The 72,089-nt window shown below is 43.0% G+C and overlaps 1 protein-coding gene across 3 annotated transcripts; it reads right to left on the bottom strand.

Annotated features, from left to right (window-relative positions):
* Positions 1–48,169: 48,169 nt before the first annotated feature.
* GPBP1 (GC-rich promoter binding protein 1) lies at positions 48,170–71,820 on the bottom strand. 3 transcript variants are annotated; one of them, XM_082242076.1, is made up of 14 exons: positions 71,661–71,820; positions 69,482–70,497; positions 66,097–66,166; positions 61,645–61,678; positions 61,272–61,392; positions 55,922–56,045; positions 54,968–55,191; positions 54,198–54,264; positions 53,160–53,344; positions 52,650–52,787; positions 52,301–52,450; positions 51,424–51,611; positions 50,037–50,139; positions 48,170–49,050 (listed from the first exon to the last, which is right to left on the bottom strand). In XM_082242076.1, the coding sequence occupies exons 5-14, from the start codon at positions 61,332–61,334 to the stop codon at positions 48,892–48,894; spliced, it is 1,401 nt and encodes a 466-aa protein (XP_082098202.1). In that variant the 5' UTR covers positions 61,335–61,392; positions 61,645–61,678; positions 66,097–66,166; positions 69,482–70,497; positions 71,661–71,820; the 3' UTR covers positions 48,170–48,891. The 3 variants fall into 3 exon arrangements, with proteins under 3 accessions (XP_082098202.1, XP_082098201.1, XP_082098203.1); XM_082242075.1 differs by lacking the exon at positions 61,645–61,678; XM_082242077.1 differs by lacking the exons at positions 61,645–61,678; positions 66,097–66,166; positions 69,482–70,497; positions 71,661–71,820 and adding an exon at positions 65,614–65,855.
* Positions 71,821–72,089: the final 269 nt, after the last annotated feature.

Below are 72,089 nucleotides of genomic sequence, written 5' to 3'. Positions count from 1 at the left end.
TGGAAGCACAGGAGGGACCGTCCTTGCTCCCCAAATAAATATTTGAAATGAACATTAAACATTTGATGTAACAAGGGAACTAAGAACAAAATTTAAAGCAATCAACCTGGTATCATCACCACCACTGATTTATTAATCGCCTTCAAAACCACTGTCTCGAGGTAATTCGCATATCATTTATTCATTTTATTTATTTGTTTCATAAAAATTGCACACTGCTTGATTGTGGAAAAACAACAACAACCCTCAACACAGTTTGGTTTTTTTATTTAAAAAAACACAATAATATCAGTTTACAACCATGCTTTAAAACTTACAAAAGTTAGAACGGTAAAACAGATTAAGATAATTAAAACAGTTTAAAACACAAAAGCAACGAATATATTTAAAACAAGACTAAAACCCTAATAAGTGGACGCTCGTGGTAAACACACATTTAACCAGGTGGAGAAAAGGCAACCAGAACAAAAATGTCATCAGTTGTTTCTGAAAAGTTTAGGAAGTGAGCGCCTCTCGTGTCTTGACAGGAACGCTCTTCCACAGAATGGGGACAGCCACACCAAAAGCCCTGCTCCGAGTAACTGCAGAAGATCTTTGGAACTTGCAGGAGAGACCTTCCGGCAGGCTGCAGTGATCTACTGGATGTGTAAAGCATAAAGTGGTACCCTCAGTCAGTATTGCTCATGGTCGGGGTGAGGCAAGTTGTAGTCGTAAACTTCTAGGGGGCAACAGGTTGGAGAAGGCTGCTTTAACATTCTCTGGCAGTAGCCAGCTTAAGTTTTCCACTTAAAAACAAAACACTGTCCTAATGAGAGTTACTAGACAGCCTGACACCAGTGCCTTACAAAAATGGCTTCCAGCATTTGGTCAGAATGGTCTTAGCCAGGACACTGGGAATTTTGTCCTGGCGACGGTAGTCATTCATTTTCTCTAGCAATTTAGAGCAAGAACAGACCAATGTATTGTGATGCCAGCTGTGTGATGCTCAAGCATTATGGAGGGAAAGTCAGTTTACCTCCCTAGTCTGTAGGGGTTCAGGGCCTTGGCCTTCTGAAGAGCATGTTCCAGGTTGGCAAGGGAAATCCAGGGAGTACATGACCTCGGAGAAGCAATATTTTCTACCAGCAAATCTGAGGTTCACCATAAGTAGTTTCACAGTTCTCTTCCCTATACAGTGGTACCTCGGGTTAAGTACTTAATTTGTTCCGGAGGTCTGCACTTAACCTGAAACAGTTCTTAACCTGAAGCACCACTTTAGCTAATGGGGCCTCCCGCTGCCGCCACGCCACCGGAGCACGATTTCTGTTCTCATCCTGAAGCAAAGTTCTTAACCCAAGGTACTATTTCTGGGTTAGTGGAGTCTGTAACCTGAAGCGTATGTAACCTGAAGCATATGTAACCCGAGGTACCACTGTACCTTTTACAGAAATGTGTGTTCCATTTCAGGGTGAATCATCAACAAATTAATTACCTGTGAAGGAAATGGAGACATCACCTTTAAACTCTTGTCAAAATCATTACATGGTGCTTGCTTGAGAAACAAAAAGAGAACAAAATAGCCATGGGGATAGAAATCAGTATGGGAGAGAAGGCAAAGTATTTCCTAAGGTAGCAAGAGGAAGCAGATACCCATGGCAGTTTCAAGGGAACTCGCAAGTAAATTACATGGCTTGTACATCCAGCACAGCAACAGTTTCCTAAAGCTAGGTTGCAATTCCTGGAGATGCTAAAAGATGTCCAACTTCACCAGAACTTCACCAGAATTTCACCAGAACCCTGAAGGCTTGGATTCTCATTGTTGTCAAGCAATTCAATCCTGGCTTCCTCCAAAGAATCCTGGGAACTGTAGTTTGCTAAGGGTGCTGGGAATTGTACCTCTTTGAGGCGTAGACTACAGTTTTGAGGATTTTTCAGAAGGAGCGTATGGTAAGTCTGTAGCCAAAATGAAGTAATTTTATGCAAGGGAGAAGAGGGTGGTTACAGGATGAGTGAATGAATTTGCTAAGCTAATATCTCAAAGAAAATGGATTGAGGGGGGGAATAAGAATTCTGTATTAGAAGCTTGTTAACACTTTGACAGTCCCTGAAAGGTTTACTATTGATAAATTTAGTCAACAGTTAAACATTTGTGTTAAAGTGGTGTTCCTGGGTTGTGTTTTGTTCTTCCTGTGAGATTACCATTGGTTTGTGCTTTGCTTTTTAAAAGAATCTGTGTCCATTTTATTCACTTCAGGTAGTCAATTGCGGCTATCCTTCTTTTTCAGGTCTATTTCCATCCTGTTCATGCTATGGGGTTAATTACTGCAATTTTCCATGACCTGCCTCTTTGACAATTGTCCCTTATTACAAACACAGGTGTCTCATTGAAGCTGGCAGCCTGTGACTGAACACATTTAATGATCAGGCACCTGAATGGAGGGTTATTGCTTCTCTGAAATCAGAATTGATGAGGATCCAGCCCAGACGCCTTTCTGGTCTCCACAATGGATCCGTGAGAGGACGGATTGTTTTGTCTATGGCTGCCTATTACATTAAACTATCAGACTTGTATGCAACACTCCCAGGTGGGTGAGGCACCTCAAAGCCCCTAGCGTCAATTAGATTCAAGCACAACATGTAAAGATTCAGCAGAAAGTATTCATTCCTCCAAGCAGAAACCATCGCTTCTCAATCTTTGGGCTAATAAAACAAACAAACCACACAATGTAAATACAGTATAAAAGTAGATGGTGTTTGCTGCCTTAAAACACTCTGTTTTGCTCTGTCGTCAGTCATACGACACAGAAAACAAGGTCTTAAACTAGTGAATATCATCCATGCCCTTTCATCAGCTTGGGATTCCAATGGATTCCAAGCTCTGTTACTTTTCAGGTATTTGCGCCTCATGTTTTTCCTCCAATATCTTCAACATCAGCAGTCAAGGATCCTGCAGATGCGTAGTACCTTCATTTAAAGCCCTAAACAGCCTCAGCCCAGTATACCTGAAGGAGCATCTCCACCTCCATTGTTCTACCCAAACACTGAGGTCCAGCACCGAGGGACTTCTGGCAGTTCCCTCACTGCAAGAAGTGAAGTTACAGGGAACCAGGCAGAGGGCCTTCCTGGTAGTGGCGCCCGCCTTGTGGAACATCCTCCCATGAGGTGTCAAAGAAATATACAACTATCTGACTTTTAGATGACATCTGAAGGCAGCCCTGTTTAGGGAAGCTTTTAATATTTGATGAATTATTGTATTATAATCTTTTGTTGGAAGCTGCCCAGAGTGGCTGGGGAAACCCAGCCAGATGGGCGGGGTATAAATAAATTGTTGTTGTTGTTGTTGCATTAAAGTTACCCCTTTAGAGCAGGGTCTGTGGAGTGACAATGCTCAGCAAACCCATAAGCTTTTGCTCTCTTTTTTCAGGAGCTATTCTCTCCTAGGCCGTTATTACAGCCATTCTCACACACAAGATTGTTGGGAATGGATGGGAGGCTTTTAAGAACTGGCCTGTACATGCCACAAGCTAAGGCATGAATGGTGGGACAGAATGGAATGTCCAACTTTACTTAGCAGGTAGGATTTCTCCTTGGATTTTTAAAGGAGAAAAAAAAGGTCCCTGGAAGAAGAAAGCTATGAAGCATTTAGAAATGTTAACCAGAGTCCTGTTTACAACTTTGCAGGGGTGGCCTGATGGCAACAGGCTGCAATGCTCTTTCGGGTGGTGAACGTTTGACCTGCACTTGCTAGCTAGACTGTGTTGTAATAGGCAATCCCTCCACAAAATTTGGATATGTTTACATTTCAGTGAAAATTCACACCCAATTCTCAAACCAATACATGAACCAAAGTGGAGCTACCCTTCGAAAATCGCCCTTCTCCACATTTTGTGGTGCTACTCTCACTGCTGTTTTGTGATGCAGTGTGAACACAAAAATGCACATATTAATGAAAATAACATACAAAAATGTGTAGGGGACTTGCTTATGGAAATCTGTGTATTAGACAAACCTGCATGCGCAATGGGTATAGTATTAGAGCTCTGTACTAAAGTTCTAATGATTTTTTATGAGATTTTTTTTTAAAGTCACAAATTGCTGCACAAATATGGAGAACTGAGTTTAAGACTGGAAAAGGAGAGCTCAAAAGCTGCCAGATTCATCCACCCCTCCTGAGACTGGGCACAAGCGTATGAATATTTATGTATTTTACATTTATCTCTAAAATTTATCAAGCTCCTTTCCAGAGAGCCACTCAAAATATCAGTCTCCTTTCCACTAGAATTCTGTGGGAGAAGTACAATCTGAACAGGCCTTAGGCTATGATTAAATTTAAGACAAGGGATACCATTACATTCTTCAATAAACACTGTGGAATTACTTAGAAAAATATTTCATCCATATATTTCATCCAAATATTTCATCCAAACCCCAAACCACAGAGTGACTACAATTCATTTGTTTTGCTCAAAAGGTTCTTTTTGGAACCTTGTTCTTTGTGGAATAAGAACAGGGTCTTCTGCTGCTTAGAACAGAAAATCACACAGAGTTAGACCAGATTCTAACCCTGAACTATAATGTAGGGTCGAAGTCGACTGGCACATTCACTCTGGCATCTAAAATCAGCGCAAGCTCAGTGCTTTGCTCTTGAGGAAATATGGAAACACTAGACATTTGGGGGCAGTGGGAGAAAACACCCTTGAAAGCATTCTCATCCAGATGCCCTCTTTTCTTCATTATGCATTTGTGTCAACAGCCTGTTCATTCTTCAATTGGACCAGATAAGGCTTGCCTTCACATCCCACAAGGCTGGCAGCTTGAACAGATTCGGTGGAAATTCAGGACCATACTTTTGAAGTGGATATATAAATGGGAGGGTGGCGGTGGCTGTTGCTCCACATTCAAAGGGGTAGAAAAGGACTCTGTAAGATTAAAAGCAGAAATGCGAGAGGTCAGAACTTTAGAAGGAAGTGAATGTCTATCTTCTGAGGAGTTCTGAGGAGAGATTCTGCTTACAAATCCCCTCACAAGAAATTGAACCAAGTGGTAATTATTGCGGGAGAATTATTCAGCACTGAATCTAGGAAGATAAAGATAAAACCATTCTTCATGTACCCATCTGGGCCTTGTGGAACAAAGTGTAAATAAACTTTATTTTCAAGTGCTTCGGATCCAAACTTTTTATTTTTCTACTCTATTATGAGCTGCTGCTGTGAAAAAGAAATCAAAGACCTTCCCTTAGGAAGAAAACCATGTTTAAAATAAGTTATACTATTGACTCCGCTGTCTGGATCTGAGGAACACAATGTTCTTAAAAAGGATTCAAGTGCAAATCTTATAGCTTCTGGTCTAATGGCATATATTACTGTTACAATATGTGCATCTAGGGTGAGTGTGGGAAATCACATAACCATCAAAATAAGGCATTTTTTGAAAATGATGGCTGCTATGTTTCTTTTTAGTTCTGTCCTCTACATCACCAGGGAACTGGGTGTTTTGCTTAAGGTGTGTGAGAGAGCTGCAAAGCAGTTGGGTTTTATGTTTTCGAAATTGTGAATCAAAAACAGGTGTAGCCCAATAACTGCAAGTACATACCAGAGATAATTTAGTCTGCAGTATCCATCTTGAAGCTAAGGGCTCATCCAGACTTACCTTTTACCGCCAGACTTTCTAGGCACAGGTTTGTGTTTTCCTGGTCTGTGTCTGAGTGCTTTTCCCTGCCTGGCCACTTTCCCCAGGAAAAACCTCTCTTTAACGCTGAGAAGGAACAAACGGAAATTCAGGTTTCCCACAGAACTGCTTTCAGTGGTACAGAGCAGGTTTCCAAAGTGCCAGGAGAAAAAAACAAAATAAAATAAGTTTAGACATACAATGCAGACCAGTGCCTAGAAATGTGTCACTAAAGAAAATCTGGATGAGCCCTAAGTCTAAATGTGGCAATAGCAACTGGAGGGGAGGCAGTGGTGCTTCCTTGACCTCCCATCGCCAGTGTCACTATGCCATACCCACCAACATTTCTCTGATGAAAATAGAGATGCCCTATTCAATAATAATAATAATAATAATAATAATAATAATAATAATAATAATTTTATTATTTATACCCCACCCATCTGAGTAGGTTGTCCCAGCCACTCCTTATTATAAAAACATAATAAAACATTGAACGTTTCTTTTAAAAGCTCCCCTATGCAGGGCTGCTTTCAGATGGCTCGGGAGGTCGCATAGCTCCATCCCCTCCAATATTTCTCTGATGAAAATAGGAGCGTCCTAAGGAAAAGGAAATTCTTAAGGAAATCAGCGCTGAGTGCTCACTGGAAGGACAGATCCTGAAGCTGAGGCTCCAATACTTTGGCCACCTCATGAGAAGAGAAGACTCTCTGGAAAAGACCCTGATGTTGGGAAAGATTGAGGGCACAAGGAGAAGGGGACGACAAAGGACGAGATGGTTGGACAGTGTTCTCGAAGCTACCAGCATGAGTTTGACAAAACTGCGGGAAGGAGTGCCTGGTGTGCTCTGGTCCATGGGGTCACGAAGAGTCGGACACAACTAAATGACTAAACAACAATAAAAGGAAAAGAAGGACATTGCAAGATTAAATCAGATGGCTTCTGTAAATCTGGGACTGTCCCTGGAAAAAAGGGGGCAATTGAAGGGTCTGCTGTGCTTAGCAGGAGGGCGAGGGGGAATGGGGAAGATGGGTATCTTCCCTTATATAAAGCATGCATGTTGTTTTCACTATGCACACTTTAACATATGCACAATGTTGCACGGCTAGAAACTACACTGCAAAAATTAGGATGGCAATGCCCCAGTCTGCGCTGTGTTTCAGAAAGTGCAAATTAGGTGGTTCCCCTTTAAATGTGAACTGAATCAAATTCCTCCCCGTTCCTAATCTCGCAAATGAAGGTTGTAGCCATCAAAGGCTTGCAGCTACCACCAACAGGCCTTCCTCCCTTGTATAAAGTTCTAAATAATTTGTACACACAGTCACTTGGCAATATATCTCTGGAACTGGATTTTAGTTTTGTTCGTGTTCCATGTGTTTCCTTGAATTGCTGCACTCGCTGGCAGCTCTTTTACCTGAACAAAGAATGGGCCAGGAAAAAAATCAATATTGCTAAACATTTGCCTTCCAAAGGGGGAATTCAGTATAACTTCAAATAGGAAATACTCTCTCTAGTTTCTCACTTCCACTAAAAATGACAGTTTCCCCAAGCCTTGCACAGAAACACTGCTTCCATATATCACATTCACAATACTGGAAGGCATTGAGTGGAGGGAACGCCACTGCTACATATTGCATCACTACAAAGCAATTTTAGGGTGGGCTTTTTTTTAACAATCTGAAGAAGAAAAGGCCGCCTGAATGACCTTGGGCAGAAATCAATGATGTGTCTTTTGTCCACTGTATTTTATTTTAAGTTTTACACCTTGCAGGCATTTGGCTGCAAGCTGACAAACAGTGCAAAGGTGCTTTCCATCACTGTCACTCCTTTCCTTTCTGAAATATTGCGGGCCTCGGGATGTATTCAAAGTGGAGCTCAGGAACAGAGAGCCCATCTGGTGTGGGGTTTTTTATTTAAAAAAAAAATCTACGCTCTTTCTTCCTGCTCTCCTAGCAACAGCAAATCTGTGAAGATCCAAGTCTGGCTTTGTAGACGTTGCTAGAATGTGGTCTGAATTAGTGCTGTCAATGGTGTAGGGAAGTCCTTGATCTCCAGTTCTTGGGCTGGATTCAAACTCGTCTCCCCCAGAATGGCCACCTGGGGGGGGGAGCCTGCCTATAAATAGAGGGGCCTCTTTTTATGAAGCCAAACCTTGCTGTTGTCTATGGAAGAGAGACAAGTGAAGGTAACGCAGGTGGTTATGGAAGGCTATATCTAACCACAGAACTGGGAAAACATTGTTTGCATATGTCTGCTATTGGCCACCTGGCGAGTCTAGGGGATCACTTTCCCATTCTTCACCCTTATGGTGGAATTACTTTCATTTTTCAGCTGAAAGGTTGGTGAAACTGGCCTTCCTCAGAGGCACAGGCCAGGGAGCAGGAGGCGGGTGCAAACATCACCCCCAGAAATCTGTCTCTTGTTGTCTGTGTGAGATTGTGAGTTTGGACAAGAGCTGGGAGCTGAACAGTAGGAGAAATGGTGAGGTGGTATGAAGGTAGACTGCCAGAGACTATGGCAGTGAGATCAAATGTGGAGATGTGATTTTTTTTCAGAGGTGGTCAATGATACAGCTTCTTGCCAATGGTGCTCCCCTTCTTCCTCCTCCTCCTCCTCCTTCTCCTCCTCTTCTTCCCACTACAGCTGCTGATGCTACTCCAAAGACCTGGCTGGCTCCCTCCCTCAGTTCCAAGACTCTTCCTTCTCCACCTTCCCTAATTCCTAGAAGCGGAGGCAAAGGAAGTGGTAGACGAGGAGAAGCCAGCCTCAGTTAGCAACTCTCTCTTCCTCCCGCTTCCCTCAACGTGAAGCCATTTCTGGTTAGCATACCTCAACAGAGATGGGAATTTGCATTTCTCTGCATAAGAAAGTCAAAGGTTGCTTAAGGGTTTTCACGATGGTCCCCCCCAATTTCGGGGCAGCTGGAGACTATGAGAGTGCATTGCATTTCCCTCAAGTCCTCCTTCCCTACTCATCTGGTTGGCCACTATGGAAGCAGGATACTACACTAGATGGGCTTTGGGCCTGATCCAGTAGTGTTTTTCTCATGTTCTTATGTCACGCGAGAACCAATGGGTGTGGTATTTTACAAAGTCATGAAAGGCAGGGCTTTCAACAACTCTTGCATAAGAGTTTTCAGTTCTGCTGAGCAAAAACTGACAGGGAGAAGGGAAGGGAGAAGGGAGATTGACCTTTCTTCCCTATGCAGTTTTCTCATTGAAAATTCCCTCCCTCCCCAAAGCAGCTTTTCTTCCTAGTAGGAAAAAATACATGCGCCAGGGAATTGCATGCAGGAGAAAGGGTTAAGTCCCTCTGTGCGTGTGCTGCGGTCCTGAATATTCTATTTGCAAATGTTTAAAGGGGGCCAAGATGCATTAATACATCTCAGTCACCGTGTTTAGTTTGAACCTTAGTTCACCATTAAAGAGCAACACTGTTTATGCATTGTACTTTGAAGCAATCCCAAGCTGCATTGCACTGGGCTTTCTCTCTCCCAGCAGTACACGGAGAGCTGCATTCCTGGTTCATTTCTAGACTGCCAATTAAATGCCAAGGTGTCTATAATTTTCTTCCCCCACCCATTGGTCAAATGTCAACTCCCCACAATGAGGACATATTCTCACTGGGAGTTCTGCCAGCTTCTTGTCAAACATGATTAGTGACAGACGGAGGAAGTAAGTCGGAGCAACCATCGCTGCCTCTTTCTTGTTTCCTTGATGTTAAGGTATAGGTAAAAAAATGGCTGTCGTGCTATGAATACAACATTCCTTTTGACAGGAAGCAGAACGCCTGCTGCATTTAATTTCTTAAAGAGCCCTGTTCACATGAACTGTGTCCCTTGCAGTGCTCAGTGCTAACTTACACATAAAGTGGGCTGTCTGAGAAATGGCCATTTGGAAATGGTGCTGATCTCTTATCAAAAGGAATCATAGAATTGTAGAGTTAGAAGAGACCACAAGGGTCATCTAGTCCAACCCCCTGCAATGCAGGAATCTTTTACCCAACATGGGGCTCAAACCCATGACCCTAAGATTGAGAGCCCTCACCTAGGCCTTCAGGAATAAAGACAAACTAGCCCAGGAGTGGGGAACCTGTGGACCTCCAAGCTGCAACTCTCCTCATTCTTAAGCACTGGCCATGCTGTCTGCGGCTGGTAAGAACTGAAGCCCAACAACACCTGGCAGGTCACAGACTTCCCATCTCTAAATTAGCTCGTGCAGGCTCCAGTCAATCAATCATTTTATTTCTATGCTGCCTTTCCAAAGTCAAAACCATGTTCAAGGTGCCTTACAACTTATTAAAAAATATGCATAACTGCAAACATAACAAAAGCAGACATAAACAATAAGCAAAGCATCAAAAAGCATGCAACCAAATTTAACAATTTCCACATAAAGATCCCCAAAAATAACATCAACATACCATGCATACATTATGCCTCCAATTAAAATCCCAGGGAACCAGGGACTGGGCTGTACGCCAGGCCATTCCTACCATTGGACAGAGTGAAACATCCCCACGGGTGGCAGATGCAGAGGGGCAGGGAACAGACAAGGCTGTGTGTGCCACACAATGTGCCCTGGATGCTCTCCAAGCTAGCCTGTGGACCCCACATACTGTGGAGGATGCTAAATAAAGATTCAGGTGCCAGTGTGATTAGCTTCTGCAGGTGGAACGTGCCTCCTTTCCTTTGCTACATGCACCAAAATGTCTTGGATTGGCTCTGGCCATAGGCCAAGTATGGCCCCTCCTGTGAAGAGTAGAAGTTGGTTGCTCCTTCTACTATAGATCCTGGCCCATATCGCTCCTACTGCTACCACCACCTTCCTTTGTTCTTTCTGCTTTCCTTTCTTCCCCCTCTGCTTCTTCCATTCGTCCGCTCACCCACCATTGGCACCACTTCTGTCCTCTTTCTATGGTGGTCTCATCAAAAACTGCCCACTCTTCACCTGCAGCCTCACTGGAGAAGCCATACTTTCAGCATAACAATCTCTCCAAGATTAGAAAGGGAGGTGTGCTCCCATCACAGACACACATGGAATGCTGCAGATTGGAAAAGGCTTTCGAAAGTCAGCTGTTGGCCCCTGCAACAAAGGAAAGAAAATGAGATGATGTGAGACATTTGTTTCAGAAAATCCCTGCCTTGCTAACGCTGAATACAAGCCTGTTTTGGAGTTCTTCTGTGTCGACTCTTCGGATTTGACAGCTGCAGGTTTGTTTTAATCCACAACCATGAGCATAGCTATTGCCTCTGCTAAAAATGGAAATCTGTTCATCTATTAAGGATTTCGTTTTTCCACCACCCTCTTGTCTTCATTCGCTTTCATAAGTCAAGTCATATAAGATAAGCTGTGGTGCAAATCCACAGCAGAAATCATCGTATTTCTCAACACATTATTAATAACCACCTATTCTGGAAGATAATAGAGAGGTTGCTTTAAGTACAGCTCCAGGCTCCAGTTGCTATTTCACAGATGAGATAGATAGACCATCCCTGGAACTCCGTAATTGTGACCAGGTAGCCTCCTCCATCATTCCAAGACTGGCAACACACATGATGCTGGAGCAAGTCTGATATTGCTACCTGAGAGGACACAGTGATCCACATGCTAATATCTGCCCGAGATTTAATAATAATAATTTTTTATTATTTATTCCCGGCCACTCTGGATGACACATATAAAAACATAATAAAGCGGCAAACATTAAAAACTTCCTAATACAAGGCTGCCTTCAGATGTGTCATAAAGCTATGACAAGGTGCCTCTTTAAGTTTTCTTCATGGTTCAGTGGGAAAGGAAGGTATCAGAAGCTACTCTGCTTCCTTGGGAGAAAATTGCTTTCATTCATAAAGTTTCTCAGGGAGGAGGGGAATGCAAATTACACCATTTCAGGACTACTTCATATCATACTTGTCAAGCCTAATAATTTGTATATTTCTATGTACATAGCTAATGAGTGTAAAGAGTGACCGTGATAAACATTTGGAAACACATGTCATCACGCAGATACATACATAAGAAAGCAACAAAACTTATATTCTTGCCAGGAAGCTTTCTGGGGTTTGCTTCTATGTGTGGTGGCCCTCAGCAATTTGCCATCATCGATAAGTTAGATTGATCTCTTTTTGACTTTTCTGATTCTGAAGCATTTTTTCAGTCAAGTATCAAGAAATATGTCCCTTACCTAAGAGATGTATCTAAATCAGGCATGTTGGATGATGGGAAGTGTCCCTCTACCTGGGGTGTTGCATTTTGTGAGACATACCTCCCTGCGTTAAATGAACTGAGGCTGAGTGTGAAAAAACTGTTGATCAATGAGAAGCACACTTGACAACCAACCTGCAGCAGCAATGCACGACCACTGTGGGTGGGAGTAATCAGAATTGTCCATTGTCCCCCTGGCAAGGCAAGTAATTGATTTCCATGGGCTTGAGAAGCCTGCAATGACTACTGTCTCAGCCGGAGACAGACTGGTTATAATTGATATTGATTTGCCAACAGCTAGAATATGAAAAAACTGCCTTTCCTATGTGAGCCCACTGTGGAAAGACTGCTCATTTCTTTTATGTTCTCCACAATGCATATTGGCAGAGAACCGCTGTCAGACTCCTTTCTAAAGCCAACAGTTCCATCAAGCTGGGTGGGAAGCTTTTAGCATTATTATGAAGGAGAGGTTTTTTGATGTCACTGAATGATCCTTTCTTGCCAAGACAAGAAACCCACCTTATATACACAAACTGCTTATTCTTTCTCTCCTGCTAGGTAGATGCAGAATCGGGAGATTTGCTAGGTGAGGCATATTATGACAGTCTTTCCCCATGTCAGTTGTAGGAACCAAATTAGCATTAGCAACATGCTTTTAAGAGTTTGGTGACAATCCCTTTTGTGCAGATGTGATCCAGGAGACAGGGAACTCTTCCATAATACTACAGTGACATGTTTCCTGTGGAAGGCGGAATAACTTTGATCTCGTTAGTAGTTATCACAACAAGCCAACAATGTACTGCTTCAAGAGAAATGCCAGACCATGTTGGATGAATGCAATGCTCACAGGTTGTCAGTTGGGGGAGGGGGGACACAAATCAGGATGGTATATTTTAACACAGTAACACATTCATTCTTTTCCAAACCAATTCATCCGCTTGTCAGCCTTGATGTCTCTCTCATTAGATGTACAGTTTCCTTGTGGACATGTTCTTTGTCTGAGATAAGGGAACCAGATGCTAGTATCATTGCACGAGTTTCACATTACAGTGGTACCTTGGGTTACATCCGCTTCAGGTTACATACGCTTCAGGTTACAGACTCTGCTAACCCAGAAATAGCGCTTCAGGTTAAGAACTTTGCTTCAGGATAAGAACAGAAATCGTGCTCTGGCGGCGCAGCGGCAGCAGGAGGCCCCATTAGCTAAAGTGGTGCTTCAGGTTAATAACAGTTTCAGGTTAAGTACGGACCTCCAGAACGAATTAAGTACTTAACCCGAGGTACCACTGTATTTGTGAGCCATGAAATTGTATGCTCACACACACCACCAAAACCCCCCAGCATATTTCACTTAATTTGACATTCTGGTCAACACAGTTATTCTACTTTTTGTATAGGAAATGTGTACCTAGTCTGCTTAGTTCATTTGTTTACTTCACATATATTCTGTGTCATCCATTTGTAGCCATGCTTTAAATTTGTATACAGATACTTGAACTCAGAAATAGCCAACATAGTTCCCTCCCCCCTGCGCTCCAATGTTTTGGACTCCCAATTTCCATCAGCCCTAGCCAGCTCAGCAAATAGTCAGAGATGATGAAAGTTGTAGTCTACCATCTTTTATGCAGTAACCACAGGATAAGCATCTCATTAAACCCAGTGTGTCTTGACTTCTAAGTAGATAATGTGCAGTAGCTGTTTCTTCATAATGAGCAATCTGAGACCATTTCAGGAAGGAGAAAACACACATGTATTAGTCTATTGGTTCAAATAAGTGCTTAATTCAAAATCTCACACACACACTTCCATTCAATGCCAATCTTCTCTTGCTACCCAGTTCCTTGCTACCCACTGCTGTGACCAACCAGAATGGCCAGGGACATTGAATCCCATTTCTGCTCTTCTGTTAAAGCAGAAATAAATTTCTCTGGGATTGTGAACTCCACAAACCTTAACAGAAATGCGGAAACGACAGAACTTACAGTTGCAACAATCTTGTTATGTAAAACTAAACTACTCATTTATTTCTTCCATGACGGTAGAATTTAGAAATAATAATAATAGGAAATGCACATTGGAAAAGCAGGGTGATCCTTTTACTGGTAACCCAAAATAGCTGAGCCACCTCTTACAGTGGAATCTTTCTTTCTTTCTTTTTGCTAAAGTCATTATTTTTGATTTGTTTATCGATTCTAATTCAAACCTACAATCATGACCATTTCTGAAGTTTTTAAATCCAGGCAAAGTTTCAGATTTGTTTCTGGGTTTGATGGGGATCCCATTGCATCTGTTTCATGTGGGTTGGACATTTTTGCAGCATAGGATCTGGACTCTATTTGGGGATCTGGTTGGTTTTCCCCCCCAGCACCTTCTCTCCCCACCTACCCATCAGAACAGAAGTGTTTTATTCTATTGTTTAATAACTTAATTGCTCTTCAGTCAGTTAATCTTTGCTCAGAGCACCGCGGAAGGCACTTCCAGGCGGATATTACTCATTTGGAGAGGAAAGAAAAGTAAGGAGAAGCCACTGACTTGCTTCCGCAGAAGGCTTTTATGTTCATGTATCAGAGCAATAAGCCCTTCTGGCTGTTAACTGTCCCCTCTGATTCAGTACACAGGATTAGATGTCAAGATTAAGAAAGGCACTTGGTTGCTTTTATTTCAGATTGTTAAACAATAGAGTTAAAGAGCTGCTGCAAGACACACCAAGAACTATTTTTGACCCAACACTGCTCTGCTCTCAGCGTTAAAGAGCCAAGAATCTGGAAAAGAGATGTTAAATACTATCATCCAACTATCCATCATCTCAATCATTTCCATCCACAGCTCTCCTTCTTGTGCTATTCAATGTGACACTGAAAGCAAAGTGCAACTCGCTTATGCCAAAGCATGGGAAGAGCAAAGCTCCTTCAGCTACAGCACCCCAGTTATGGAATGCCCTGCCTCTAAAGGTCCACCCAGTCCCTACATTGCAATCTTTGGGGCAGGGGACAGGCAGGCAAAAGTACTGTTCCTTTCCAGGCATCTTCAACTGCTGGTGATTTCATGGCCTAGTTCGCATGTCACATTAAACCATAGTTAAGCTTAACCATGGCTTAAAGGGGAATGTGTGGCATGCTGGTGCAAGGAATGAAAATCGCAGCCATTCCACTCATCTTTCCACTCTTGCTGCTTCACTGCCAAGAGGTAAGCCATATTGCTCTTGTGTCTGAGCCTGGAAAGACACAATGAGGGTTTGCTCTTAGAATCCAAAAAAATGGGGTTCTAACTTGAGCAGGAACCTCCAGCAGTAGATGAGTCTCCCCACTGCAGACATTCACCGTCCAGCTCATGAAGAGCAAGAGGCATAGTCATGTGGAGCCTGGAGATGATGATGCTGAGTTGCTTTTTCCAAAAAAAAAGGTGCACTCAAAGCAACTTACAAAAACCGTCACTAAAAGCAAGTGTAAAAGCAAAAGCAAGAATGGAAACAACCTAAAAGGCTCGCCAATAATATGTGTAAAAGAGCAGGTCCAATTCACCCCTGTTAAAGGCAAGCAGAAAATGAAGATGAAGAAGAAGAAGAGGAGGAGGAGGGGGAGGGGGAGGGGGGAGGGGGAGGAGGAGTTTGGATTTGATATCCCACTTTATCACTACCCAAAGGAGTCTCAAAGCGGCTAACATTCTCCTTCCCTTCCTCCCCCACAACAAACACCCAGCAGCTGCATGTGGAAGAGTGGGGAATCAAACCCAGTTCACCAGATTACGAGTCCACCGCTCTTAACCACTGGCTCTAGGTGACCAGATAAGTTTTTTTCCTGGCCTGGCATCAAAAAACAGATTGTGTTGGCACCAGGCATGCCTCCCTTACTGAGCTCAGCCTTGCTTGTGCATAGTCTTCACCTTACTGTATGGTCTATTCTATATTATCTTAGAGTGAAATTCTACATGTCCCACATATAAAGGGCATTTGAAACTAATTGCTCCCACCCACCCCCTGCAGGAATTATGGTAATTGTAATTCGTTAAAGGTGCTGGGAATTGTAGCTCTGTGAAGGGGAAACTACGGTTTCCAGGATCTACCCAGACCGAAGTCATATTGAATTCAGTGGGGCTTGCCCTGAGGTTTGTTAGGTTAGGACTGCAGTCTTAATGTTTCAATCGACATGCTATGATCCTGCTGTTAAGAACATTGCCTGTTGTCTGGTGTGTGTCAATCGTTGCATTGTTCATATTACAGTTTCTCTGATTAGTCCATGTAATGCTGATACTGGAGACATTTGAACTCTTAACTACTCCACTGTCAGTTTCTTATGGAAGCAGAACATCTTGATAAATGGACTCTTGAGCCTCTGGGATGACACCCTGACTAGTTCTGAGTTTGTTCCAAAACAGATAAACAGAAGAGGTTACTTCTGAGGTTCCTTAGTAAGAAGAGGTTACTTCCTAAGGACAAAGACAAATTACTTTGAAATATCAATGGTAGAAGGGCCCAGAGCATTTGACTGGAAGATTTATGAACTTGAGAGGGGGGAGATATCCTTGATTAATAAATCAAGCAACATGCCAGAAATGTGGGCGGCAGCCCTGGCAGAATTTTGTTAGTTGTAGGCTGTGTTTGAAAAAAATGGAGAAAATGATGAGCTGTGAAGTTACTGCATGGTGTTTATTCTGCTCTTGTTCTGCCTTTGTGGATACAAACATGTTCTTTGTGGATGATTGGGTGCTCTTCCTGTTCCTCAATAACAGCGTGCTTTGTTGTAGCTTAGTGAGTTTCTTAGCTGATAAACTAGGATCATTGTGGCTGCTTAACACTTATGGTTGATCGGTACATGTCATCAGTGGCAATGTGCAAATGCCTTCCATATTGTTATGTTCTTGTTTCTTCCTATATAAATGCAAATGTAAGGCTGTTGTCACTCTGCAATTTATGTGGCAAATGGCAGGCAGGCAGGTGAGCAAACAAGCGGCACAGGTGGCAGGCAGTCTTGGTGGGCCAATCCACAGTGTGGCGAGGCGCTTCACAGAGCAGTTTGGCAAAGCACTCTGTGACGTGCCTCCCCCTTCTCTGTTTAATTGGCTGAAAAGAGTGTAATATAAAGTAAGGTGACTTTATAATCTTAGATCCAGAGGGAGAAGCTGAACAGGCTAGCACCACAACAGTGCAGGAAAATGAAAGTAACTACTCCGGCAAGTTGCATGGTGGTGTCTTGGATCTAACCCATAATAGAGAGAACACGGGAGACAATATTGAACAATTTACCAATTTCTACATGTGCACCTAGATGTGTTTCGGATCTTCTTGGGGCTGTCAAGAGGGTTTAGGCCTCCAGCTGTTTGGGGACTACAATTCCCATCATCCCTAACCACTGGTCCTGTTAGCTAGGGATGATGGGAGTTGTAGTCTAAAAACAGTTGGAGGGCCGAGTTTGGCCATGCCTGGTTTAGGGCCTCCACAGTCATAAACCATTTTAGATTTCCAAGAGGTTGCAGTGGAATTAGGGTACAGTGGCGGCTGGGGAAAGGGGACAGACAAAAGATTTAGCAAAATCTACCTTTGTTTCCAATCTTCTTCTCCACCTTGGAGGGTCTCCTGGGACTACACCTGGCCTCTGACCTGATCCTATGCAGGTTGGAATGCTGGAGCTGGCTAGTGTTCGCTTATTTAAAATGGTCTGTTGCACAAGAGCTTCAAATCCATTGTAATTGTGTGATCTGGATTTGGCAATATTCCACTGAATATCACCCACAAAGTAGCATCAGATGATCACAGGAGGACCCCACATCCAGTGCCTTGAGTTCTATGGAGAAAGGGTGAGGTGTACACGTTTTCACTTTAATAGTTGCAGCTCCCAGGCTGCTCCCATCCTTCTCCTCCTGCACTTTACCCAATGTAAATCATCTACCACCAACCATAAAGTGTGGATCATATGCATTAAGAGAGTACGAGCTGGCTCGATTAAATTAATATGTTTCTGTAAAGACAGGAAAATAAGCAGTTCCAGGAATAAAGGGGGGACCACTTTCATTTTTTAAAAATGAAATAATTAATTATGATGATGCTTTTGTTCAAGGGGTATTTTTAAATCTTTTGGGGGAGACATTTTTAACTGGAGGCTAGCTTTCAGCGTCCCTGCTATGAGCAGACTAGTAACCAAAAGAGTGTTTGTGCCATCTAGCGGTTTGTGAAACAATTACACAGATCATAGCTTCCAAGACTTTCATAGAGTTTATTATTGTCAACAAGTATAACCTGGGCATCCTCCAAGGGGTTCAAGATGGCACAAGGTGGTGGTTCTTCCCCCATTTGCACTTATCTCCACAACAACCCTGCGAGGTAGGTTTGGTTGAGAAATAGGGGCTGGCTCAAGGTCACCCAGTGAGCTTTCCCCCCTGAAAAGAAAAGAAAAAAACCATTAAGCAAGAGTGCCTCAAGGTGTTTTCTGCTCTGCTTAGAAGCACTCCAGGAAATCTTCATGCAATAGGCTTGTTCACACTTTCCATTGAACCCAGGTAAAAGTTGTGGGGCTCCAGTCGCAGCAGTCCAAAGAATAAAGGTAAAGGGACCCCTGACCATTAGGTCCAGTCGTGGCTGACTCTGGTGTTGCGGCGCTCATCTCGCTTTATTGGCCGAGGGAGCCGGCGTACAGCTTCCGGGTCATGACTAAGCCACTTCTGGCGAACCAGAGCAGCGCACGGAAACGCCGTTTACCTTCCCGCCAGAGCGGTACCTATTTATCTACTTGCACTTTGACATGCTTTCGAATTGCTAGGTTGGCAGGAGCTAGGACCGAGCAACAGGAGCTCACCCTGTCGCGGGGATTCGAACCGCCGACCTTCTGATTGGCAAGTCCTAGGCCCTGTGGTTTAACCCACAGCGCCACCAAAGAATAGTAGGCAAATTAATGGAGGAGAGTTCTATCAATGGCTACTAGCCATGATGGCTCTGCTCTGCCTCCATCGTCAGAGGCTTCTGAAACCCTGTTGCTGGAAACCACAGGGCTCGGGCTTGGATCCTGCCTGTAGGTTTCCCACAGACATCTGGGTGGCCGCTGCAAGAACAGGATGCTGGCCTAGATGGGCCATTGTGCTCTTATGATGGCTCCACCGCCAAGTCCTGTGGTGCCCACCAAGGCTATGGATTGTGCCATTACCTCTGAGCAGTATTACTCATCTGCATCCTGGCTGCTTTCCCCCTAGCCCACCGGTTGTAGGTAAAGAGTCCTTTTAACCTGCACCATGTTGTACATGTTAAGTATAATTGTTTAATTGACACGGAAATGGAGAATGGCTAGATGTGTATTGCTGATGTTGGGGTTTTCCACGGCAGTATACTAAGCTCTCTGAGCTTTAACTGGTTGATAATTAACTGTTGAATGTTCTTTGCTCTAAACTGAATGTGTGCCTTTGATCATGTGACAAAGGTACAGTGGACCCTTGGGTTGCGAACGTGATCCGTGCGGGATGCATGTTCGCAACCTGCAGTGTCCGCAACCCGCAATGGTGTGTCTCACTGCACACGCACAGGTTGTGATTTGACTCTTCTGTGCATGTGCAAAGCACGATTTAGCACTTCTGTGCATGCGTGACCTCCCAAACCCAGAAGTAACCCGTTCCGTTCTTCCAGGTTTCGGTGGTCCGTAACCCCCCAAAAAAACACAACCTGAAGCATCTGTAACCTGAGGTATGACTGTATTTGGTTGCAAATCTGCCATTTTGGAAGAGTGGTGGCTTAGTGGGAGTAAGATGTGTCAAATGAATCTCCTGAAGAGAGACAAAACAGCTACATGCCAAAGGAGCCTGTGTGAGAGAGAGCTATGTTTGTCAGCTCTGATTATAATTTATTTTATTTCTTATAAGTTGCTGAGCCTGCGCTGGACATGCTCAATATATTGTGCAATGGTTTGGATGTATCATTTACTGTTGTTGGTTTTTTTGTTCTGTTTTGAAGAAAGTTCTGCAAGTAAAGTTTTGAATAATATCTACTGAGCCTAGACAGTGTTTTATTCCAAAAAGAGTCAGTTTTTATGCATTCAGTTGCTTTAAGCTGTGTAGTATTAGTATCTTCAATAGCACATAAATCATTTTAATATCAAATAAGAATCCCTTCTGAATGTAGAAGCCAGCAGAGCAGTCAGCAGAATGTGTCAGCCAGTGATTAAATAGTGGGTGACATTCAGAAGAACCTACCGCTGGGCCTGGTTTTATTATTATCTTGGTGGCCTCATCCCGGACACTAAAATATGTATTTTATCTATTTCCGATCAAGTTAATGCAGATCATACATTTAAACAGATAAGTATATCTTCTGGTAGTCATTCAGTTAGTGATTGCTTGTGGCTGAAAAGATGCTTCCTGCTGTAACCTAGATAACTGGTTCAAGTCATGGGTGCATGTGTTTTGCTTGTGTCCGGGGCACATGTGTGCACACAAGAGGGCAGGGGGCAGAGGGCTAATGGAGCCCACCGTGCCAGGCCCAGCCCTCACAGCTGACAACACCAGAGCAACACCAGCCCCACAAAGCGGCACAGGGCAACACCTCCCAGAAAAATATGCCTGGGGCCATCACCCCAGCAGCCCCCTCCACACTACGCCCCTGCTTCAAGTACATTATGTTCATTGCGGTCTCGGAGAAATTGGCATGTCATATTCAAGCACCTTTTCATTTCACCTCTGTTGGGGGTTTATTTATTAAATATATGATATCACAAGTCACACGGCTGGCAAATCTTTTCAAAATATGGTTCTGTAGGAGGTGTTTTCATACCACATTCATAATTTCTGAATTGTATCCATTTCATTCATGCCTGATTTTTTTTAAAATTCTTTTTGACTTCATTATCAAAAGCTCCTTGTGTTGAACTTTCCTTATTTTGTTGTTAATGTTTGGTTTCCCCCCCCCCCTCTTTGTATGCATTGTTTGTTTTCATTGCTCAATAAAAAATAAAAATAAAAAGAGAAAATAGAGCATTTGCAATTCAAATAGGCACATTGATCACATCCGATATCGTGGGCGCTAATTAATTTGTTAGTATGATTTCCTGTGAATGGAGAAAGAGAACTGGAAAAAAAGAGAATAATCATCTGTAGGCATCCTTCCCACATGAAATTCTGATGTTTATGCAGTGTCTCCGGAAGATGAGGTTGCTTTGAATCTTGCCTGAATGCACAGAGGGAATCCACATCAGAAGAGACATATGCTTTCATGGTGACTGGCCTGCTTATGAACTTTCTTGAATATGTAATTACTAGCAGGAAGGTTGTTCCAAAGAGCTTGAAACCCGAAAAGACACAGCTCAAAGCACTGACTGCCTGGGCTTGAACTATATCTGGATTAGCCTTATTGTTTTTGGTTAATTGAAACATTGCACTGATGAAGGCAGAGATAGCCAAGAAAATTATCTCCAGATGTTGTTGGACTACAACTCCCATCATCCCTGACCATTGGCCAAGGTCAGAGGGGTCACCACAGCAAATCCAATTAAATGACAATTGGGGGGAAGGAAGACAAATAGAGCCTAGAAGAAGTAGCAGAGAGATGGACAAGCTCAATGTAATGCTAATGCTGCGGGTGTAAAAGAAATAAAAAATAAAAACAGCAGGGGCACAATGGGAGTCTAGGGTTTCCCCAGACACTTCTCCATTGCGAATCAATTGTACCTAACAGTTGTTGTGCAGCCTGGAAAATTTGAATCAGATCATTAATGAGCAGCTTTATATAACATTTGGCTTTCTAACTGTTTGATCAGGTAAGATTCCATTTTGCTCCAAGCGAAATGCCTGAGTTCATTTGCAATTCAAACTCACATATTCATTGCCATCAGCAAAGCAGGAAACACCCACTGGGGAACAAATGCTGGGTTGCAAGAACAGCCACACAACGAAAGAGCAAAGAAACCCCCAATTTGGCACATGTATAACAAATCTGACTGTAAGGCAGTTGCTCAAGGCATGGGGAAGGTTCCTTCTTTACAATGAATGGTTGTCTGCTGCAGTGGTTTTCAGCCAGTGTGCCGTGGCACCCTGGGGTGCCTTGAATGATGGTCAGGGGTGCCACAGGCAACATAGACCTCTGTCCCTCTTTCCTCCCTCTCTCCTCTGATGCCCTCTTGTGTCTCTGCCTGCCAAAGGCTTACACAGCTGTTTGTTGCAGCAGCCCTGGGTACAAGCTCCCCAGGCGAATGGTGTCTCTGGGGCTGGCCAGGGGGCGCTGGTTGTCAGGAGCTGAGGTGGCCTCAGAGTAAGCAAGCAAGTGGGTGAGGGAGCCCAGCCAGCCAGTCCTATAGCCCTTGCTGTTGGGCTTGGATAGATACGTCCCAGGCCCCTGTGGGGCAATGGGAGGAGGCACCTCTGTTTGGGACAGGGGAGTGCAACTCAGAGACCAGGGACAGCAGCAGCAGTTGCCTGGAGGACTCCCAGAGCCAGTGTGGTATAGTGGTTAAGAGCGGTAGTCTCGTAATCTGGTGAACTGGGTTCGCGTCTCCGCTCCTCCACATGCAGCTGCTGGGTGACCTTGGGCCAGTCACACTTCTTTGAAGTCTCTCAGCCCCACTCACCTCACAGAGTGTTTGTTGTGGGGGAGGAAGGGAAAGGAGAATGTTAGCCGCTTTGAGACTCCTTCAGGTAGTGATAAAGCGGGATATCAAATCCAAACTCTTTTCTTCTTCTTCTTCTTCTTCTTCTTCTTCTTCTTCTTCTTCTTCTTCTTCCCAATGAGAGGGGAGAGAAGAGGCTGAGAGAACACACCACAAGCGAGGTGTTCGAAAAAGTTTGAGAGGCTGCCAGCTCTGCAGGCAAGGGGTGACATAACTGGGCTCCTGAGCCCCGCAAGGGTGCCACAGAAAGATTGTAGCTGGTCAAGGGAGCCATAGACTCAAAAAGGTTGAAAATCTCTGGTCTACTGGAAGGGCTTTCAGTGTTCTATGGAGTCCTCTATTTGCAGGGGTTTCTATTCTAAGTCTGGTTTAAAGATTGCAAACCCTAAGAAGCAAGAATGGGGGAGGGTGTGAATAGTCCTACCTTCTGCTCACCAGCCTAAGCAGGCACACAGGAGATCACCTGCTCACAATTTTCCACACTCTGGTGAGATGCAATATTTGTTTGTTTATTAACAAGGTTGATATGCCACTTACCTTTTTTTAATAAAAAAACAACAACCTCAAGCTCTCAACTCAACTCAAGCTCTATGCAGTATACATAAAGCAATATAAAATAATCATAAAATCCAACTTTAAAAAAGACATAATAATTTTTGGTCAAAATATGCATAGAATCAACAGTTTAAGGAAAACAAATATAAGTAATAAAATGGCACATCTGGGTAGGCTTCACTAAACAAAACAGTGTTTAGCAAGTATCGAAAACTGTACAGAGGTGCCTGCCTCTTATTGATGCATTATTTTCCCATTTAAATTACAGTCATTATTTCTAGATGTGCATCTATGATGTTGTTGGTTTGGTGTGGAGTCAGTCTGGGTGATGCCCTGAGTGACCTCCAATTCTTGGAGTCCTGTACCTAGTGAGGTGGGAGAACAATGGAGACTGTTGTGTGTGAGTGAGCTGGGAGCAGGCTGGGAGCTGGACAGAGACATGCTTGCTTTGTGCTGGATCCAAAGCTTCACCTAATGAAGAAACAAGATTTGGTTGGTTGGTGTGTGTGTGTGTGTGGGTGGGTGGGTGGGTGTGTGTGTGGGTGTGTGTGTTGCAGGGTATTAATGCTGTGAAACCTTCCATGTTAGGCTCAGGTTGTATATAAAGGTAAATGGACCCCTGACCATTAGGTCCAGTCGTGGCCGACTCTGGGGTTGCGGCGCTCATCTCGCTTTATTGGCCGAGGGAGCCAGCGTACAGCTTCCAGGTCATGTGGCCAGCATGACTAAGCCGCTTCTGGCGAAACCAGAGCAGCACACGGAAACACCGTTTGCCTTCCCGCCGGAGCGGTACATATTTATCTACTTGCACTTTGACGTGCTTTAGAACTGCTAGGTTGGCAGGAGCAGGGACCGAGCAACGGGAGCTCACCCCGTCACGGGGATTCGAACCGCCGGCCTTCTGATCGGCAAGTCCTAGGTTCTGTGGTTTACCCCACAGCACCACCCGCGTCCCCAGGTTGTATATATGTGTGAATAAAACCATATAGCCTGACACAACCACCTCTGCCGACCTTCATTCCAAGAAAAGAGAACTCTGGGTAAGCAGCTGAAACTTCTGGATTCTTTCACCGCTCAGAGATTGGGGTGGCACGTAACAATCTCTATAAATTAGCACATGCAAATTTCATGCAAATCTGTGTATCTCTCTTTCTTTTTTCGTTGCTCTTTTTGAGGAGGGGCAATGCCTAAGCAGCCCCCTAAGGCATGGTCCAAAAGAAACAGAAGAGGCACCCTCCTGTTTGTGGGGTTGGGCATCGGGGTAGCAGAGGAACGTTCAGGACTTGAAAGAACAGTTGTAAACAAGATGAAACTCCCTGCAGCTGCTTCTCAGGTTTAATCCACTGCTGGTCTGCAGGCTGCTGTGAGTGGATTTGATGTTTGCCTGTGGAGGGTGCTTGACGTGGGTGTGAGGCAGATAAACACAGCTGACGAATGGCATTTGGGTCTGCTTCACAGCTACACAGGAAGCTCCTCACTCACCGATACCCAGGCTCCTTTTAAAAAAGCCTACGTGTAACTACTATATTTAGATGGGGAGATAGTTTGATTGTAATGTTGTAACAGATGTCTTCTTCTTTTTTTTTGGTGCACTCCATTAGGAAGCCCTTGCACTAAGTCAGATGATCGCGCCATCAATCTCAATACTGTCTACATGAATTGCTCTTCAAGTTTCAGGCAGCAGTCCTTCCAAACTATACCTGGAGATGCCAAGGATTGAACCTTCCGCATGCAAGGCAGCGGCTCTGCCACTGAGCTTCAGAGTAAGTCTCTGTCCAGTTTCTGGTGATCCCTCTTCCTCTTCCCTCCCTGTCTCCCTGGACCACAGCCCACCCCATTGAAGAGCAGTGGTGGGGCTGACATACAGAAGGTGCTTTTCTGGGGAAGAAGAAGAGGAGGAGGAGTTCAGATTTGATATCCCGCTTTATCACTACCATAAGGAGTCTCAAAGCAGCTAACATTCTCCTTTCCCTTCCTCCCCCACAACAAACACTCTGTGAGGTGAGTGGGGCTGAGAGACTTCAAAGAAGCGTGACTAGCCCAAGATCACCCAGCAGCTGCAGGTGGAGGAGCGGAGACTTGAACCCGGTTCACCAGATTACAAGTCCACCGCTCTTAACCACTACACCACACTGGGGACTTACACCAGACCTTCTCTGGATATAAGACCATATGTTTAGAAAAGCATAATTTCTGCTTGAGTACTTTTTTCTGTAAATGGGTTTTCTATTCTGGGTTGTAGTCCCATTCTCGGAGTAGACCTGTTGAAATTTAGGAACATGACTAAAGTAAGACCATTAATTTCAATGGGGCTACTCTGTATAGGACATAGTTGAATACAACCCTTGGTTGTGGCTTAATTTATTGATTGTTAGTTCTATCTCCATGTATCCTCATTTCTTGATGCTGCTTTTAGTCAGGTGGCTGTGTTTTTAATGATGGTTTATTGTCCATTTTATACTTATAAGCAGCTTTGAGCAATCCCTTTGGAGGGGAAAAAGAGGTATATATTTTCATATATTAAGATGAACATAATTTAACAGAAAATAGGTTTTAAAACACAAATTCAAATATATTTCTAATTGCATATTTTTGTGCAGACTTTTTAAATATGAAAATTGGACAGGACTGGTAGATGAATGAAACATGTGAAAGTGCCATGGAGATGAGAAGTGCTAATTTTTCCACATCCTTAATTGTGTAGTTTAATGCCGCATTATGCCATACATTAAAGAGGTATGCTTTAAATGAATGGCTTCTCCCAAAGAATAATGGGAGCTGTAGATTGTTAAGGGTGCTGAGCATTGTTAGGAGACCCCTGTTCCCCTCCCAGAGCTACAATTCCCAGAATTCCCTGTGAAGAGGGATTGATGGTTAAGTCATTCTGAGAATGGTAGTACAACAACAACAACAACAACAACAACAACAACAACAACAACTCCTACTCTGTTATAACAGCATTAAAAGGCCATGGACATTCCCATCTAGCTCAAGGATTCCCTAAAGAAGTAAGTGGAGTTTGGACCATGTGCAGGAAAGGGAAGATCTCCCAGGTTGGGAAGCTGGGAAACAAAAGGGAAGCTCCCAGGTGAAAGCTTGGAGGATCCACCTCTTTCTGTGTGAGACAAGGGTTAAGATCCACCTGTAGGTTGCATTGCATTGCACTGCACTGCATTGCATTGCACTGTATTGTATTGTGAAAAGCCTTAATAAAATATTTTTTTTTTTAAATAAGTAAGTGGGCTTCAACAGATAGTACAGGGTTGCAGTCTGATGCTGTAACCCATTTGTTTTAAAATGTTGCTAACTCTGTAGACAAACAGCTTAAAATGTGCCTGCAACCTGAAGAGTTCTAAACCTGAAGAGAAATTGAAAAAAGAGCCCAAAATGTCTTCTCGCTGGAGTTGTTAGACCTTTGCAGGGAAAGACCAGGAAATGAGGGTCACCACTTAGGGTCAAAACATCTCGCAAAGCTATAACAGGACCCAAACCACAAAGCTCAACCTTTGCCTGATGTGAAAGGCTGTTGCTAATTAAAAGTCCTGTGAACCCTCCAGCATAAAACAACATTAACATTTCAGAAGAACCCCATTATAGGGTGACCCAGCAAGAAAGCCTTGATGACAACTGGCACAAAGGATGAATCAAAGATGTTGAAATCCTCTCGCTCTCTTCTCAGCCTAATGGCATTTCTCTCAGCTAATAAAGATGGTGGGATTTCAAAGTAATAACTTTTCCTGCTAAACAAAACAATATGTCAGATGGCTGTGATTGCTGCTTCCTGCTTCGCTTCTTTTTTACCACTTCAAACGTCACACTAGATCAGAGTTATTTTGTGGTCTGGAGATATTTATTCACTGCTTTCCTCCCTTAAAATGTTTTAAACTCTTCAGTTAAGTGATAGGAATAATATCCTAGACATAATTCTATAGACCAGGGGAAGCCAACGTGGTGTTCTCTGTATGCTCTTAGGCTACAGTTCCCATTGGCCTCTGACACCATAGCCAATGGTCATAAGAACATAAAAAAAGAGTCTGCTGGATCAGGCCAGTGGTCCAACTCGTCCAGGATCCTGTTCTCACAGTGGCCAACTGTTGATGCCTGTGGGAAACCAAAAAGCAAGATTCAGGCACAATAGCATCACTGTGTGCATGATGGGAGTTGTAGTTCAATGACATCTGAAGAGAACCATATTGGCTACTCTTGGTATAAACCATTGGTGGCCAACTGCTTAGGGTCCAGACGCTCCCAGCTAACTTCCAAAAGTCATGGAAGTTCTGAGGTTTCACCAAGAAGACTCTGGGACCTCAAGCTGAAGAACCTGGCAGGTCTCCTGCCCATCAGAACATCCAAGGTCATCTCTAAAGTCCATCACAGCAGAGGCTTCTAGAGGAAACTCACCAATGAATATTATTTACATTTCCAACCTGGAATAGAGATGAGCTAGATACCATCAGGACAAGGGTCAAATGTTGCCCCTAGGCTGCCAGGAGTTACTGCAGACTAATGTTCTGCCTCCTTTGTTTGAGGCAGTATTCCTCTGAATAAAAAGGTAAAGGACCACTGGACGGTTAAGTCCAGTCAAAGGTGACTATGGGGTTGCGGCACTCATCTCGCTTTCAGGCCGAGGGAGCTGGTGTTTGTCCACAGACAGCTTTCCCGGTCATGTGGCCAGCATGACTAAACCGCTTCTGGTGCAACAGAACACCATGATGGAAACCAGAGCACACAGAAGCGCTGTTTACTTTCCCACCTCAGTGGTACCTATTTATCTACTCACACTGGTGTGCTTTCGAACTGCTAGGTTGGCAGGAGCTGGGACAGAGCAACGGGAGCTCACCCCATTGCGGGGATTCGAACTGCCAACCTTCTGATCTGCAAGCCCAAGAGGCTCAGCGGTTTAGACCACAGCGCACCCCTCATGCCTCTGAATACCAGTTGCTGAAAACCCCAGGAGAGGAGTGTGCTGCTGCAATCAGGTCCTGCTTGCAAGCTTCCCATAGGCATCTGATTGGCCACTTTTAGATGAGGATGCTAGACCAGATGAGCCATGGGGTCTATTCTTTTGTTCATGTGTACATATTGTCGTTATGCTATTCTATCCCATTCATTTCACCACAAAGGAAACACAATGAAAATTGGGGGGCAGTAATCATATAATCTGCAGACTGAAAGCAACAGCAGCAGCAAATACCAATCTTATTCCCTAGATTGACTTATGTTCGGGACATGGGATGAATAAGCAAATGTCAGCAATTTCCACCCGTTTCTGTTTTCGTAAAAATTCTCCTTCATTTTTAATGGTGAGCCATGGGGACTACAGGTCAGAGTATTACTTGGGTAGCAAAAGGTGATTCTTTCCACCCAGGTTGGCCATAAAGGCTTCTTGGTCAGGACCTTGCCTGGACAACAACAATAGTAAGGTGAAGTCCAGTCAAAGGCAACTATGGGGTTGCAGTGCTCATCTAACTTTCAGGCTGAGAGAGCCACCATTTATCCACAGACAGCTTTCCGGGTCATGTGGCCAGCATGACTAAACCACTTCTGGCACAACAGGACACTGTGACAGAAACCAGAGCGCAGGGAAATGTTGTTTACCTTCTCACCGCAGTGGTACCTAGTTATCTATTTGCACTGGCATGCTTTCAAACTGCTAGGTTGGCAGGAGGTAGGACAAAGCAACGGGAGCTCACCCCATCACAGGGATTCAAACCGCCAAGCTTCTGATCGGCAAGCCCAAGAGGCTCAGTGGTTTAGACCACAGCGCCACCAATAGTCACTGCATCTGACCAACTAGCTGCTGGTTGGACTCTACCTATGGCAAGGCCTTTAATGACAGCAAGGGCTTAACAAGTGCAACCACATATTGACTCAAGGCTGGAGATCACAAAGACCACTGATCGTGGGAGTTATGCCATTTTCCACTTCCAGTCAAGACAAATAATGCATACATCAGAAAGCATACGTTAAGTGCTTTGATTATTATTATTTTATTGTACACCACTGTTTGCAGGTTTACAAATGTAACAAATAAAATAAGTCAAATCCTTATTCCCCCCCCAAAAAAAACCAACCCACCTGTTCCTGGCACAAATCTTTTCCAGAAGTTCAGGAAGCAAATGCTTCATCCTTCAGAAAGAAAGTCAATTCCAAAATAAATTTAAAAGATCACATTAAAAGGAGAGGCATAATAAGGTACAGAAATCAATAATGTCATTAATATGTGAAGCACCATCATTGTCTTATTCGCTGAAGAAGTTCACGCTTCATTATCGTTCTGCAGAAGCCTTGGCACACAGTGCTAGCACAATTCCAGATCACAAGGGTACTTAGCGAGATTAAATTAGAAAGTGCATTATGTAGTGCCCTTTGGGAAGTCTGGCTGAGATATTTTGAACATGATTTAAGGCTGAAACGGTTTCTTCCAGTAACTCACGTGACTCCTTCCCTCATCTGCTTCTCTCTGTGATTCCAAAGGGGAGGGAGGTTCATGTGAACATATGAACTGCCTGATTAGGGAATCAGACTAGCGAAGAACATAAGAAGGTAAGAAGAACCATGCTGGACTGGACCAGTGGAGCATCTAGTCAAGCACCCTGATCTCACAGTGGCCAATGGGAAGCCCAAAAGCAGGACACAAGCACAACAGCATTCTGCCCACGTGTGATTCCCAGCAAATGGCCTTCATAGGCATACTACCTCCAACAGTGGAGATACAACCTAGCCATTGTAGCTAGCAGCCACTGACTGCCTTATCACCATGTTATGTGGTGCCATCAGAAAAAGCCTTCTCTCCCTTTTAAAGCTGTGCTTGGTTCCAGCTTGGTGCTTCTGCCCTGCTTCCCTTCATCCACACCAATTTTTACTACTGCAGAGCTGTTGAGGAACAAGTGTAATCTTTTTTACTGTTTGGTAACCCTATCCACTGCACAGTATCGGTTGCCAGACCAAATTGGACAGTTGTCAGAATTCTCCATCTGCCCTTTATTGTGTAATTCAGTGGTGTTCTTGACTACTATGGTGTTAAAGATGTGGGAGACTGCAGTCAAACATAATTATGCACAGCTGCTGCTTAGTGCATGAAGGGGTAAAGGACCACAGAGTTGTATTAATAGAGAGACTCAGTTAGGTCACTCCCCCTTCTTCTCCAGAGAGGAAGTAAAGCATTTCTACTTCCTTTTTCTCTCTCTGCATCATGTAATCTACCAAGGAGGACATGTGCAGGCTTGTTCCCAAATTTATAGCATGTGTCTGGGACTTCTTTCTGTATTTTCTACTCAAGAGTATTTTGCCTGCATTATTCTTGGTGCTGAATGGAATAATGCATGCCTGAGATCTTGAATCTGTAAGTAAAACATTTTAAACTTACTTAACAGTGTTTTCTGCTCATTACAAGAGGGTTAGTAAGAGGTCAGCTACTATGTTCATTTGAACAGGATAAAAAGGTTTAACAACCTATATTCCTAATGCTGTACTGCTGCACTAGTTGTGAGTTAAACTCTCCTGGGGTTCTCTGTGTGCTAGCCCTGGGTTTTGAATCCAGTCACCCAGCCTATTCTTTTGTTGTTAACCCACACACATGAGTCCACAGAGATTCATATATTTAATTCCCCCCACATAGAAGACTGTTTGACTGTCACGCAACAACAAAATGAATGAATGCCTGATCAGCCGAAGTATTTAATATCAGCTGGAAAGGCCCTGTTTTGGGGGTCCTTGTTAAGTGTGTCCCATGGGGAAACCACACAAAGCAAATCCTTCGCTCTAGTTATCTGACTACCCCCAGCACTGGTGTCTCTTATATTTCAATTAAAAGCTTACTTATTTTTGCAGGTCTTTGGCACGTTAACGTGAACAACATTACCTGCGAAATGTATTGCTAGTGGTTTATTGTATTTCTATGTATATGATGTTTTATGATGTTAACTGTGATTGTTTTACTTTCTTTTAAACTTCCTTGGGATATAAGGAAAATGAATAAAGAAATAGTCCAGGGAGTTGGGTCAAAATTTATTTGATCTACAGCAGCACAAAATCAAACAAGGCAGTCAGACAACAGTTGAACGGAAAGTTCATTACTTCCTAGCCCATCCAGAAGTTCATAGTCCTGTTAGTAACATGGAGTTCTCTTGCCATATTGCCTTAACTACTGGTACATTTACAAGCCATAAGCATTCCAGAACCTTAATTTAGGGTCTAATTAAGAGTCCATATAATAACAATCCAGCTACCTTGCAATATATCGCTGGTAGTTCCCATTATCAGGACTGCCATTAAACAATGGTCACATAAAGAAGACTCAGCAAGGACTTCATTAGCAGGACATCTAAATCAGCACGAGAAACTGTAAGCACTCTTGGCAAGCAAGAAGAATCCATTCCAGACATCGATATTTGCTTATGTTTAATTATCAACCTCTCTTGAAGCTGGACATTGCTTTGGAACACCTTCCTGATATCTCGGATGTGTGGGGACTGCGCTGAAGAAAATGAACTCAGTATGTGTTCATGAGTGTTTGTAATCATGGATCTGAAAGACAACAAAGGCTCTGATCCTCACATTCCCCCATTATTGGATAACTGGGAGTGAAAGAGAGATACCACTCATCTGTCTGGCCAAAGACTTCTAAGGCTCCTTGTAACATCAGAGCAGCTAAAGTTTCCCAATAGCAACCAGAGGAGCTATGCATTCTCTGCTTGCACAGATCTACTCTGACATCAGAGCAGGTTAGACATTCACTGCCAAATGGCATCCACACCCCTTGGGTTGTGAATACGTATGTTATTCCATTCTATGTATCAGATGGAGCTCTGAGTAACGTGTCCCATCCGTTCAACGATATCCGCTTGCACAATGGGACTTTTCCCATTAAATCTCCTTAAATCTGTTCTAGGGGCTCCTAAACCCTCTAGAGAAGATTTGGGAAGGCCCCACAAAACATGGTAGCAGGGAGAGGAGGGAAGCCCATTGCACAAGCAAAAATCCTTGCACTGACAGAACACATTAGTTGGATACCGATTTACTGTTATCAGCATCATCATTATTATTATTATTACTGTTGTTATTTGAGCTTTTCAGAATGTTGACACTCAAACATGTGTAAATTATAAGACCAGTGATTGTCCACAGTCACTGTTGCTGTTGTTGTCGTCATCAATAAGATACTTCTACTGCATTTGTCGCTTGGCTTCTGTTGCTCCCAAGAGTCTACCCACAGCATGTGAAATGGCCTTATTAACCAAGCATTGGCAAGTTGTCCCAGAGGTATTGTGGCTTATTAAGCAATGACTGCAAATCGAAGGAAGGACAAAAGACAAGAAATACTTACATACACAGCCGCTCCAGGGAAGGAAAAGCTTGCTGAGTCTTTCCAAGAGCATCTGTTCCTTAAGAGAGCCATAGGCCAAGATACATACAGTAGGTGCTTTCTATTGTTGTTGCTGCAGACCCTCTGAGTGTCCCTATTTTCCAGGGACAGCCCCAGATTTACAGAAGCCATCCTGGTTTCTGATCTGATTCCTACTTTCCCTTAAAGGTAAGGGTAAAGGTACCCCTGCCCGTACGGGCCAGTCTTGCCAGACTCTAGGGTTGTGCGCTCATCTCACTCTATAGGCCGGGAGCCAGCGCTGTCCGCAGACACTTCTGGGTCACGTGGCCAGCGTGACAAGCTGTATCTGGCGAGCCAGCACAGCACACGGAACGCCGTTTACCTTCCCGCTGGTAAGCGGTCCCTATTTATCTACTTGCACCCAGAGGTGCTTTCGAACTGCTAGGTTGGGAGGCGCTGGGACCGAACGACGGGAGCGCACCCCGCCGCGGGGATTCGAACCACTGACCATGCGATCGGCAAGTCCTAGGCGCTGAGGTTTTACCCACAGCGCCACCTGCTTTCCCTTAGGACGTCCCTATTTTCATCAGAGAAGCATTGGAGGGTATGGAGGGTATGCAACCCCCAACCCGAGGCGATAAGACACAACCTTTAGAAGACATCTGAAGGCAGCCCTGTATAGGAAAGTTTCATAATGTTTAATGTTTTATTATGTTTTTATATACATTGGAAGCCATCCAGAGTGGCTGGGGCAATCCAATCAGATGGGTGGGGTATAAATAACAAAAAATATTATTATTATTATTATTATTATTATTATTATTATTATTTGAATAGGCTGCCCCTATTTTCACCAGAGAAATGTTGTGGGGTATGTTTGTTGTTGTTGCTGCTGCTGTTGCTGTTATTTCCCAGATCTTTACCCTAAGCTTACAATAATTTAAAATACAACATTAAAAGCAGTTTAAAACAACTTGCAATCACAAAAATAGGGTAAATATACATCTTGGCATACTGAGTGAAGAACCAAAAATGCATGTTAGCATAGGAACATAAGAAGCTGCCTTGTAGCAAGTCAGACCCCCTAGCCCACCTAACTCAGGTACTGCCAATGTGGACTGACAGCAGCTCTGCAGGGTTCAGATAGGGGACAATTCCCAGTTCTATCTTCTTATAACTTGCTAGCTAGCTGGCTAGCCAGATAACTGGATAGCCAGATAGCTGGATGCAGAATAAACAGGAATATGTACACAGCCTGAAATACACATCCCTTCTCCATTTGCCTATGGCTGGGACCATTACTGGGAGTAAGGCTGAAGCCCACCTTAGGAAACTGAGTTGTCATGAAAGGACAGCAGATTGCCAGTTTTCTCATTCACTACTATATTTTTTCCGCCATGGGGAGGGGATCCCATTTGGATTCTCTGCCTCAGGCTCTGACATTAAACTGCCATTGTGGGGCGGGAAGTCATTATGTTGATGAGGCCTGTGATTATCTCTGAAGGGAAGCCAGCCCAACCTGATGAGAAAAGGCGGGTGAGTCAGTCGTAGCTGGGAGAAGTTTGCACCTGCGGATCCCAACCACGTCAAGGCAGCGACCCTAAGCCTTAATAAGTGTCAACAGAGTAAAGGGAGGAGATTATGGGGTTTGTGTCTTCCCAAAGAAAGTGCAGTGCTGTTGAATGGCTGGGAAGCAGTAGGCAGTTGTTAACCAAGATTGCCCAACTCTGACAGTAATTTTGAACAAAACTAGGCTGGGCCATTGAAACACGAGCCTTTCTTTTTTGAAAAGAGCAAGGCATTAATACTATTCATTCACCTTGCCCAAGGTCTTGTTGCCCAGGGTGGAGCAAAAGTCAAAAGTATGACTTGAATATTAACAGAAATTCACACAAATTCACACAAAAATGCGTGCAAATTTTTGTACAACCCTTTTTGAAAAGCAGGGAACTGATGGGGGAAATGTGAACTAAGGTTCATACACAGCATACATTTAAAGCACTTAACATCTTTCAACGGGGAACTGTGGTTTATTAAATGTGCTGGGAATTGTAGCTCTGTGGGAGCAAAGGTCTGACTCCCATCCTGATTTTGTGGTGGGGACGCGGGTGGCGCTGTGGGTAAAACCTCAGTGCCTAGGACTTGCTGATCGTAAGGTCGGCGGTTCGAATCCCCACGGTGGGGTGAGCTCCCGTCGTTCGGTCCCAGCTCCTGCCCACCTAGCAGTTCGAAAGCACCCCTAAGTGCAAGTAGATAAATAGGTACCGCTTTATAGCGGGAAGGTAAACGGTGTTTCCGTGTGCGGCACGGGTGCTGGCTCACCAGTGCAGCTTCGTCACGCTGGCCACGTGACCCAGAAGTGTCTCCAGACAGCGCCGGCTCCCAGCCTCTTGAGTGAGATGAGCGCACAACCCTAGAGTCGGTCACGACTGGCCCGTACGGACAGGGGTACCTTTTCCTTACCTTTACTAGCTGTGCTTTAAAGGCTGGGCTGGGCTGGGCTGAATCCCAAGCCAGAATTAAGATTGCCGGAAGAAATATCAACAACCTCAGAAATGCAGATGACACAACCTTGATGGCAGAAAATGAGGAGGAAATAAAGAACCTTTTAATGAGGGTGAAAGAGGAGAGCGCAAAATATGGTCTGAAGTTCAACATCAAAAAAACTAAGATCATGGCCACTGGTCCCATCACCTCCTGGCAAATAGAAGGGGAAGAAATGGAGGCAGTGAGAGATTTTACTTTCTTGGGCTCCATGATCACTGCCGATGGTGACAGCAGCCACAAAATTAAAAGACGCCTGCTTCTTGGGAGAGAAGAGTTTGGATTTGATATCCCGCCTTTCACTCCCCTTCAGGAGTCTCAAAGCGGCTAACATTCTCCTTTCCCTTCCTCCCCCACAACAAACACTCTGTGAGGTGAGTGGGGCTGAGAGACTTCAGAGAAGTGTGACTGGCCCAAGGTCACCCAGCAGCTGCAAGTGGAGGAGCGGGGAATCAAACCCGGTTTCCCAGATTACGTGACTACCGCTCTTAACCACTACACCACACTGGCAATGACTAACCTAGACAGCATCCTAAAAAGCAGAAACATCACCTTGCCAACAAAGGTCCGTATAGTTAAAGCTATGGTTTTCCCAGTAGTGATGTATGGAAGTGAGAGCTGGACCATAAAGAAGGCTGATCGCCGAAGAATGGATGCTTTTGAATTATGGTGCTGGAGGAGACTCTTGAGAGTCCCGTGGACTGCAAGAAGATCAAACCTATCCATTCTTAAGGAAATCAGCCCTGAGTGCTCACTAGAAGGACAGATCATGAAGCTTTGGCCACCTCATGAGAAGGGAAGACTCCTTGGAAAAGACCCTGATGTTGGGAAAGATGGAGGGCACAAGGAGTAGGGGACGACAGAGGATGAGATGGTTGGACAGTGTTCTCAAAGCTACGAACATGAGTCTGAACAAACTGCGGGAGGCAGTGGAAGACAGAAGTGCCTGGCGTGCTCTGGTCCATGGGGTCACGAAGAGTCGGACATGACTAAACAACAGGTGTGCTTTAAATGTATAGTGCGTATGCAGCCTAAGAACTGACAAATGAGAGAAACTAAAATTGACAAACGTGTCCATCCCCACCAGAAATGAATTCTAATACTGGAAAGGCAAATGAAAGGCAGCCTGGATTTGTTTTCACACTGCAAAAATGAACATAGAAACAACAATTTTAAAAAAACCAGAAGGAAAAGATGTGTTCTTGAGCCAACTGAGCTCAAGTGTTAACATGAATTGTGAACAGTTAGGTCGCCAGTTCCGCCTATTAAAGCACTCAGCCCCAAAGTCATTCTTCTGAGATCGTCTTCAAACAAGGACTTTTAATGCATCTTGAAGCAGATGGTCTGTGGTTAATGCTTCCTGTATCGAAAATGATTGCAGAAGAGCAGCATCTGAAAGCTGCCGGAAAGCAAATATTAATTATAACCATAAGAACTGTGCCATTCACTAGGGCCCCAAATCGTTAACAAACGAATGTAGATGTTTAGAAGAAGCTAAGCGTGGACGGGCTCTGTGGCATTTGTGTATCTTTAAAGTGGGGCTTGCTTAGCCATCTGTGATTAATTCTTCTGGGATCACAGCCATCCTTATTTTCCCATTCTGTTATCTGGTCTTAACAAATTAATGAAGTGTTAACAAAATATTCAGCTGAATGGGGAGAATATGAACTACTGTTTATAGAGATAAACGTCTTTCTATCTTGAGTCTATTGTTTTTCTAGTCCACCATTGGGGTGGGAAAAGTCTGGTGAAGGTAAGCAAGGAGCAAGGATAAGATGCAGTAAAGAAAAGTGCAGCAGCTGGAAAACTTGTGCAAACAATCTATTTAAATCCCTGAGCTTTTTTTTGCATGGTTCAGATATAACAGACAACTATAGATGTAGAACATTTTGAGCATTACTAAGTTAGGTTTATTAATTTCAATGGGTGTACAGTGGTACCTCAGGTTAAGTACTTAATTCGTTCCAGAGGTCTGTTCTTAACCTGAAACTGTTCTTAACCTGAAGCACCACTTTAGCTAATGGGGCCTCCTGCTGTCACCACGCCGCTGGAGCACGATTTCTGTTCTCTTCCTGAAGCAAAGTTCTTAACCCGAGGTACTATTTCTGGGTTAGGGGAGTCTGTAACCTGAAGGGTTTGTAACCAGAAGCGTATGTAACCTGAGGTACCATTGTACTGTAAGTGAAATTTAGTTGAGTCCTACATCCGTGATTGAGTCTTGGAGCCATTGCACTAGGGACTCTTCCCTGCCCCCATCCTTGCTTTCCTATATTTTGTCCCCCGATGGATGAAAAAAATACTTCAGGAAGGGATATTTTTAGTTAAAAAATGACACAAAGGGTCTGCATTAAGCACCTTGCCTCCAGCTGTTCTTCTTCCACTGAGATTTATGGGGTTTTTTTAACAACAGAGAAATGAATCACAGAACTCTTTTTAATGCCTAACCTGAGCTACAGAACAATTTACATATCTGAGGTGCATGAACTAAAAGATACAATCATCCAAAAGCTGTAGAATTAATTCCAGTCCATGACAGGCCTGCTTCACTGAGATTACCATTTCTAATGAGAATTTTCCCCCCTAATGGCACATTAGAGATTATGTTCCACCATTTAAAATTAATTGATGCATTCATTTATTTAAAAATGCAGTGCTGATAATCAACAACAGGCAAACAGTTTTGCAGTCAATGCCAGCCAGAATTAAAACGTGTGTTTGGTCTTTAAACTACAGATGCAACCATTCTAATTTAAATTCTCGGGTATAAAATTAAGAATGCATTTAATTACTTTTAGTGGCAAGCAGATGGTCATCAGTGACAGGTTACAAGGTAGGGGGAGAAAAAGAGGGTGCATAGATTTTGCTTTTTGTTCTTTACTGTGCAGCAACTAGGGATGAACCAATCTAGCAATTTCTGTTTCTCTCAGTTTCTCTTTTCCAATCTTATAATCAGTTCTCCACATTTCTACTGCAATTTCATTTTTTAAAAAAAACAACTCATGAAAATCCATCAGCATTTTAATGTGAATTTATCATAATAAAGACATATTTGTATGCTGTTCTAATATACACATTTTGGAAGCAACATCTCATAACATAATGCACTTTGATTTTCACTGATCTATGCCGTCTTATGCACATCTTGAATGTATGCATTTTTGAATACGTGCATTTTTGTATGTACACAGTATTTGGTTGGAGAACTGCATTGCAAATTCACAAGAGTGCAAATTTTGAAAGATTGCTGTGTTTCTGTTTGCGTATTAGTTCAAGAAGTGTGAATTAGGTAGTTTCCCATTAAAATGCATATGACATTGAATTCATCCCCCTGCCTAGCAACAACTCGTGGGAGGAGAGTAATCCTGAACAAGAAGCCCATTTTGTGGATCACTCGTGCTCACACATTGAAACTGCCTTGGTCACCCTGGTTGATTTCATTTGTTAGGTGAGCGATAGGGGCAGTGTGACCTTGCCTATTCCCCGTGATCTCTTGGGAACTTTGGATACTGTTGACCATGGTGTCTTCCTGGAGAGTCTCTGGGAATTCGGTGTTGGGTTAACTGTGCTTCACTGGTTCCTTTCCTACCTCCAGGGCCATTTCCATAGAGTAATTATGGGATGTCTGCGGACAAACGCTGGCTCCCTCGGCCAATAAAGCGAGATGAGCGCCGCAACCCCAGAGTCGGTCACAACTGGACCTAATGGTCAGGGGTCCCTTTACCTTTACCTTTACAGTTCAGGGCAATGGGAGTTGTCCTGTGGTGTCCCACAGAGTTCGGTCTTGTCCCCCATGATATTTAACATCTATATGAAGCTGCAGGGAGTTCTCATCAGGAGTTTTCGAGTGAAGTCTCATCAGTATGCAGACAGGGGGGAATCAATATGCAGATGAAATCCTGCTCTGTCTCTCTGTTCCATCTGAATCGGAAGAGGCAGTTGAGGCATTAGGCAAGCAGCCTCCTCACCTCTCAATTTTCTCTGACTGTGGGAGTTACTTCTTTTTTTAAAAAAAATATGTGCATTGTCTCTTTTTTCAAGTTGCCTTTGCGTATGGTATAAGGTTGGGAAGAAAAAGGGGGGGAATGGTGAGTGGGGTTGGGTGATAATGCTTCTATTCTTCTGCTTGTTTATTTCTTTGGTGATGAGGGAGGCTGGGAGTGGCCTAGGATTTGGTTGGTTGTCTTTGGTTGGCTGTAGTGGGATTTGTTTATGTGTGTGAGGCGGTGGGTTTTTTTGGATCAGGTTAGCCATATTGATTCGCATGCTGTTGGGGGATTCTTGTTGTTGTCTTGTTGTGCTGTGTATGAGATGAATGGGAACCATACCAGAGTGATGGTGCCTTCTTTTATTTGTTGTGGGAGTTACTTCTGACTCAAGGGGCATAGAACACACTAAATCATAAGTTCCATTGTTTTCACTGAGCCATTGTTGTGCAATTTTAGCCAGAGCATTTGCTTTTTAATGATCCTGCCATTTACGCTAGTGTAAATAACCTTTTCTCAGCCTGAGGGCCACATTCCCTTCTAGGAAATCTTCCAAGGGCCACATACTAGTGGTGGACAGGGCCAGAGGCAAAAGTAGGCGGAAATTTTTACGGGTAAGCAGTAAGCTGATCTCTACACCCTTCTACCATTTTGTGACAAACTTTCACCTACTTTCTATCTACAGTGGTACCTCTGGTTAAGAACTTAATTCGTTCTGGAGGTCCGTTCTTAACTTGAAACTGTTCTTAACCTGAGGTACCACTTTAGCTAATGGGGCCTCCCGCTGCCATCGTGCCCCCTCCACGCGATTTCTGTTCTCATCCTGAAGCAAAGTTCTTAACCCGAGGTACTATTTCTGGGTTAGCGGAGTCTGTTACCTGAAGTGTCTGTAACCCTAGGTACCACTGTATTCATTCTCTGCCTGCAGATATCGTTAAATTTCTTTTCCTAATTTAGAAATAGTGAAACCTCGGCCTTTTTAAATTTTATTTTTAGCCCAGACTTACATATAACTCTAACGGGTCTTGCAGAGAGTCAACGTGGGGCCAGTTCAGGGACGGTTTCATGTCACGTGTAAACACTTCAAACACATGTAAAGAAGGTTAATCCAAAGCAAAGCCAGCCACGTCCAGCATCTGTCTGCTGCCTCGACATATGGTTGTTACATACTGAATAAATGCACATGGCAAGAAACAGGCCGGCCGGCCAGACCAAAAGAGCATCCTGAAAGGAAGAGAGCAAACATGAGCAGATTTGAAAAGGGGGTTATGACAGCTAACTCTGCACTTCCAGATGTGCAGATTAAAAGATGGTGCAATCTGCATATGTAAAACTGTTTTCAACTTGAGTGTCATTAAAGAAGTTCTGTTAAATTATAATATTTTAGGAGGACCTGCAATGAATAATCAAGCACATTTACAGAGCAATGGTCACTGTTTTGTAAAAAGAAATAACATAGAATTATAGAAGGGATCCTGAGTGTTGTCTAGTCCAAAGCTCTGCAATGCGGGAACCATATTTTTGTATAAACTATCAGGAATCATTTTTTGTATCATGCAAATATTTAAATCAACATTTTTTTAGTGCAGGGTTTGCTGTACTAGTTCAGAGAAGCCTGTTAATTTTGGCAGCTCATGGCCCATTCAACGGCTATATCCATCCTGGCTTTTGGTACAACTGCATTGTTTAGACAGGAGGCTGAAAAGCTGTAAATAATAATAATAATAAAAACCCCAAGAGAGGAGGTTACCATTGCCGCTGCATAATATCCATTACTTTCTCTTATAAAATCTGATATCTCTTAGCCAACACCAGCCATCAGTATTGTGCAGTGATTTCCAGAGAGTTAGCTGTGTTAGACTGCAATGCATGTTAGCATTTGCTCAGATTCCAGTGCATTCCCATCACTGGTGTTTGAAGCTGACTACACATGACATTAGCCACAATCCTATGTACCCTATCATTCCTTGAGAAATACTCCTGTGTGGTATCTTTTCCCTCCAACCAGCTTCCATGCAATCTGAAAGTGCAAGCAATGTTCAATGGTTCAGCTGGCATGTAGACAGTTCATCTAGCTTTTGTGCATGTGCAAATGGTGGTATCATTGAATAGGAGTTCAGGAGGGTTGCAGGTAAGGGGAAACAAACCAGACAATATGCATCAGGTGAAGACACTCCATCTCCTCTCTGGTGTGGGCAGCAAGCCTCTAATGTATACAGTGGTACCTCGGGTTAAGAACTTAATTCGTTCTGGAGGTCCGCTTTTAACCTGAAACTGTTCTTAACCTGAAGACCACTTTAGCTAATGGGGCCTCCCGCTGCTGCCGCGCCGCAGCTGCGCAATTTCTGTTCTCATCCTGAAGCAAAGTTCTTAACCCGAGGTCCTATTTCTGAAGCGTCTGTAACCTGAGGTACCACTGTACATAGCCTCAGTCTGTTGCACATCAGGCATTAAAGCACATTTTTACCCAACCCAAGCCCAAATAATCCTGGGAACCGTGGCTTGTTGAGGGTGCTGGGAATTGTAGCTCCGACCTGCCACAAAGCTAGCGTAGATACTCTGCCCCAAATACAGGTGCCACTTCTGCTGGCCTACACATGAAGTAGACCGAGTTGCACCACTTCAGGCTACGAGTGAGGAACGCCATTTTTGAATGCAAACTTTGGGGTTCTCGGAGCCTGAACAATGGAAATATTAGCCAGGGTGTTCATCTTATTTCCCAGCAACAGTAAAAAAAAAAGGCTTTGATGGGGCGCAGGGAAGGGGGGTGCACAAAGTGGTGATTCATGGGTATAGATGTTTAAAGCATTCTTTGCTAACCTGGTGCATTCCAGATGTTTTGGTCACCAGGTTGGCAAAGACTGAACTAGGGTGGCCTTGACGTTTGTAGCCTCTGAGGCTGCCTGAGAGAGCAAGAGATGAAAAGGAAAAGGAAAAGGAAGAAAAATTCATTCTTTCAAGGAGCTAAAATCTCATTCTTTCAAGGAGCTAAAATCCTTGTGAGCACGTGTACAGTTTGAACCTAACAATCTCACACATGTCTACACAGTCAGAACTCCCACTGAGCTCAACAGGGCTGACTTCCAAGTACCGTAAGCGATACAGCGCTGCTGCCTTAGTCAGCAGATGGGTTTCTTTTTCTTTTTAAGCTAAGCCTGTCATCAAATGCTAGTATTTGGTCCAGTTAGTCCTTTAATGCAATCACCCCCGACAGAGTGCTTTGTATCAGCATCCTGTTTGCACAGATCGTAAAGGAAGCAGGCTGCTCTGTAATGAGGAGGAAGAACGTCACCAGAGTATTAGTGTTTTGTTTTGTTTTCATGGCCTCTGTTGCTTATGTTGCTTTTTAAAGAGCTTCTGGCTGCAACCTGGTCGTTTGTCATCAGACGAGATAGTAAATGCCATTTAGAGCAAAAGAAATATTCCTTTGCCACAGCAGGGTTCACAGGTGGGAGATTTTATTTCCATCAGCCATGTGTTTTTCACACATGGGTTGTTCTGGTCATGTGCTGCACTGCATTTTGCTATCAGACTAGAACAGAGTGGTTCTGGGTGCCTCCAATTCAAGTAACATAAGTTGCACTGCAGCCCCTCTGAAATTAATGGAAGTAATTTAGCTGCTGCAACTAAATTCCCATAGATTGTGGCTGCATGCACACCATACATTTAAAGCACTTTACTTTCCCTCAAAGTATCCTGGGAGTGGTAGTTAAGGGTGCAGGAAATTGTAGTTCTGTGATGGGTAAACTACAGTTTGCAGAATTCTTGGGGAGAAAGCAATGGTGCTTATGCAGCTGATTTAAGCCAAACATATTTGGGCCAAAAGGCATAAAGTTGAGTTTTTATACAATGGGTATGTAAAAGCAACCCCAGATTGTTGTAGAGTTTTTACTATTGTGCACATTTTTTGCAAGCAATTTCCCCTAATGTAATGCATTTCTGCAGGTCATTTTCACTAATATATGCATTTTAGTAAACATCTTTTTGCTGGAGAACTGCATCATAAAATCTTGAAGGATGGCTGTGTTTTGGTCCTGAGAATAAGCCTTATTGACCTCAACAGAACTTTCTTCTGAGTAAACAACTTACTACAGAATCAGATATCAGAATCTGCTTCTTTATTGCATAATACCTTATTATTATTATTTTGCATTAAAGGGACTTTCAACTGCGTCAAAGCACTGATTTCTAGTAAAGTTTACAACTGCCCAGAGATACTGTATCAACAATGGACAGCTTAAACTAAACACAAATGAGCCAAACTCAAGAGCTGGGAGGGTGGGGGGAGGTGAAATGGCTTTTAATGTTGTGTGATTACAGACTCTGCCATAGGACCATCTATGAATCACCTTGCTTTGAAGTATAAACAGGATATAGCTCTTTCAACCACTGCACTGTTTACTAAAACGCCTACAAGTAAACTGTGCAGTGGTTTAAGGTTAACTTAGGCAAAGCAATCATTCTAATTATACCAGTTTTGCATCTGCTTGCACCAGCATTCAGAGTTCAGAGCTGATGCCTGCAGCTGTTCCAGCTTCACCCAAGTATTTCTGTGCAAGAGAAAACTGTTCAGTGTTGCTTCTTGAAATAAGACTGTTTGGAGAGTTCTCGCCGTGCACAAGCCATACACAAACGGCTCATCATATGGGTCTGGTGGTTTGTGATTCCACACCAAGAATTAGCAGAACTGTACATGCATGCCTTGCTCCATGGTGTTGGTGGCAGAATGCCTTTGACTACCAGTCGCTGGAGATCAAGGTGGAGATTGCACTATTGTGTTTAGATTCATGAGCATCTTGGTGGCCACTGTGAGAACAGACTGCTGGACTAGATGGGCTCTTGGCTTAATCCATCACATCATTTCTTATGTGTGGTGTAGTGGTTAAGCCAGTGTGGTGTAGTGGTTAAGAGTGGTGGACTGGTAATCTGGTGAACTGGGTTTGATTCCCCGCTCCTCCACATGCAGCTGCTGGGTGACCTTGGGCCAGTCACACTTCTCTGAAGTCTCTCAGCCCCACTCACCTCACAGAGTGTTTGTTGTGGGGGAGGAAGGGAAAGGAGAATGTTAGCCGCTTTGAGACTCCTTCGGGTAGTGATAAAGCAGGATATCAAATCCAAACTCTTCTTCTTATGCTGCAAGATTGCTGCAGAAGTTTCTCCCAAAGAACTCACAAAACATTTAGATCCTGACATGAATTTCAGGCACTTGAAAAGGCTGACTTGAAACATTTCCCCAAGCTTCTTTTTATGACATCCTTTGGCCATCTTCTTCCAAAGCATAAGCAATGAAGAGTGATTACAACTGAGGGTATAAATCTCAGCATAAGCGGGGCGGGGAGAGAAAGTAGAGCAGAAGAAATATTATGAGACAAGAAGAAATTTGGCTAAAGAGATTGACAGGAACGTCAGCACTTCAAAATCTAAACTGCAAGTGTGTGTGTTAGAAATAAACCAAGTTCTCAAATAGGCACAAAGGCAACCCAAATACTTCCTGGATATAATTTCTGTGAAGAGGCTACTACTGCACTGACATCTTCTGGCCGTTTTGGGCTCAGCAGGAAAATCCGTAACTGTCTGAACCATCTATTTTAACCTGTTGTGGGGCTGGGCATAGAACAGTGTTATTTATGTCAGTCTTTCAAGAACTTGTGGGATTCTTATCTAAAAGAGAGCGGTGTTGCGGCATTATTATTATTTATTTGTGAAGCCCACAAGCCATGTTTGACCACAGGGATCAGGAACCTCAGGTCCAGAGCTCAAATAGGCCTCTTTATTTATCCCTCAAGCCTCTTGCCAGACACACACCTCACCAGCCCTGCTTCACACCCTTCCTGAGTGCTTTTGCCTGGATAGAGGACAGAGGGCCGTGTGGCAGTGCATATAGAGACTCACTTAAACTTATATTTGTTGCTCTGCCCGCCACTGTGGCATGTGGCCCCTAGAAGGAAGGAATGTGGCCCTCCAGCTGAACGGGGCTCCCCACCCGATTCACCATATTGTAGCCTCAGCTTCTGAGTTACGTCCCAAGAATCTTCTTCCTCTGGCCTTACGGTGTATTCTCTCAGTCACCAATACCAACCCTGCAACCGGCTGACGAAACAGTGGGACGAAGAACGATTTGAACAACAGCAGCTGAACCAGCAGAGGCTGGTGTGTTAGGACATGTGCAGCACTGCCCCACCAAGCCCAGTCTGCCCTCAGCCTGCTTCTCTCCTGATATGCTTCCTACCGGACTAGGGGGAGGTACTGGCTGTCTGCTTCCTTCTCCTTTGTCTCAGCATCATCCTTGTAGAATTCAGCAGGAAGGAGGACAAAACCAAAATTAGTTGGCTCCACGTATTATTGGCCTTTCTGTCCTCCTGGTCCCAATGGGCAGCAGCCTCCATTGGCAGCTGGTATTGTACAGTCATATTCAATCAGAGCCAGGTCTGCCAAGAGCCAGAATAAAAACACATTTTACAGAACAACTTCAGCACCACCTGGTGGTTAGCGAGACTCATTCACCATCAACTAGTGCATCTTGCAAAGGTACACATGGGCTGCAAAAGGGAACCTGTATCATTTAGAAATGGAATATTGAGATAAAAGCTGGATTGTTGCTTCTGTAGTGTTTACAGTGTACCTGGCACCAGACTATATTCAATGTGCGGTTAGAGTTATGCCATGGGAGCATCGCTCCTGGTTCATGATATAAACACGCATACACCAACACCATTCCTACAACTGGTTGTCCTGCCAACCTAGCAGTTTGAAAGCATGCCAGTGCAAGTAGATAAATAGGAACTGCTGTGTCAGGAAAGTAAATGGCATTTCCATGCGCTCTTGGTTCCATCACAGTGTTCCGTTGCACCAGAAGCGGTTTAGTCATGCTGGCCACATGACCCAGAAAACTGGCGACATGTGGACAAACACTGGTTCCCTCAGCCTGAAAGCAAGATGAGTGCCGCAACCCCATAGTTGCCTTTGACTGACTTCACCATCCAGGGGTCCTTTACCTTTACCTTTTACAACTGGTTGACAAAACAGAGAGACAAAAAAAACGAGCCAAAGTTTTGCCATCCCAGTAACAGAAGAAACCCCGCAAGAAATCATGAAAGTGCAAGCTTCCTGCACACCCAGCATTTTAGGAGGGTAGAATCATAGAATCATAGAGTTGGAAGAGACCACAAGGGCCATCGAGTCCAACCCCCTGCCAAGCAGGAAACACCATCAGAGCACTCCTGACATATATGATTGTCAAGCCTCTGCTTAAAGACCTCCAAAAAAGGAGACTCCACCACACTCCTTGGCAGCAAATTCCACTGTCGAACAGCTCTTACTTGATTGAGAGAGAAAATGTAGCCACTCATGCTTAGTGCAATTCAAGCAGCCTAATGGTACATCTCCCTATGCCCCCCACCGCCCAATTCTTCCTCTGCCTGCCTACACCTATAAGGCTGCATTACATGAAGCTGTCTCTCCTGTGCAGTGGGGTGGAGATAACCCATGTTTTGATCTGAAACATATCCAGTTTTAGTTTAGCACAATGAAGTAATACACTTCACAGCATCCACACTAAGGGTAAAGGTGTTCAGTGTGTTCTACTTAAGTTTCACTTTGCTCCTTCCCCTTCTGGAAACTCTTGATTAGGAGAGACTAGACTATTAGGCAGCATTCAACTTAGACTAGTGCAATAACTCTTGGCTGTACAAGGTAACTTTGCCACCCTCTCCTCTCCCCACTGGAGATGCGGGTGGCGCGGTGGGTTAAACCAAAGCCTGGGGCTTGCCAATCAGAAGGTCGGCGGTTCAAATCCCTGCAATGGAGTGAGCTCCTGTTGCTGTCCCAGCTCCTGCCAACCTAGCAGTTCGAAAGCATGTCAAAGTGCAAGTAAATAAATAGGTACCGCTCCGGCGGGAAGGTAAACGGCGTTTCTGTGCATTGCTCTGGTTTGACAGAAGTGGCTTAGTCATGCTGGCCACATGACCCGGAAGCTGTATGCCAGCTCCCTTGGCCAATAAAGCGAGATGAGCACTGAACCCAAGTCATCTGCAACTGGACCTAATGGTCAGGGGTCCCTTTACCTTTACCTCTCCACTGAGTCATAGTCTGCTCCGGAGGATTGGGGGCACCCATGGGCTAGCTATGCTCTAGCTGAGTACTACCAGTGATTACTTACACCAGGTAAGTATCTCTAGCTCAAGATAAAATCCTATCAAAACGAATGTAGTGGTAGGTGCGTCATACTGAATTAGAGACGCATGGTGAAGTTCACTTGTAAAACAGTCCAATATTTACAGCCTGGCTCTTCCAAAGTGAATACAAACCAAATCAGTTTCCAAATATTATCCAAAGCAACACCTTTAAAGCACAATTGGTAAGATGGCATGGGGTGTAAGCATATCCATCTGAGAAGTCCAAAGGAACACTCCAAGAAGCATCAAATCTAGGTGTTTTGTCAACAATCCTGCTTTAAAACTAGTTAGTCAACACTGAACTTGAAAACCTACATAGTTAAAAACTAACTTTAATGAAATGATTGTCTTCATTTTTGTGAAAATATTAATTTACTGCCATCAGGCTTCAATAAAGGGGTTCAGGTCCCAAACAGCCCTTGATTTTGTAAACCACCACCAAGCCATGTCTGTTTTAATAGCTAACTAAAACTCTGGATATTGTCCATTTTCTTAATGACACTACTTTTGAGGATTACTGTCATATTGAGAAGTGTATTTTAATATTCCAGTAACTCTTTCTGGTCATTCTAAAAGCAATTCTTATATTTGCCCAGGTACCATCCGGAGCATAAGCACATCATTTTCTTTCGCAATGCTTGTAACTCCAAATATAAGTCAGCTATAAGGTGCCAGACTAATCCTGCTTCAAGTTAAAATCTGAAATTGGGAAAGAAAAAATAACTAGATATTCTATCGTAGTAAGGTTGTAGAGGACTCTGCACCTATCTTTGTTGGAACCTGCCCAAGAGTGGCTGGGGAAACCTAGCCAGATGGACGTGGTATAAATTGTTGTTGTTGTTGTCGTCATCGGCATAGAATAAGATTATTGTGAATATGGCCACTGCCAAATTCCATACAATTATTTAACCATGTGTACATTAAATAAGATTTCATATTCAATACCTTAAGAAAAAAAAATCCTTATTGTGCAGAAACACAAACCAGAACTTAGAATTAATTATCAGAAGTGTGAAGGCAGCAACCCTGGATAATTAAAAGAACCACAAGATATACACAAGTATCTTCAATGTTATCTTCCAATATATTAAGTGAAGACATTTTATTTTGCATGTGTTAAGATGGATCCAGTCAGAGAAATAAGCTTTCTGCATCTGAATAATTTATCAAAATAATGTTTATTTTCCCCACAAAGAATCGGCACTCATTGTGGAGGATCCAGATTCCTGGGTCTTGCAGCATCCAAATAAAGCTTTTGATTTACACCAGTTCTGTGAAGTTTAGAATTGAAGCAAGTCTTTTCATAATTACTGTAGTACAAACTGCTAGAGAATTACTGGTATGTGGAACAATTACAACAGTTCAGGAAATGGATGTCTTAGTGCACTTATGTCTTATTTTTTTTGTTTAGCAAACATGCTATATTGTCTATTGTCTGTGCACAAAGTGAAAACTGTAGATTCCCACTGTAGAAGAAATCCGTCTCAGTAAGCAACACACTGTGTCAAGCTGCCCTTTCCTCCCTTAGACCTGCAGTCTTAAGACAAAAACTTTGCCAAACATTACATAATCTTTTTATTATTATTAAATGAGAAAATCTCATTCTCTTACATTGTCACATTGCTCGTCAGAGAAATGCTGCAGTGATGAAGAAAGTCAATGTTGGGGCAAAGTCCTCATTTCTACAACATTCATTTACAGAAATTATAGTCATGTTCAACACAGCTCATCAACACAACATTCTTAGGTTCCTTCACGAGGAGTCCAAAAGATCCTTCCTCTAAGGGGGCATGTCACTATGTAAAATTATAGTTCTCCCCTCTTTTGAACGATTCATTCTCAAACTGCACAAGATGCAAGGCAGACATCCTCTAGAAATCTTCACACATCATCATCATCTGATGTGTCACTGCTGCTTGTCTCCGTGTCTTCATTCTCAATTGTTGGTTTGAAAGTGCTGTTTTTCCAGGGACTGAATTTGAAGTCACAGATGAGGCCATTTTTTAGAATACCATTTTTCCTAAGGCCATTTTTTTGTAACTGAAATTTAAAGCACAAATCAATTTAGCTATCTGAAAATGGCAGCTTGAAAAGCATTTATTTTTGTACAAGGTGTTAAGCATGTGTATTTCACGTCTGGCAACAAAAATTAACTTTGAAAGATTCAACAATGGCATTAGTACTATGTTTTGTAGATGCTTGCATTTCCAGGCTTCTTTTGGTTTTTTTAGTAACAAACATGAAAATAAGCTTGGCATTAGATCTCAAGTCAAAGTATGAGGTTAAAGAGAGCCATGAACATAGATGTAAATCCCTAGTTACGATTCCATTTCCCATAAACTGAGTATGGTTTACATATTGTTTACATATATACAGTAAGTGGTCTCTACTGCCACATCCCTGATTCTATAAAGCTGAACTGGATAAAGGGGGGAGGCTACTTTAATATGAATACACAAAACTTTCTGCAGCCATTAGTAAGCTGACACCCATTTCAAACCCAATTCAAATAGTTCAAACATCCCTTTCAAATAGGGGTCTATGGTCTTATAGGAATTACCTAGTTTCTAGATACCCATCTTCCCCTCCTGTAAATCTGAACCAGTAGATTTACAAAATATTTCCTCAGACTAAATATTGGAAATCCCTCCTGCAATATTCAAGGCTCAAATCTAAGGGATGGAACAGGATGCAAAAAGTTTAAATAAGAGGTCAACCAACAGTAAGAAACTTCTTGCCCTTGTAATTTAAAACACTCACCAATGTGTATCTAACAAACAGGCTCTTATAGGAAAACAAGATTCCCATTGCCACCATAAATAGTTGTGCAGGCAGCACAAAAATATGGAGGCTTATATGAACTATCGGCTCTCTCAGGCATTAAGAAGGTACTAGTTGATCATTTTAACACTGAGATGCTTCAATATGGAATGTAAGAAAGATGTCCATCTTCTATCCCACTCAATAGAATATTTCACTTGAAACATAAGAAACTCAAGTTATGTAGGGCTAGCTTTCGCTCTCACCTGTTCACTAATGACCTGAAATTCCCTCATTTCATCCTCAGTTAGCGGAGCACAGGTCTCATCGTTTTCACTGTCTTCCTGCCAACCCATCTCCTTTAACAATCTTTACAAAAGAAATAAAAATGTGGACATTTATAAAAAGATCAGCAACTTTCATTCTCCAGACACAATCTAATTGCTCTGAAGGGTGCAATTTAATTCTTCTGGCCAGCTCTCACAACCTTGCATTCTTAAGACTTTTTGGAGAAAGTGATTGAAAAAGCAAAAGGTTTGCTTCACTTCCCTGTCCATTTTTTCTTCATGCCTCTCTTCTTCCCATTCGAGAAAGAACAGTACAGAAAGAACATCAATACAGTGGTGCCTCGCAAGACAAAAAGAATCCGTTCTGTGATTCTCTTCGTCTAGTGGTTTTTTCGTCTTGCGAAGCAAGCCCATTGACGGATTAGCGGATTAGCGCTATTAGCGGCTTATCTGCTGATCGGATCAGCTGATAAGTGGCTTAGCGGCTTAGAAAAAGGGGGGGAAGGGAAAAAAACCAGCAGGAACTCGCAAGACATTGTCGTCTTGCGAAGCAAGCCCATAGGAAATTCGTTTTGCGAAGCACCTCCAAAATGGAAAACTCTTTCGTCTAGTGAGTTTTCCGTCTTGCGAGGCATTCGTCTTGCGGGGCAACACTGTACATGAGAAAACCCAGTGCACGACAGGGGTCTATACATGGATGCTTATCTAATGTATTTCTAACCCATTCTTTAGGATACAACAGAGGCAAATGTTAAACTTAAAACAATATAAATAAAACAGCACTTCCAAGGACCATACAGCTGAATGACAATAACTATTTATGTGCAGTATGTGAAATACTGAATCAAAACTATCAAGTTAATTCCTATTGTTAGCCAACTTAACCTTGTATACAAGGGGTGGGAAACCTTCAGTCCTCAAGTCAAATTTGGCCAGGCAAGGGGCTAAATTTTGTCCATGATACTATTTTCCCCAAACCAGAGACACCTGCCCTACACCTGTCATTATGTGACATCAGGTGTGGGGCAGGTGGAAGTATGGCTTAATCAGCTGCGCTGTTGTTCCCCTGAGAAACTTGATAGCCTAGCTGATCCTTGCAGAAAACCAAGATGAAGTCACTGCTCATCAGCTGATGTGCGCTGAGTTCAAGCCTACTGGATCAACTGCATGATTGAGTTCCACTGGGAATTGATGTCAGTCGACCGACAGGTTCTCCCGCCTACCTGTCAAAAGTTGGTCTATGGACAGACAAGGTTCTGCTCCACCAGGTCAAAACGTTTCCCTGCCGCTGCTGTATACCTATCCTTCCAGCAAGCAGTATTTTTCAACAGGTTAAAACCATGCCAATAATTGGAAAAATACATACCGATGCTCTGCTTCAAGTGAGCTTGAAAGGACATCGGTCTGCGGAAATGTTGAAGACCGAATGATCTGCTGAGACATCATTATATCATTTCTATTTTCTTGAGGAATTTCATTTTCAAAGTTTCGGTTTATGTCCCTCTCTTCGTGACCATTGTTGCTGTTATGTAAATTAAATTCATCATCATCATCCTGTTAAAGAAGTCACATATTTGAGTAAATTCCAAAAAGATTTATCCATGATTTGCATGAATATAAAGACGCAACAAGCCTACATATTGCATCCCACTGGAAGTTAAGCCCTTAGAAGAGTACTGCTAGAGCTTGTCCAGCATTCCATTTTCCACAGAAGCCAATAGATGTCTCTGAGGAACCCACAAACAAGACATGAGTGCAATGGAACTCTGCTGCTGTTGCTCCCACCCAAGCAAGTGTCTTTCAGGGGCACACTGCCTCCAATTCTGGGGAGAGCATATAGACATTGTGACTAATGAGACTGTTATCTCTGAATTGTGAAGTACAAAGTACCTATGTTTACTTTTGGGGTGTGATACAGGACTGATTAAAACAGCTGAATTTTAAGCTACATAGGATAGCGTCAGTAAATTCTGATGACCAACATATGCTAAGCTCACTATGGAAGATATTCCTTAGATTCCCAATGGAAGACAATCCTTATCTACATTTTACGTTGCTCTTTATGATCAACACTGCATCAAAAGTCTTAAAGAAGACGCTAGCAATCCCACCCACCACTGAACCCATTGACTATACACAATTTTGGCTTTATGCACTATCCTCAGAACGCAGCCCCCATGTAAGCTGAAAGTCTGTAGTAAAAAATGAAACACACATGACCCTCTGTACAAAATTTGTAGTACCTTCTCTTGCCCATCATGCTCCTCTTCCACTTGATCCCGTTTCAGTGTCTTCAAGAATTCACTCTTCTTATCAGTGCGCATTCGAGTCAATTTGGTTAAGCGAGGCTGGCCAAGTTTATCAACTGGAGATGAGGAATTTGATCGATTACACTATGGTGGAGAAACACACAATACTGAGATGAAGAAAAACTTCATGGCAATGTTTCATTTTGTTCAGCTGCCATTATTTCTGTTTTATTTAAATATAGTTTCAGGTTTCCATTTAATTCTCAAAAATCACAAGTTCATGAAACATAGCTTCTCAAAACTAGAAATACCCCAAATAAAAAAATAACCAATTTTTCTGTACCTCTTTCACTGAATTCTGTGATCCAACAGCCTTAGCAGTAGATTTGAAAGCACTAAAGTTTCCAATACCGTATGGAGAATCATGAGGAAATGGAGGGCCAAGTTTGTTGTCTTTTGTTTGGCTTTTCCACTGTGTTGTCTAAATAAATCAAAATGATGAATAATTTTTGACCAGGTTAATAAACTAAATTCTTTACATTATTTAATGTTTATGACAAGAACCTGAACATGTTTATATAGCACCATCAGTCTACATGACAATATATGAAAAAAAATTAAAGAGGGGGGTTGGCCCCTTCCTTGAGAAGCTTAGAATCTAAATTTTGACAAAGAGAAAGAGATGGCAATGAGAAACAGAGAGAGGTAACAAGAGATAAAGGAGTAAACAGGGTTGCATTTATTTTGGTTTAATATGTGTCTTACATGTAATGCTTTAACACAGAAAATGAAAAACATTACAAAACAATCTGCAATCCCCTCCTCCAAGACAGATTACTTATACGCATTTTACCTTTGCAGGTGGAATGACAGGTTTGGGAACTAAACCTTTATAGACACTTGTACCAGTTCCATTCTTGACTGACTGTGAATGAATATTTCCTGCTACAGGGAATCCAGATATCTGTAAATCTTTCGTACTGCCTTTCTTTATAACCAGCATTCGTGGAGATCTAGATTTTGGGTTCAGAGGATATTCTGCAAAGAAACAAAAGTTTCATCTTATATATTGTGTTGATATTTTTTAATTCAGGAGGAAAACACTGAAGAGGCTCAGGTGATACAGTTCTCCTTATACTCTGTAGATCATCATAGCAAAACAAGTGTTTATGTTTATAACCAGGTACCATGGAACTGAAAGAAGCTGTCTGACCTAAGAAGAGACAGTATTTAAAACAGTCCAACAGCTTTAGGCACAGAACATCATCTTGACCCCACCAAAAAAGACTGCCAGCAGGACATGAAACAAAACAGAATGATTTTTTAAAAAGAGGGAGGCATCAGCATACTTGAAGGAACCCCAAAGTCTTTGTGAAGTACAAAAAAAATTAAATACAAAACCTTAGGTGAGGAAAAAACCCAAAACATGGCCCAAGAATAACCAAGCATGCTTAGTAGCCATGTGATGCTGCATGATAGTTAGAAAATAAAAACAGAATGGAGCATGGAATGGACTATCCTGGGAGGAGGGCACAGCTGGCTGACACCCAATTCTTGTTAGGTGACATGCATATACTGTAACTGCTGCAGGCCCCACTTGCATCAGAAATTTTCTCTAACAATGCACAGCCATCATGGTTTCAGGAACACTAACACGTGATGGCTATCTTTAGTGCAAGAATGTGAATATGCATATATTATAACTCCTTATGAGCAGCACAGCCACATTATTCTGACAGTTTTCAATGCTCAATAAATGCATCACAAAAATCAAACAGCATCACAAAGTATAGCTGACTTAAGGTGCAACAATAAAGATCACTTCAAAGGCATTTTTTAACAAAATGACACTCAAAAAGCTTTACTGTAATTTAAAGCCCAGTGCTCTTACCCCAAACACCAGCAGCTAATGATTTATTCTGGTTTGGTTCTCTCTCATATTCAGGATTCAGGGATGGCTGAAAAGAAGGGGGGAAACAAAATACAGTTTGATTTAAGATCTGCTGGAAAATATCCAAACATGCCAGATCATAAATATTACAGTTTAGAGAGATGATTCAGATCTGGCAAATGATGTTTACCAATGAGGGTGCTGAATCTTATTTCAACATCACTCAATGAAACCTACATCTAACAAAATGAAGTCTACATAAAACCACCAATAGAGGTCACCCAAGGGTTTGGGGTTCAAAGTCATCACTATGCAATATCCAATGCTATCTTTACTTTCCATCTCACTCCAGGGAGGCTTTAAGCAGGGTTTGGGAACAGAATGCCAGGGGCAGACCACATCTTGATGTCGCCTACACCACACAGGCTGGCAAGGCCACTCACCTGTTAATCATCTGGAACCACCCTGAAATAATAACTCAAGACAGGCTGAAAATTAAGATCCCTGCTGAAAGTAGAGCTCAGCACTGATTGCAAGTCCCTGCTTTCACCAGATTGGCTGTACTAAGAAGTTCCCAAATGGGAACTCCCTACTGTAGCTGATCACAGTGGGGGCTTGCTCTCAGCACCTATCAGCACTGACACCCAATTCCCATTGTCAAGTAAAGGTCAGGAGTGCACTTCTACCAATGGAGGTCTTGATTAAAGCTCAATGAAAGCACATAAATGATTCATTTCTGCGAGTGAATGAGTTCATTATGATTAACTTACAAAATCTTCGGCTTCAAATTGTTTGGGTTCTTCCTTGTCTTCCTTTTTCAGAGTCTCACTTTCCGGTGCATTTTTTTCATGCAACCCTTGGCTTTTTCCAGACTGGAAGCTACTGGCGCGAGCACGTGGACCTCCGCTATGATATCCCACTCTGTGGTGCGTGTTTTCAGTGCCATTTCTACCTTGTGAACGCCAGCCATTTCTCTCCTTTCTTCCCAAATGCCCTTGGATTTTAAAATGGCAAAGTTACAAGCAGTTTCCAAAAAATTTACTTTGCAGAAAAAAATTGAAATGTAGCATGCTAAAAATAACTGAAGCTTGGTGGAACTGTAAATTAGGAACTGAAATAATTGAAATGATTGATATTAAAAATTAGAATAAAATCCCATGGTTAGTCACTCGGAAAATCTAAGAGGGGTAGTGTCGAAAAAAGACAAAAGTATGTTGTGTAATAAGTGAACTGCAGCAGAAGTATTAATTTCAAGAGAATAAACAGAAGTTATCACCCATAAAAGAATGGAAATAGGCAATCCAGCACAGGATTTTAATGTAAAAATTTTCTTTAAACTTTTAGAGAAGGGACAATGAACATGCAAAAAAACTCATCGCAACTTTGAAAAGGTTTGTTTTTTCTTGGTGTAGTAATACACAATATACAAATACTGGAAAGTAAATTTGGGGTAGTAATTTTACAAAATACATCCAAGTGTTGCTCACCCTCCTATAGCTATACTACAGAGGATAAAGCACAATCTATGGCTCTTCATCCAAAGAGCAGTTCTGTAGTTGTGCTGCATGGAGTTTTCAGTTTATCCAATACAGTCACCCATATTGATTTCAGCTTACACAGTGAACTGTTCAGAGGGTTTATGAACTAGGAGCAGCTCAACACTTAAAAAACAGTAAAAATAAAATAGGGTTACACAGTATCTAGAGGATTAAACACATACAAACCTCCATTTGAACGACCACTACTAGGATCAAATCCATCAGAAGAATTGTGTCGCCTACGGTTAACTTCATAACGATTCTCTGTCCATGAAAAGCTGTCGGAATGCTTCTCAAAATTCAGTGATGACTAAAAGTAAACACAAATATTAAGTGAGGTCTACAACAGCAAAACTAAATAAATCATCTTCAGCTACTGTGTTGGCATGCAAGAGTGCAAAGGTTTGGTGTTTAAACACTTTTTAGTTTTTCTAAATCTGAAGCCACTAAAATCATCCCCAATATTATTATTATTATTATTGAATTTATATACCACCCTATACCCAGGGGTCTCAGGGCGGCTTTAAGAATAAAATCAAAATATAAAACCACAAAATACATAATCAAAATAAAAACAACAACCCAATAACTCCCCCCAAAAGCCACATTTTAAAAGGGCAAGAGTAAAGGGGAGATAAAGTCATAAACTTCCAGAGCAACTGACAAGCAGCACTCTGCCATTTTACCTGCGTTCTGTGGCTGCGAGGTATAACTGTCATGAAATATATTAGATGAGCAGCAGACTGGTTTCCTAGGTGAGCAAGTTTGAAAGCCAAGGCTCCACTATCAAAAAGGTCCTACCATATAGCCTCACCTACACAGTGGTGATGAGACACAGTACAGGGTCACTAACTTATTACCTCACCTGGCAAGCTAGAGAATCTTTTGAAACAACTGGGTCTGAAACTGTAAAGGCTTTTAAAGGTAATGACAAAATTTAATTTACCTCTAAAAGAAACTGTGAGCCAGGGCAAATTAAACAGTAGCAGAGTCATACTGCTATACAGTGGTGCCTCGCAAGACGAAATTAATTCGTTCCGCAAGTTTTTTCTTCTAGCGAGTTTTTTGTCTTGCGAAGCACAGTTTCCCATAGGAATGCATTGAAAATCAACCAATGCGTTCCTATGGAGACCGTCCGGGGACAGAGGGGACCTGTTTTAAAGCAAGGGAAGGGGCAGCGGGGAGAATCGCTTCTCCCCGTTGCTGCCCCTTGGTTCAGAAGGGGTCCGGGGAGAGAGGGGAAGGCGCGCGCGCGCCTTCCCCTCTGTCCCTGGAGATTGCGGGGCTGGCAACGGGGAGAAGCGATCTTCTCCCCGCCGCCCCTTGCTTCAAAAGAGGTCCGGGGGGCGGGGGCAAGCTTCGTTTTGCGAAGCAAGCCCATAGGGAAATTCGTCTTGCAAAGCAACTCGAAAACGAAAAAACCTTTCGTCTTGCGAGTTTTTTGTCTCGCGAGGCGTTCATCTTGCGGGGCACCACTGTAGCACCATTCTTTGCTATCACTGTACAAAGCTATACAGTGGTACCTTGGTTTACGAATTAATCCGTTCCAGAAGTCCATTCTTAGACGAAAGCGTTCTTAAACCACGACGTGCTTTCCCATAGCAGTGGGGGACTCAATTTACAAATGGAACACACTCAACAGGAAGCGAAACATGTTCTTATTCCAAGGCAAAGTTCACAAACCAAAACACCTACTTCCAGGTTTGCAGCATTCTTAATTCAAATTATTATTCAGCTTCCAAAAGAATGTTGGCAAACCACAACACCCACTTCCGGGTTTGCAGCGTTCAGGACCCAAAATGTTCAACTGCTAAGGCGCTCGTCAACCAAGGTACGACTGTTCAAGTCACTGAAAGATCTGCTACCTTGTGTTACTATTTCGATACAAGTTTCAAGAAATCTTGCACCTAAGTGCAAACATGCAGTCTGCAATTTCAGCACATGGTGGAGCTAGTGTTCCATCAAGCATGCTGATATTGCAAAGTGAGTTGTTAAAAGTTTGGTTGATTTATGACCTTTCAAGCTATTATTGATCTTTACCCTATTGCAAGGTAGAAAACAAGTTGATACCAAAGAACAGTGGAAGAGAAGTATTACATCTTGCAAACAGAATCTGGTGGCATTTTCACTTAAAGGTTTACAAAGCAAGATCTTTTCTGGGTTTTGTTGGGGGGGTAGGTTCTTTACACACCACCAGAAAGTCATTTTTAGCTTAAACTACTCTACACATTATTGGCATCACAACGTATTTCCAGTTTGCTTTTCCCATTCCCTCATGAAGTTTTAAATGAATGTTAAGATAAGGTCAATGAGAAACAAATGAGCACTACAAAACATATATTTACATTGACCAGTCACTTTAGTGACACAGCCCCCAGCCCTGATTCCAGGTCATTGGGTGCAATGGCCACACAATGTTGCCACAATGTGTGTGTGTGGTTGCGCATCAATTGGACACACAAAAATCGTCCGTTGCCTGTACAGTGGTACCCCGCAAGACGAATGCCTCGCAAGACGGAAAACCCGCAAGACGAAAGGGTTTTCTGTTTTGGAGGCGCTTCGCAAGACGAATTTCCCTATGGGCTTGCTTCGCAAGACGAAAGCCCATAGGGAAATCTCCGGGGACCTGTTTTAAATGCTGGTGGTGGGGAGCAAAGCCTTTCCCTCCCTCCGGCCTTCAGAAGAGGTCCAGGAAGGCCGGCGGGGGCCGAAAGGCTTTGCTCCCCACCGCCAGCATTTTAAAAGCAGTCCGGCATAGCAGGGAAGCGCTTCCCGCTATCGCGGACGGCTTTTGAAGGCAGGCGGGGGGGGAAAGACTTTCGCCCCCCGCCCGCCTTCAGAAGAGGTCCAGGACCTCTTCTGAAGGCAGGCGGGGGGGAAAAGACTTTCGCCCCCCGCCCGCCTTCAGAAGAGGTCCTGGACCTCTTCTGAAGGCTGGCGGGGGGCAAAAGTTTTTGTCCCCCCTGCCTGCCTTCCCAGGGGCTTTTAAATCGCCCCGGACAGCGGAGAAGTCCTCCGCTGTCCCGGGGCGATTTTAAAATGCCGCCCGCCAGCATTTTAAGATCGCCCCGGACAGCGGAGAAGTCCTCCGCTGTCCCGGGGTTTTTTAAAATGCTGGGGGTGGGAAGAAAAGCCCTTGTCCCCCCCCCAGCCTTCAGAAGAGGTCGGGGGACAGACTGTCTCCGGACCTGGTCTGAAGGCGGTTTCCCTAGGAACGCATTAATTGATTTTCAATGCATTCCTATGGGAAACCGTGCATTGCAAGACGAAAAACTCGCAAGACGAAGAGACTCGCGGAACGAATTAATTTCGTCTTGCGAGGCACCACTGTACTATAATAATGCAGCTGATATTGCTTTGCAGTCACACCAAATACCAAGAACTCATGTCCAGAACAAGTCAGAGTGATTAAAAACAATACATTACATTCAAAGCCACTCACACATCAGACTTCACTTCCTCTCCTTCCTCTTACAGGCCCCTCAAATTTGCTCCGGAGGGTCCTGTACCCTTAAGCCAACTTGAGGGTGCAGATAGACAGCTGCAGGAGGGAGGAGAGGAAGACAGAAATCCCATTGCATGAGTGGAGCTCCACTTGTACGAGGTTGGATTCTGTCCAATGTGATAAACACCAGATTTAAGATGTACATTTACTTTTCAAGTAAGTCCCACATTTCAGTAAATGTGCATAGGCTCAGGCTCCAATAAATGTCAAGAAACGAAGGCTAGGCAAAATTATTTATCTACAGGTCATCCATGCTGCTTGATTTGTAGAGTTTGATTATTCATAGTTAGAAAATTTAATCATTTTCAATCACATGTAAATGGCAAGCATAAAGCAGGACAAGAACTTAGTGAGCTTTGTCTCTAAATGGATGTCAGATCCACTGCAAAGTCCACATTAACACAACATATGGCTTGTTCTTTTAAACCATGGTGATCTTTTGGGGGCATTTGACCAGTCAAATACCATATTTTTCCATGTCCCCCGTGTATAACACGAGTCCTATTTTTTGGGACTCCAAATAAAGAAATCTCCCATATGCACTGTCCATGTATAAGATGACCCCCCTCATTTTAAACTTGAAAAAATAGGGGGAAAATATAGTCTTATACATGGAAAAATTATCAAGTATTTTTCCAGCAAAACACTATGGGTAAGATCCAGAGACAATTGAGTGGAACTCTGCTCACACATCAGTTTTTCTGGCTCCTCCCTAGACCCAAATGCTGTGACTGAAGATTGATAGACCCCCTGGAACAGAGTGGAATGGGACAAAGGAGTCAGGAAAGGGAAACTGGACAAATCAGGCAGATCTACTTTGTTCAAGGGGAAGCACTTCTCCACTTGTGCAAAAAAAAAAATCTCTGGATCCAAGCCGATGAGATAAACAGGGTTGACACTTATGCCAACTACACACACACACACACCACAAAACCCCAAATTACATAGCTGTTACTGCGAAACAATGATATAAAAAGAGCAATAAATTATTGGGCAGATCTGAGCATTACATGAATGGACTTCTGCTAACAGAATGGGTCTTTGCCTTCCCAAAATCTGCTCCAGAGTTGCCCAACCCTCTAGAGCAGGTTTTGAGGATGTGTGGAGAGCTGCAGGGGTGAAAGCGAGGAAGGTAAAGTTCATTGAACGTGCACATGGACATGGTTGGATATGACCCTTTAAAAAACTTTTTAAACCAGTCCTTCCTCCAGAGAACTTACGGTGGCAAACATACATAAGCTGAAAACTATTCAAAACAATAAGCACCACAATGCAATTTGGGGAGGCAAGAAGGTAAGCTCTGCAGAGTGGTATTCCTACTGCTGTAAAATAATGGCCAATTTACAATGTTTTACCTGTTTAAAACATAATTCTATTAACATGCTTGTACCATAATAATGTTTCATTTAAACTAGACTATTTTTACAAAGAGAGGCATACACCAATAGGATTTTAAACAAAAAAACCCAGAAAAATCTGGAACATACGGTCAGCACCAGCTGACCACTTTTCTTGCCTGTTTGCTTGCTTGCTTATTTTAAATGAATTTTACAGTCAAAAGGAGGTGAGCCAGGCATGCACTTTTGGTGATTATTCCCAAGTTAATTGTGGTGTTTACTATTAGGGCAGCAGAGGCAAATTACATTTGATTGCTGCAGTCAACCGCCCTGAGACCTACGGGCATAGGGCAGTATACAAATTTAATAAATAGTAATAACTATCATGGTGGCATGATCTGTTTAAATTGCGAAATTTAGGCTCCCTTTTGGAAAACAGTTTTTCTTTGAGATTTTTGTTCTAATATCTCTTGAATATATAAACCAATGAAAAGCATGGGGTTGGGGGGGGTGGAGGAGAGAAGGGTTGCAGTCATTACATCATTAAGTCCAGGATCTAACAGTAGCTGCACTACTGCACTAACAGTAGCTGAGTCTGGTATACTAATGAATGGTTTACACAACCTTTGCTAATTTCAAAAGTGAAAGAAAGATAAGTGGGTGCTGATACTCATAATGAACTGTAAGAACACACCTTTGATGATGATGGTGGAGTAGGAAAATTAAGCCAGGCTGGAGCAAAGTCATGCTGCGCCATTTAGGTCCAGTCTCTCCAAATCAGTGAAAACAAGGCTTCAACACCTCATGGCAAATACCTATCAGAGAAGTGAAATGTAGGATATATATTTTTAATCACGTATCTTGCAATAAGACTTTAATATCCCCAAAGAAACTTAATAAGTGAAAAGAACCACAATAACATTCAAGAATCACAGCTAACACAAACACAAATTTAAAAAGCTATTCACCAAGTGTACTTGGAAAAGCACTGAAATAAACTGGGAGTCAGTGAAGATTTTAACACCAGCAATGTTAATGTCTTAGACTGCAATTCTAACCACACTTACCTGGGAAAGTCCCACTTAATTCAGCAAGACTTGCCTGTAAGGAGACAAAGTTAGGATTGCTCTGTACGTTCCGTAAGAAGCCACTGCTTCTGTGTGCCTTCCTCCTTGCTTTTCACCTCCTGGTGCTGTGATTTCTACCACAAATTCAGAAGCAGGCAGAAACAGTTCCTCCTGCCACTGTTTATGGCAGCAGCACCAGATTTCAACATCAGCCACAGACGAGGAAAGTGGCCAGTAGCAGCACCAGCTGGCCTGTGGATCTGGATCCTGGGCCCTGAGACTGACAGGTGAAGAATCTAGCAGAGCTGGAAGACCACTGCAGCCTGTTCTGGGAATCCCTCTATGAGCTACCTATCCATCACCTCCCAATACACTGTATTTTGGATTGCCACTTATCTACAGTCAAGCAAACTGCAGTGTGAGATTATTACATTTTTAATATATGGGCAGATATATTTTGAGCTTAGCCTGTCTGCTAGGTTAAAGGCAGAAAGACTGAAGAAAGGCATGTCTCTACCACAAAAGGCATGTCACAAGTCAGTTTTGCAGCAACTCAATGAAGAATATTCCCTTCTGTCATAGGAAAATGAGGATTTTCAAATGACAGTACCAATTCCTGACTACCACAGAGTAAGTGCTTGGTATTACCCTCATCTATATATACACATCTGGCATTTAACAGTTTTCTGAATCTTTAGATACTGTATGTATTCCAACTTCCATTTTTATGTGACCCTCAATACTGAACAAAGTTGCTCGGCCCTTTTACAGGCTACAATGATCTTAACTGCTGAGCAACAGTATGTGACAGTTCCTTTTCAGTTCAGTTCATATTCAGTTGCTGAATATCTGATAGCCATCTTCATCTTCAGCACTTCATTAATTATGGATTTCATGTATAATATGGAAGTTTTACAAGGATTTTCTCTGGCCAACTGACAAAAAGTAAAATCTGCACTCATTTTCACTATGCCACTATCTCACACCTCGCTCTGCCAAGCTCATGTAGTAGTTTTAATACAAGCATAGGCTAAAATGCACCCCAGTATACAGTCATTTGACAACCAGGTTGCTTCCCACCCTTCATATTCTTAAGGGCAGTCACTGCATCCGGTCCCTTCTGCAAGCTTTCCATTCACAGAAAATCAAGTCTGGGTCTAACGTAGTATAAACAAAAACAGTTTTAAATTGTTTTTTGGTTGCTTTTATTTCTAGTTTGAAATAAAACAGTCCTCATCATTAGAAACTGTAAACTCTAGGGAGAGTGAGCATATCAGGTTACAATCAAAGCTGACAACCCAATAAAATGTCGCCTAAGTTTAATTTTATTCCACATCAATCCATACAATCATGGGTGCAGTCATTTAAACTGCATCTCGCAGCTCTAGAGTTGAAGGTCACCACTTTCTGGAAAATGCTACAGCTCAGTCATGTCATCATACCAGCTACACTACACAATTCAAAAGCAAGAGTGGATGGGGTTTTCTATTAAGTATCTATCTAATGGCATGGAGATGTTGTTAGTGGAGCGCAGGGGCCCTAACATCTTGTAAGCAGCAAGCTATATTTGATGTGTTTCCAAGTCTATGTTGAAAAGCACTTAAAAGCTGTTAATGACTGCATGAGTTAATTTCTATAACTATTTACTGAATTTTTATGCCCTTCAGATTTCAGGGCAGTTTACAAAAATATAAAAAACTATTTCTAATCAGAAGAATAGGGTGAGCCCATATTATACGTGTGAGTGTGTGTGTGTGTGTGTGTGTGTGTGAGAGAGAGTGAGAGAGAGAGAGAGAGAGAGAGAGAGAGAGAGAGAGAGAGATATTTCAGGATATAGAGTACCCAGGTACTTATCACCCTGAATTGACTACTTTCAACAGTTATGTTGCTAAGAATTAAGAAGAAATGCATCGCCATCAAGTCTTAGGGGTTGCATAAGAAAGGAAATGCAGTTCAAAGAAATAGCAGAGAACACTAGAGCAATGGAGAGCCTGGCTTATGACCATACCATGTACACTTAAATTGCTCCAGGGCTAACACAAGGTGAAACAGCCCTGAAAAGATATCCAAAGTAGAAAAAGAATCATAATTATTCCACTCTTCAGACTTGTGAGCCTCATTTGCACCACACAGTAAGCCGCACCATGGCGTGATAGGATTGTGCAAATGTGCAGGACCATGGAGCTAAGCCAAGGTTGGCACCAGTATTTTGTTTGTGGACACCTCACAGGCTAGACATGCACTCTCTAGCACTTGTCGTGCAGCAGTTGTCATTTGCAGTGTCTTCATCATGATTAGCAGCAGGACTCACTTATAAGCATACCATGCATATATACAAGACTGGCCAAATTGTGTAGTTTCAAAACTGCTTTTTTGTGTGTTTTTTTGTCCATAAGAAACAAGAATGCACTTATAATAAATATCATAGCTCCTTGGATGTGCTAAATTTAGTTATAGTAGGAGTTTCACATTTCCCAAGTATAAAGCAATTAATCATAACATTTTTTTATTATCGATCCACAACTACACCATCCTAGAATGAACAACAGTCATCTCATCACTGTACTGCATACAAAGATCCTTACAATGCCTAACATTTCTAAAATACTATTTGCAATGTTAGGAGCCGCATATACTGTGAAGTGCTGGATGACCAATTTATCATGTATGCACTCAATTCGGGCCAAAGAGAGAACCTGCAGGAACTAACTACAAACCCCAATGGAGAACATGCTATGATTTTGGAACACTGAAAACCCAAAGTAAATGCCTCGGTTTTCGAACGCGCCTCAGAATTCGAACAGGAAATGCAGCTTCCATTTTGAGTTTTCCATTTTGAGGCTTCTGCTTTCAGTTTTTGTTTTTTGAACATTTCGGAACTTGAACAGACTTCCGGAACTGATTACATTTGAAACCCGAGGTACCACTGTATAGGGCCAATCTCACCTTTCTTAAGTGGAAATTCCACAACTGTAATGCTTTGTGCCATGCTTCCACCAACTTTTATTCTTTAGGTGGTGGTACGGAGCGGGTGGCGCTGTGGGTAAAAGCCTCAGCGCCTAGGGCTTGCCGATCGAAAGGTCGGCGGTTCGAATCCCCGCGACGGGGTGCGCTCCCGCTGCTCGGTCCCAGTGCCTGCCAACCTAGCAGTTCGAAAGCACTCCCGGGTGCAAGTAGATAAATAGGTACCGTTTACCAGCGGGAAGGTAAACGGCGTTCCATGTGCTGCGCTGGCTCGCCAGATGCAGCTTTGTCACGCTGGCCACGTGACCCGGAAGTGTCTCTGGACAGCGCTGGCCCCCGGCCTATAGATGTGAGATGGGCGCACAAACCCCAGAGTCTGTCAAGACTGGCCCGTTCGGGCAGGGGTACCTTTACCTTTACCTTACATAAAACAAAGTCTCAGAAGACTATATTCTACAAGTGGGTTCACAAAGGAGGAGGTGGCCTTTCAAACCCTGGCCTCAGGTCATTTACTGTTTTATAGGTCAACATTAGCTCATTGAATTGGGCCCAGAAACAAATTGGAAACTATATAACTAAAGCAACACAGCCTACAAAATACACACCAGAAAACAATTGTTTTTACATACATTGGGATTCTAATAGTGTAATAGCAATCACATGAACTCACTGGGGCTTACTTCCAGGGAAGTGGGCTAAGACAGATAACTTGCATAGAATTGTTTCTACACAATACAAAAGTTTCAGTTGCATAATCAGAAACTATAATGACTTCTATCATGATGACTTCTATCAGGATTTGTCATCATTGTAAGATGCGGCACACATTCTGAGGCACACTTTTTAATGCTTCTGTGGAAGGAAAATTACAGAATATCCTGTTCGGGAACAAGATACAATCTATGTAGCTGGTTCCACTTCAAGCTGCAATTAAAATTAAAGACCTACACAGTAAGAAACTGCATACATTATATACATACTGTACTATGTAATTCAAATTCTTACTTTTGATGCCTGAATTAAGTCTGAAATTCTTGCTAATCATTTTAGCATGCACAGGTATGAAGATTTCCTTCACTTCTGTACAGAAATTGTACAAAAACTCTATTGATGTCAACATTTTAGACCTCTTGCCAAAGATCCACAGAATCGTCAGGGGATTTCTGCAAGCACTTTTAGGAAAGATGGGGAATGTCTGCACTGAGCTCTCAACCAAGCATGCTGTACAAGGAAAGGGGAGATTCACTGTCATATCGGCAGACACAAAGAAAAAGCTAACTAAATAGAATTTTCAAAGATAAGTAGTCCAAGTCAAAATATCAACAGAGATCAAAAGAATTGTTTATGCACTGAAGAATCTTCACTCCCAGGCTTCACTTCAATCTCTGATTTAAGGTTTTAAATTGTCAAATTTGGGGGGAAGATTAACATACGTAAATATGCTGGAGTTTAAGGTGATTTGAATAGTGCCAAATATCAGTCACTTACTTTGTAACTAGGTTGTTTTGTCCATCTTATATATTTTTTGAGGCAGCACTGGATTCTGTTGAAAATAAACCTGCAGGAAATTTAAAATGTTATAATTAAACACAACTGTATTCTCATTGCCCTAATGAAGCTATCCAAGTTTTACTTCTAATAAAGTACAGAGCAAGATAAATTTAGAAGTAGTTAATCTACTGTGTTGACTCAAGTATTCTGCTGGAGAATAAATTAAAACGGAGGATCTAAGCAGCCAACTAAAACAGAACATTCTGTAGCCAAGCTAAAGCTTAAGAGACCAATCCTATTTGGTATAGAGAAACCTTTTGCCCATCCTATCATGTATAGAGTGACACCAAGCCCTTGGTCCAGTGCAGACCAGCCACCACCATTACTGCATAAGCACTAAGGCACCCAACATCATCAAAAGGGGTTTCACATCTTTAGCACAACCATACTGCATAAATGCACTAGCAAAAATGTATTTTAAATCCCAAGCCAGTGGGATTGCTGTGGACCCTAGCAGGTGTTTGAAGTATTTTGAAATATATATTTTAGCATGCCTGAACAATTTCATAAATTGCAGTATGCTCTTGAATGCCTTTGCTTTCTGCACCCCTCAACAATTATTGGGGAAGTTGTCTTATACCATTTCAGTATTCCAGCATCTTCATTTTTTAAAAAAAACAACTAACAGTGTCTGAGCCTGTGTCTACTCATAAGCAAGTTCTACTGAATCCCATGGTACTTAGTTCCAGTAAGAGGGGCTAGATTACTGCCTAACATAGCAGGGTTCCGATTTATCCCAATTGAAATGAGCAAGAAAATGAAACTATCAAATGTGTGTTTAGTAACAAGCCACTGCAAAGTACAGTACAGTCACACTTTAAGCACATTTAACTTGTGTTTATTTCAACCATACACCACATAAGTGCAAGTGAAATCCAAGCAAGGAAAAGAGATTAAAAGTTCTTATCACGCTGGGTCCACTTGGGTTACCCAGCAAAGAGAGTTTTCAAGCACTCCACCTTGTTTGCTAAGCAAGGCCTGCTGAGTGTGCCAGCTCCAGGAGTACTAGGAATTCTTTCTCTCTCTCCTCCACCCTCCCCATCTGCTATCCATCTGGGTTTGGGTATATGCGGAACCACTGGAACCAAACCTCTGCATAAGATGCAACCCTACTGTACTGCAAAGGCTCATTTGACCCTGGGGTAAATATTATTCAGCATGGTGGCTCTCAAACACTGGAGTACAACTGGTACCAGTCTAAGACCACATGGCTAATTATCTGGAATAATAGGAGGGCACTATTTAGGCTAACCCTGTTCAAGGGGGTGAATTCTTCTTCAAGCTGGGCTTTATCTTAGCATAAAAAGCTATTTAACTATACAAGTTAAATAGTTTGGTTTCTATTTTATTTTCTCTCCTGTTATGAGTCCAGTATTTCTCCTGTGCATATTAAGTTTCTGTTTTACTTTCTCTTCTGTTTTCTCCACTCTAACTTAAAAAGAGGATTGCTTCTAATTCATGAGTTGTATCCTTTCCACTGTCACTTGTCACTGGCTTGTCAACAAAATTAACAAATGCTCAGCTATACATCACCAGACACCAGCAGTTGCTTGGCATAAACAACTCTCTGTATGTGTTTTTTCTGGAGATGAAATATAACAACGAATCATCAAAAATATTAAGTTGATGTTGGCCCAGTTTGAATGTTAGCAGTAAATCATGGTCTAAAACAAACCACACCTCACCACAAACAAGTAGCGTGCTAGCACACATGGATCAAGTGTGCCTGCCCCTCTCTTTTTGTGCATATCATAAGGAAGCAAACCAAGCTTAGCATTTCCAAAACAAACTAGAAGCTAGAGGCAAAGAACAAACCCCGGCTTCTTGAGTTAAATGAACCACAAGTGCTGTAGTTTATGGCTTACTATTAACCAGGCCAACATGGGGGCCAATGCACCTCATTTTTTGTGGTAGACTACATCTTTGGAAAGTGGCACCAAAATCATTTCAGAATCATATACAGTGGAACCCTCGGTTGTCTAACGTAATCCGTTCCGGAAAACCGTTCAACTTCCAAAACTTTTGACAACCAAGGCACAATTGCCAGTTGGCAAAATCCATTGAAAAAGTGGGGAAACGCGTCTCAGAAGCCATTTGACTTCCAAGGCGTGTTCGAAAACGGAAGCATTCCGAATCGTTTTACTTCCGAAGCATTTGACAACCAAGGTTCCACTGTACCACTGTATATATTGGCAGCTAGGGCTTTAAAAATGCTTTCTGTAAAATATCAAAACAAATTGTGTACAAGGTTAATGGGCATTTAGAGGCAAAAGGAGCAAAGCATCACACATCTACACTGGGGGACAGCATATGCCAGTATCCTCTTGTAAAAAAAATTATTGATATCAGGTGAAGATCTGAGTAGGATCAGGGTTCCATTTTAATAATCTAAAATTGTTCCAAGTGGCTATGGACGATCATATTATTGTTTATTTAATTTCTATACCGCCCTTCATTCAAGGATCACAGGGCAGTTTACAACATATAAATGTATACCATAACATACATAACATAGTATGTACATACACAGATACCATAGTAACAAATAAAAACAATAATCCCACTCGAACACACAGTTTAATAGGCCATAGACAGGGTAGTTAAATAAAGGCCTGTCTAATTAAACAAAGGCCTGGGAGAAAGGGAATGCTTTTGCCTGGTGCCTTAAGATGAGGGCACCAGGCAGGTCTCCCTAGGAAGAGCATTCCACGTTCACAGAAGTGTTTCTATACCAACACTACTATATCTGCTACATACACATAAGAGACTAAACAGAATGAGAATTCTATCTAGACAGCTCACAATCACTTTTATATTTAGTGGCCAGTTGCAATCCTCTTGTGGCAAGCTTTAATACAGCTATCTTGAATTAAGCTAACCAGTTTTCTGGTTCAGACCTTACATGAAACTAAGATATTAGTACTAAAATCAGGTGGGGGGTATAGAGGAGAAAGACAAATAAGGCTTAATCCTGGTCCAAAACTATCATCACAGCACTATCAAGATGCCTGGCACTGACCTAATGATCACTTCTGCACATGGTTCAAATCCTAAATAGGATGCAAGTCCATTTAAGTTCAATCAGATTCATTTTCAAGTAGTCATGAATCAGTTGAAACTTCAAATTTAAGTAGTAAGTCTAAGCTTCCTTAGAATCCAAGCAAGTTCTGATATAGTTAAAAAAGATTTTCATGTGTTAACATGCCTCTCAAACTTTTGATAAAGAAAAATATTAACAGAAGCAAAACAAAAAATGAGCATCAACAGTTTACCTCACTTACAATTAATATTTGTAACAATTGTAGTTTCAGGCAATACTTACAAAATCCAAGAGAACTGCACAGATTGGCATTAACTCTCTGTGATTTGCGTTTTCCAGTTTGCTTCCCTTGCAGTAATGATCCGAGTTCCTTAAAGATACTACATCCGTAGCTATGCAATACAAGGGCTGATTATTGGAAATCAGCTACCCATTCTTCACATTTAAGGACTCCAAAAAGTTATTTTCAAAAAAGTCAGACAAGTCTGGTTTTGACAGCCTGTCTTATCTTCTGACACTTCTTCACTTTCCTATTCCGCATATATCTTACTATCATAAACATCAGTTCCAAAAGAAATAAATACACCTTTTATGACATAAAGAATAGAACTGAGAAGTCAAAGTCTGCATTCAATATGAAGTTCATTTCTAAGAGTCGATTCAGACATCCACACACAGCAGCTATCTGGATATTCCCATATTGCTTCTTCAGAACACTACAAAAAAACCCCACTAAAAAATGAAAAATAAAGCTCTTTGTCTCTTCATTTAGGAAACAGACATCATTGTAAAAAGTAATTCCAAATTGCCTAAAAAATGAAAGCAATATTTGCCATAAATTCTACATCAATATTAGAAAAATTGGGAGCTACATTTAATATAATCTTCTAGACTTAGTTGACAAATCAAGTCAATCTCTGTTTTGACTGAAATGTTTGAACTAGAAAGCAAAAACAGTTCTTGAAAGTAGCATGCAGAACTTAAGAAGTTTATACAATTATCCATTCCATATGGAGAAAAATTAGTCCAAGATGATATCCTGAATTTAAGGGGAAGCAGGAGAAGAATCTCAAAAGTTCATAAACCGGGTTCTGCAGGCTTCAGAAGTGTTTGAAGTGGAAAAGCAACTGAACAGGTTATAATCCCAATTCCCTTTTTAGTCAACGTTTTCGCTTTCAATCGAAGCAGACTCTGCAGGTCAGCATCCAGCTACCTTTTTTTCACAGGCTGAGGCAACAGGTTGCAAAATATCCAAGATCATGTTCAGAATCCAGATCACCTAGAAGTAGGGTAGGAGGCTGGGAAAAAGAGACAAGACATACTGCAATTAATGTTCCTTTCTCGAGACATCTAGGAAATCTGCAACATTATGAATCTGCTCTCTTGAGAATAATGAACACCATGTACTTGTGAACAAGGAAGCCTTAAAATAAGGACATGCAACGAAATCCACGCGGATTGCGCTGGAAACATATGCTGGAGTCAGCAGCGAAAAGGGGAGGGGAAGAGGTCCTACTCCAGGGTGAAACGGCGGTTGGCGTAAGAGTACTATCATGGGAGGCAGGCGCGAAGAAAACCGGAAGAATTAAAAACTCCCACCAAGCACGTTCCTTGGCCCAATTTCGTACCAAAAAGGGAAAAAAGAAAGAATAAAGATAAAAGCTACAACGAACCAACCGAACAAAAGGAAGATCGGTGAAACGGGAGGACTTGCAGCTGCAACCCCTAGGCATAGTTAGTCGGGAGAAGTCCCCACTCCGCGCCGCTGGGCTTACTTCCGAGTAAACACACGATAGGACCCCCCCCTCGAGGTGGCAATCTCGGATCCGGGACCCGAGGAAAGAATGAGGGGCGCGAGGAGGAAAGGCGTCCGCGGCTCTCCGAGCGTCTAACCTACGGGAGTGCGCACGCGTTTCCTGCCCAGGTTTCGCTCTCCCTCCTCCTCCTCCTCCCGTCCCATTTCATGGCCAGGTAAAGTCGGGGACGAGTCCTCCCGCTGGAGGTTGTCATATTTACACCCTCGCTCGCTCGCAATCCGCCCGCAGGGGGTTCGAAGCTGCTGCCTCCAACTGCCGCCCCTCGACCAAGCCGGGGCCCAACAGAGCTGGTGTCCCGTTTATCCCCCCCCCCCCGTTGGAAGAGGAAGGGAGACGGAGAAAGGACGGAGAGGCCACATGCCCAGGGCTCGATGCAGGCCGGGGGGCGGGGGGAAGAGACCGAACTACGGGAGCCGCGCTCCGGCCGAGGATCCTTCGCAGCTGCGGAGCCTCAGAGCCCCGTTTCTCCTGCCTCTTCTACCCCGGGGACGGGCCCGCTCGCCTGCCTGGCTCCGGAACCCCACGCTCCGCACACGCAAACATTGTTTCCTCCGCCACCTCTTCCCTCAGACCGACCGACCGGCGAGGGGGTGGCATGGAGGAAGGAGGAGGAGGCGGCGGCGCCGGCGTAACGCGGCTCTAACCTGCCAGCCAAGTCCCGGCCAAGCACAGCAGCTCCTGCGGGGTCCCGGATTTGAAAGCTCCTTTTTGCCGCCGCTTCTCCCCCGCCGCGCGCACAACTCCTCGCTCCAGTCAGTCAGTCAGCCCCAAAATGGCGCCGCTCCGAGCCGCAGCAGCGATGCCCTGCGCCCAAGCCTCGCGAGAGTTCGCCGCCAACAGCCGCCACGAGCAGCTAGACGAGGCTGGGCTTGTGTTGGGGGCGGGAGGGAGCGCGCGAGCGCCCGACGTTCTACGACGCTGTGTACATGTGCGAGGGAGGGAGGGAGAGGGAGAAGATTCTGGCTTGTGCGAAGCGGAGAACTCCAACGACAAGACACATACGACAGAACGCGCGCGGAGGTTTTAAGGGCCCCCCGAAAGGAGAGGTTTCGTGGAACCCCCGCTCCACGCCT

Source organism: Podarcis vaucheri (assembly GCF_965113315.1).
Source record: "Podarcis vaucheri genome assembly, chromosome: 11".
Taxonomy (NCBI): Eukaryota; Metazoa; Chordata; class Lepidosauria; order Squamata; family Lacertidae; genus Podarcis; species Podarcis vaucheri.
This window is presented reverse-complemented; position numbering and strand designations above follow the sequence as displayed.

Bases quoted from the DNA above. Each gene is read 5' to 3' on its own strand.
- GPBP1 (XM_082242076.1), bottom strand. From the start codon at position 61,334: ATGGCGCAGCATGACTTTGCTCCAGCCTGGCTTAATTTTCCTACTCCA. The intron at 55,192-55,921 runs GTTTGTATGTGT...TTAAAATCCAAG, and splicing joins TAGTGGTCGTTCAAATGGAG to GGCATTTGGGAAGAAAGGAG. The intron at 52,451-52,649 runs GTACAGAAAAAT...TCTCCACCATAG, and splicing joins CACAGAATTCAGTGAAAGAG to TGTAATCGATCAAATTCCTC.